The sequence below is a fragment of the Pinus tabuliformis genome, chromosome 6 (assembly GCF_031772625.1).
Source record: "Pinus tabuliformis cultivar Carrire ecotype Pingquan chromosome 6, CPIR1, whole genome shotgun sequence".
In the NCBI taxonomy this organism is placed as follows: domain Eukaryota; kingdom Viridiplantae; phylum Streptophyta; class Pinopsida; order Pinales; family Pinaceae; genus Pinus; species Pinus tabuliformis.
The window spans coordinates 631,913,305-631,985,393 of NC_142292.1; the positions used below are offsets into that span (position 1 = coordinate 631,913,305).

At 34.3% G+C, this 72,089-nt stretch overlaps 2 protein-coding genes across 2 annotated transcripts; one reads left to right on the plus strand and one right to left on the minus strand.

The window, feature by feature from the left end:
* The first annotated feature begins 30,982 nt into the window (after nt 1-30,982).
* Nucleotides 30,983-35,487, plus strand: LOC149260225 (putative protein phosphatase 2C 44). Its single transcript, XM_089457386.1, has 4 exons — nt 30,983-31,004; nt 31,120-31,364; nt 34,843-35,116; nt 35,288-35,487. The coding sequence occupies exons 1-4, from the start codon at nt 30,983-30,985 to the stop codon at nt 35,485-35,487; spliced, it is 741 nt and encodes a 246-aa protein (XP_089313512.1).
* A 7,371-nt stretch (nt 35,488-42,858) lies between these two features.
* Nucleotides 42,859-43,509, minus strand: LOC149260226 (histone H2A-like). Its single transcript, XM_089379423.1, has 2 exons — nt 43,303-43,509; nt 42,859-43,080 (listed from the first exon to the last, which is right to left on the minus strand). The coding sequence occupies exons 1-2, from the start codon at nt 43,507-43,509 to the stop codon at nt 42,859-42,861; spliced, it is 429 nt and encodes a 142-aa protein (XP_089235549.1).
* Between the last annotated feature and the right edge of the window lie 28,580 nt (nt 43,510-72,089).

The following is a 72,089-nucleotide window of genomic DNA, read 5'->3' on the forward strand; positions in this document are numbered from 1 at the left end:
CAATCACGCTGGAGTTTTACTACCTGTTTCCAGTTTTCTTCCTGAGATGGCTGAGCACATGTGTCGTATTCACCCACCGAGTGCTATTTGAACTGGATGAGGGTGGCCAGTTAGCTGGCCACCAATTTTTTAATCACAACCATCTCATTGTTCATGCAGTTCTCAAATTACATTCATGCAACAAAGGAATTTGTTTCAGTCACGTACCTAGAAGTCGAACGGCTGCTTGTGAAGCTTTTTGTTGTTGCATGCTCTGATTCTGTTGCTGCATGCTTGGATCCTTTGATTGCATGAGGGCTCGGCTGATGATCTTTGATTTCTTTTCCTTGTGCAGGTGTCCTCTGGCCGGATCTGAGCTGCATGCCATTGTTTCCACGTTCAGATCTGCACCTTCAAGCTGCTGCTGCTGCATGGTCACAAAACCAGAACTTTTTTTCGCCATTTCTCCCAAACGGCAAAGAGGATCAATCTGAAACTTGCTGAGCATGTTTCTATCATCAATATGCATCTCCCATAGCAAAATTGGGATCAATGGATGCACGGATTTCGGGAAAAATGGAAAATGGCTGAAGATTTCAGAGCTCGATTTCTAGGAAACCGTGCATCGGAATCGGCTGAAACTTCTTGGGTAGGTTACCATCGCTCATATGCATATCCCCATGAAACAGGTTTTGAAACGGATGCACGGTTATGGAGAAAATGCAAAAATGGCTGATAGTGATGGAGGCTGATTTCTTGGAAACCGTGCACCGGAATTGCATGGAACTTCTCAGGCATGTTGCCGTCAACCTTGTACAATTCCCCATAAAATGGTTTGTCAAATGGATGCATGGTTCTCATGTTATGGCAAAATAAAAATTTGTTCTATGTCTTTTTGCTTCAAGGCACTTTGCAAGTGTTTGCATGGAAGGGAAAACTGAGCTTGGGCTGTGATGCAGGTATGGAGATGATGGAGGAGGGGTTGGAAGATTGCATGAGGGCTTCTGAACCCTTGAGGAAGCTACCATGTTCGCCAAACCACTTTTTGAAATCCATGTCTAGTTTCCCTCAATTTCTACAGGAAGTTCCTGTAGAAGCACAATGAGAAGCACAATGAGGTGGTAAAAATGATGGAGGAAGGCAAGGGATGGACACACAAGGGCTTGTAGGCCTAATCAACAGATTCCCACCATTAGATTCACTTTTAAAATTGGATTTGGCTCGTCCAAAGGTTCTACAGGATGTTTCCTGTAGAAATACAGAGCTTCCTGTAGAAGGCACAAGAAAAATTCCTTTAACCTTGATTTGAGTGCTCCTCCTACCATGAAACGTCCTTCTTGCAACCTACAATTAGCCAATTGAAATTAGTTTTATTTTTCTTTTCTTTTTATCTTTTTTTTTTTTTTGAAAAACAACTAGGGCGCCTCATCGAGGTTTTCACCCTAATTGCCTGCCCTGGGCGCCTCCAAGGAAGGTTTTAACCCAGGGATCTTATTCCATTTTAATTTTCTCTTTTTTCCAACCCATTGACCGCCTCATGGAGGTTTTCAATCAATGAGCCAATCTAAGGCGCCTCCAAGGAGGTTTTCACCTTAGATTTTTATTTTCCTCTTATTTTCATTTTTTTCTCTTTTTTCCTTTTTTTTTTCTACCCTACCCTACTTGAAAAACAAAATCATTTTCAAGTATAAGAATACTTCCAATGGAGCCATGTGCACATCGAGATTAGAGAAAAAATGATGTGAAGGCTCAAAATGCATGCTTGGACAAGTATCCAGATCTCAGAGACCAAATGATCTGGCGTTGAAGGGATCAAACAAAGCTGAGTAAGAAAGTACTGCTGCAACTTAGTGACCTTCTGAAACCATACCTTAATATAGCTTTGATATCCTTGGTTCTTTTGCTGATGTGGATCATTCTTCATGTCACCTTCTAACATGACTTTCTCATGTTCCTCGTTTTGCTGATCTTTCTCTTGAATCCATGGAATATTTGATGGTAACCATGAGGGAACTCTCTCGATCTCTGATTCTGATCTCTTCTCTTCATCAAGTGCAGCCCATGGTTCTTTGATCTCCTCTTTGGAATCTTCTTTTGCTTTTGGTCCTTCAATGTTGTCAATATAATCTCTGCTTTGGAACACTCTTCCTCAGCTTTGGTGAAGATCATTGGGCTCAAGAGTTGTTTGGATATGTTGTGCCTCATATTTGCAATGGGGTTGAGCTGCTCCATTGTGTGGTTTTGGAAATGGTACGGGTAGTTGAGTGGAGGTGTGAAATTGAGATGGAGATGGATGGCATTGTGGTTGGGTAGGCATTTGGGGTTGCCATGGTGGAGGAGGAGGTGATGGTTGTGGATGAGCAGGTGGTGGAGGAAAATGAGCGGGATGAGAGTTGTACTGGGGCCTCCACTCTTGATAAGGTGCATTCCACTGAGGCTGTCGCTGGGCATAAGAGTGAAACGAATGAGAAACTGGTTGGGCATAATATGAATCTGTGAAGGAACAAGGAGAATATGGACAAGGAGGAGGTGTAGACCAGGAAGGATGAGCAGGGGGACCCCAAGAAGGCATGAAAGTGGCTTGATAGGGGTCATAATAGGTCTTGGATGTCCCTTGCAGTTCCTGCTGGCAAGATCTAGGTCGATGTGGCCTCCTTTGGTTCATATAATAGAGTGATTCAGTGGCTCCCTTGGCTCTCTGATATGCAGCTTTGATTCTGGGTAAGGAAGGGCACTGATCTGTAGGATGGTATTCTTCACACATGAAACACACTTCTAGGGAGTGCATTGGACATTCGTTCCTAGGATGCTTTCTAGTGCACCTAGGACAAAAAATGGCCAAAGCCCTCTTGGCTTCCTCTTGCTTCCTTTGGATCCGCAAGGTATCAAGTTGCATGGCAAGAAACCGCCTCATATCACTCTTGAAATCTTCCAGCTGATTTTAAAATTCATCTTTGGACAAGGGACTGCTCCCAACATTTCTGCTTGTAGCCATTTGCTCCAAAGGAATGTTTCCTTCTTCTTCTCCCCTAGGGGTTCTTCAGATATGTCTTGATGTCCACCCAGGGGTTCTTCTTAGTCACAGCCATCGAAGAAGAGAGAACATTGGCTGTGTTAAGCAGTGGGGGGTGTTGTGAAAACATTTTTCTAACTTATCTCTACTCATACAAGGCATGAAATGAAATCTTTTTGGTTGATTTTTTTCTTTTTTTCTACTTATACCTACAAAGTTGAAATAGATTGAACTGCAACTAACTATCTTGCTAAAATGAAAATGGAGAATTGAAATGAAAGTAGGAAAGGACTATTCTATTTTGTTCAAATGAAATTGCAGGAATGAAATGCTAGGCTACACTTGCGGAATTGAAATGCTAATCTACGCTTGCAAAAATGAAATTGCGGAATTGAAATGCTAATCTACGCTTGCAGAAATGAAATTGCGGAATTGAAATGCTAATCTACTTTTGCATAAATGAAATTGCATAATGGAAATGAAATAAACTACTTAGCAGAAGGTTATAGTAGAAAATAGAAGAATAGCAACAATCACCAATACTTTGCCGCTTCCCCGGCAACGACGCCAAAAAGATGGTGGGCTCCAGTATTGTAGCAATAATGCTACAACTCCTGGAACTCCCTTCTTTAATTTTATCAACCCGGTAGTTCGTAACAAACTTGGAAGCGACGGTGTTGTATGCACAAGTACTAGCTCTTGCCACAGTTGTCACTTGGTCAGCTGGCACAAGTCCGCTAGGGGCTCAAGCCAACTTCTATAAGCTCTTAGAAGAAAATTTTAAATTGATGGATGAAAGCTAACTAAAAGGAAGCTAATCTACTTGCGAAAAGAAATTGAAAGCCAAAAAGAAACATAAACCCTAGCAAACCGTAGCAAACCCTAATTCTACCAACTAGTCCTACTGATGCGAAAATGAGAATGCAAAATACGAAAAGAGATGCCATTAATTCTAGGATGGTAAAATGCATGTGTCTAAGTTATTACTATCTGAAGAAAACATCTTTTTGTATTTTTGCTTAAGTTGTTGAAATTATCATGCATGTGCTTCTAACTAGTTTTCCATTGTGCAGGGATGGATCAAGGGATGAATTGCTTTGGGAAAGGTTGGGATGGTACAGAGAGGGTCTAAGGGATCCCTAACATTCTTTCTGAGAGTTTCACCAAGTCTGGATGCCATGCAACCGTGTTTATGAACTTCTACAGGAAGTCTGCAGGGGTTTCTACAGGAAGTTCTGTAATTCTTCTACAGGATGTTTCGAAATGGGATTTTTGAGGATGGGTGATTGATGGAAGATGCATGGATGGTTATGGAGGTAGGATGGGGGTCTGAAGTGACCCAGGAACTGATGGATGGAGTGGTGAGATGATATGTGGAAGGCTGATTTGGCTTTAAGGTAGTTGAGACAACAATGGAGAAGAAGGTAGGGTTACGTGTGCAAGAGGATGGGTGTGAAGCGAGAGGCCTAGATATGGGATGAATCAGATGGCTCTGATGAAGCTTGACCATGTGAGTGAGTGATAGAGATGCCCTGCACAATGCACATTCAACCGAATCAATGAATTCCTGCAAACAAACTAAGTCCTAGCTAACTTAATCTAACTGTCAATGAAATGAATAAACAACAGCCTCGTTTGGAAAGAGAACCATGTACATCACGTGAGAAAGAACATTCTTAAAGATCTAAATGCATGAAAAACTCCTACCAATCGATTCCCAAACATAAAAAGCTACTTTAACCAACAAAAACAACCAAAATAACAAAGCAAGATCTAAAGAGTAGATTTTATTTTAAGAACGCAGCAAACACACATAAAGATAAACAGGGGAGGTACTGGGCGCTTGAGATGGGCCCAACCCCAAGAGCGACAGCTTCCCAAGAGAGATTTAGAGCTGGTGCAAAGCTGAATTCATCTTTATTAATCAAGAATGAAGAGTTACATCAAAATTGTCCACAAGGAGAGCTTGAGAATGAGCTGAAAGCAAAGCTAATCTATTGCATACAAATCGAATTACAAAATGATTGCAACAAGGCTATGAAATGACTAACTACTAGCTACTATCTACTAGCTAACTAGCTAACATCCACTGGCTACACTGGCTAACCAAAATGAGGCCCTAAGCCTTCTTATTTATACAATTTGAGGACCCAACAGTCATCCTAAAATTTAGGGACTCGGCTGCCCAAAACTTGGAGTTAACAGCAGTCCTACTTGACTTGCTTGGCTGCCCTTGTGTTGATTGATTCGGGGGCCCTTGAACTACGAGCTGATGGTGGAGAATTCGAGGTAAGGGCCCATAAATGAAGGGGACACCTTCCTACAAATCCTCTCCCTTGTCTTCCCACGAATTTGGCTGCCAAGTGCTCATTAAGACCTTCAATTTTGTCTCCAAATTGACCAAAAAGGCTACACAAAGCACCCATTAGACTTGTTGGCATAATGACTAACCAAATTCACTCTATTAACATAAATGTAATAAAAAACATGCAATAAACTAATGAGAACGGTGGATTAAGTCAAATTAGGAGGTTGAATGAGCCCAAATAATTGTACATTTTTGGGGCTCATCATCAAGCTTGTTAAAAAATGAAACAATGAATATGAGGATAGTTAGTTTATTGTGTAAACCTCACTAAAAAATGAAACAGGTCCCAGAGCATAGTTTCTTGTCTTGTGTCAAGCTCATTAAAAAATGAAACAAAGTCCCGTGAAGAAAAGTTCCAATTCAAGTCTTTCATTAGATCACGTAAAATCCCAGTCGAGTCTTTCACTTTATCTCGCAAATGAACCATCATTCCATCCACATGATAGCCATAAGTAGTCTATTGGTTTTGGATCAATGCTGCGAAATCATTCAGTGTCACCGACATGTTCAAGAGAAGTTACTCAGTAAAACTCATCCTTTGCAATACTCATAAACCTTCATTTTTAGGACCGCTATTCTTGAACCTTTTGTCGTCAGTCACATTCCGTCTCCAAAAATCATTACGCTTGTTTTGAGTCGTTAATGTTGGATACATAAAGGCCCTCCTGTGACAAGTTACTTCTTGTCAACATTAGCACATTATCCAAGAAGTTGACTTAGAAACACCCTTCTAGTACCTTGAGGCTTGCATAGATCAATGGAAAGTTTCTCGCTTCCAGTAATAGGTTGACATCATTGGCCTTTGACTAAAATACTCTATATAGTGTTCAACATCAAAAAATCCATTCACACCATGTAGAATGTACTGTAATACCTCAAGGATCATTATCATTATCAATGATTTCTCTCGTGTCCGTTAACAGCTTACATCATTGGTTGGTAATAAGACGGTGTCTTCCCATGCTCGAATTCAGATCACATACTCAAATTGTTAGACTCGTACTAGAGGCAACGATTGAACGATATAGAAGACCCCGGATCTAGTTTCATCCATCTGGGCTGCGATTTCAGGACAGTACTAAATCATCTATACGATGGCTTTACACACATGGTCATCCTATCATGGGTCTATATCTATAGACGATTATCTTATTTATGTAAATGTAATGAAAATTTTATATGTTGAGCATGGGTATTCCTTCTGTTAGTGATTCGTGAAAAATCCAAAATATCATGATATTATGTATTGTAAATCATGCAGGTCACCATCCGCTTCAGAACCTCCTCATCACATCATAAAGCATATCACTTGACATTATCATTTTTGACTTCATGCTTTAGGGGGAAACTGTTGCAGGTCTATTTGGGCACATCACTCACATCATTCAGATTAGTATTATTAGGGCTCATCAACCCCTAATTCATTTCCTACATGCCCTAGAAAACACATTGAATGCCATCATTCTTGAGAGTTTCCTAGCCTGAAGACATCCTGGAATGACTCCTTGAGGGACCATCACAACCTTGGTCAGGGATAAGTGCTTCGCAGAGCACATAGGACCATTCAAACCTACTCTATAGAGCACTTAGGCCCACTTTGACCTGTGTTGGGCACAATTGAGTGAAATCCTTCATTCTAGATCATTGTAGAAGATTCCTACCTCTTAGAATCTCCTATGACCTCAAAATTGGATAGGGAATGAATCAAATGACGTCCTATCATGTCATCCCTTCCTCTAAGGAAACTAACTCCTAAATTGGAAAGCCATTCAATGCCCAATTTATGACAAAATGACCTCCATTTCCATACAAATTGAGCAGTCATCATAGTCATCACGGGCTAGACCTTAAGAATTTGTAAGGAGATACTGTTGGTGTGAGGTTTGAGATTGTAAGCAAGTATTTTTATGCTGCTGGAGTGTTGTTCTTTTGGTGTGATGAAGGATGGAACTCAAGCTAGATGAGTGACATGGGATCAGACTTCTTGGTTGTAACTCTTCCTTCTACTTAATAAATTTGTTTAGACCTTTTCCCATATTCTTGTCTTTGTTTATGGTGATTATATGTGTAAATGATTTCGATTCCATTTGCTTACAATAGATATATCTCTGGCTTTGATTGGTTTTTGTCCTGTGTTTATGATTGCAGGTACTTATTGAGCGGATTCGGTTCGAGAAGGAGTGAAGAGAGCTCTTTATAGGACACAAATGGAAGTGAAAGATAAAAAGTAGGTCCCTTGCCTTATTTATCTTCTATAGAAAAAGGTTAAACTCTTTAAATCTGTTGTTCTAGGTGTAGCTACCCACCTAGGGGCATTGTATTTATCCATATATGCAAAATTCCACATAACAAAGAGGTGCATTTGAACTTCATGAAAGAATTGTTGTGTTCTATGTACCTTCCCTCAAAAGGATTATGGATGAGATGGAGTCTTCATGCAGTCCTAATATCTGATCTTCTATCATACCCCAAGGTTTCTTGGTCTTCTTATATGATGATTATCTTTTCGCCTTAGATCCTTAAGTGTCATCTAGCCTATCTTCCTTCTTCATTTCCTTCTTTACCAATCCACTCAAGACAAGACAATATTAGTTTTGAAAAGTGTAACTAGGTTTAGTCTTCATAATCACATGTAGTTTTGACTTTTATAAATGATGTAATGAAGAAAATAAAATTCCTTTTGTAAGCAATGCTTCATTGGTTTCATGAGAAAGTGATTTTATTTTAGATGGCTCCCATTAAGAGCCTTAGGGTTTTTCATTAAAATTCAAAGAGTCTATTTCATGTATGAAGAACCCTTCTTGGGGATATAACTGCATATTTGAGTTTACAATATGTCTAGAAAACCCTCCAATGAAAAGCACTAGTTCTACTCTTGAAGTCAGGTTCAAAACAGAAAAGAAACTCATGTCGGCTTAGCTTATATGGAGACACATCTATTAGTAATATCATGTTGACATAATATATGTGAAAACCAACTATAAAGAGGAGTGAATGATTTTCACATTAGCACATAGAATAGTTTGATATATGTCTCAATTTTTTGGTACACAAAGATAGAGAGAATTCTAGATGATGACATAGTGAAGTTTATGGGTCCTCTATGACTTCGTAAGAACAAAAGCTCATATTATATTTAAGATCAGTGTGACTGTTTCTATGCCCTAAACATAATCACATTGTTTGAGTGAAGGATATAGTTATGTGAGTATTTAAGAAGTTCTCTTCCCCTGTGTAATTCAGATCACACTGGTAATGAGAAGCAAAAGAATGAAAAATCAAACTTCAGAAGTAGAATTTTGGTGAGACAGTAGGAGATCACACGTTGGTTAAGAAATCACAGTTCAATGGTATATAGAGGCCATAGTTCAGGTGCTTTCAAGGAGCTATTACTCAGTAATGTATTACTGCATTTCAATGCTACTGCAATGGTCATATCTTGGTGGCTTTACATTGACATGTTATGGTGACATGCCTAATATATATTTAGTTTGTCGAAGAGATGATCTCACTTGGAAGAAGTTTGAAGAGGAAGAGGAGTCAAGAAGAAAAATAGAGAACTAGTGTCTTGGTCTTAGAGTGGTTAATAGGTCAAGGGCATTTGTATTACTATTCATCAATTGGAACCTCTATAATAATAATTTGTGCAGGCTTTCCTCCTATAGAGTGAGGGGATTTGGCCCTAGATCATAGCCTACATTGTGTGTTGCTTGTCTATTTATGTTCATGCATTGGTTATTGTTTGATGAATAAGAACTCCAATAAACTAAGAAGAATAAGATCCTAATCTAAATAAGTAAAAGACATTCACAAGCAGTCTCTAAAAGAAGAGAAATAAGCTAATGATTATGCCTTAGATTTCTCAACATGGTATCGGAGCTAAAGTCAAAGGGATTCTAATAAAAGAGACACTCAAGGTTTCAGTAAAGGTATCAAAGCGAAAGTTCAAGATCTACATTCAAGAATCAAACCCCATATCCAAGAAGTAGTCTACACTAGTAAATTTTTAGATCCTCTAAGTCATAATTAAAAGACCACAAAGACCCTCATTAAGTCAAAGAGATCTAAAATACAAGGTAGACCTAAGTATAGGCATCCAAGAGAATTAGTTCAAGGACTAAGATCACATCATCATAGAGAAAGTCAAAACTCTAAAATAATTTTTGACCTACACTCATTCGCCATCAAAGAAGTTGAAGTATCTTGAAGGCTAGGAGGCATTTTCATCATCTTCAAAAGCTATAAGGAAAGCTCCCTCTAATTGAAGCAAGTATCCTCTCCTTATCCTTGAAGAATATCATCTGAGGAAGAAGCAAAAACATCTTCATCAAAAAAGAGAGCTAGATCTAAAGGTGTTGACTTCACAAAAGGGGAAATCTCGTTTATTGAAGAAGTGGAACTAATAAATATTCTTCATCCACCATCAAAGTGATCAAGTTGAATATTTAATCTTCACTTTTGAAGTAAGAAACTTTCATTTTATAATCAAATTTGGTAAAACGACTTCTTTTTGTAAGGAGATCTATAAAATTGTTGGGTCATCAAAATTCCTTGCATGGAAAAGGAGGGCAGCCATAGTCCTAAAAGAAAGTGAAGTCATTAAACATATCAATGGAAAGGTATACTATGAATATGTGGAAAGAGATTCTTATCAAAGGTCCCCTCATATTCTAGGTTTTAACCCCATATAGAAATTACCTGCATACGAATTCTAAAACACAAAAAATAAATAATGTGAGAGCATAACACATAAAACACATATACAGAGAGATTTTCCCCTCGATCTGAAAACTAGGACTGCTAGCTTGATTTTTCATTATGTTCCTTTCAATGTTACAACAAATATATATACACACAGAAGCATCCAATACCATGGACCGAAAACCATTGTGCCCAAAACTATGTGCGAAAATCATGCACAAAACAAGAGGTGGGTTTACCCACCTAATATAGGGTTCAAAAAAAAGTTCTCTGGGGAGCTACCCTAAGCCCCGTAGAGGAGGGCTAATCACCCCCCTCAAACCCCTCATATATGGGGGGCTGCTGCCCCTGTTGTGCAAAAAAGTCGATGCTCTGCCCTCCCTCTAACCCCCTAGTTAACTAGGAGAGCTAGTCATGGAAAGAATACAAAATAACGCAACGTTTTCCCACTTGTTGTTTTCTTCCACAAGGGGCCACAGGAGATATTAGTCATTTATCCAGCACTACAATGCCCATTGTTTCTCTACACCAAGAGAAATTCTCACAACTCACAGAATTTGTCAATGCATCTACAATATTCTTCAAAGTCTCTACCTTTACCAGCAACACCTTTTTCTCTTCTATCATATCCATCACAAAGTGATAATGAACATCAATGTGTCTCTGAATGGTAGGCAGGATTCTTTGCCGAGAAAATTTCACTTTGGCTATCACAGTATGTTCTTATAGCTCCATGTACTAACCGCATACTTGAACACAATATCTGCAAAACAAACTCCTTCCTTACTTGCATGAGTGGTTGCCATGTATTCCTCCTATGTAGTTGATAGTAACACTACAAATTATTTCTTAGTCATCCAACTAACTACACCTCCAAATAGGATAAACACATGCCCACTTAAAGATCTCCTCTGATCCATATCTCTTTCCGAGTCTTCATCGAAAAAGTCACGAATATCCAACACTCTGTCAAATCTTGTTTTTTCTTTGTAGCACAAACCATAATCACTAGTGCCACACAAATACCTGAAAACCTGCTTCACTATTGCCTAATGCTCCTTCCCTGGTTTTTACATAAACCTGCTCAATAATCCCACTACATGTACAATATTTGGTCTAGTATAGACCATCGCATACATCAGGCTACCGACTGCACTAACATATGGAACATGGGACATGTCCTCTCGCTCTTATTGTGTCTTGGGACACTGTTCAAAATATAACTTTACACCTACAAGAATAGGAAACTTCACGAGTTTACTATCCTGCATATTGGACCTCTACAGTATTCTCTTGACATACTTCCTCTGGTTTAACCAGAGCTTCCTCTTTTCTTGATCACTTTTAATTTCCATGCACAAAATATAGTTTGCAGCACTAAGATATTTCATGTCGAATTTGGAGGACAATTCAGTCTTCAAATCCTAGATATTTTCCTTGTCATTTCCAACCAACAACATAACATTCATATACAAGACCAAATAAAAAACAAGGTCACCAATTAATTTAAAATACACACAGTAATCTTCTTTGATTTTGGTGAAGCCAAGTCCCCGTATAAATGTATCAAATTTCTGATACCACATCCTTGGTGAAAATTTTAACCCATACAAAGACTTCTTTAACTTTCATACCAGTTCTTTCTTACCCTTCCCCGTATAAATTAATCAAATTTCTAATATCACATCCTTGGTGACTATTTTAACCCATACAAAGACTTCTTTAACTTTCATACCAGTTCTTTCTTACCCCCACCTGATTTGGCCCTAATCAAATTCCAAAATGGATTTGATTCGGATATGGCTTTTCAGCTAAGGGAAAGAGCCCCTAGAACTTTGGAATAAATGCAAAGTATAGCTCTTAGTGTTGAAGCTAACTTGATGTCTAAACGAGCCAAAGTTAGGAGTGAAAGGAGGACACCACTAAAAGAAGAATCTTCACCGGTTGAACAGAAACTAGATGTTATAATCAAAGGGATGGAAAGACTGGGAGATAGAGTGGAAACAATAGAAGAAAATCTCCTTGGGATTGTCAGCCATCCAATACAGGGAGAAATCCAAATTTATGAAAAATTCAAAACCCAAACACTGGAAAGACTGGCCTAGATCAAAACATTAGTCCTCCTTCCAGGAAAATTATGTAGAAGCCTCCAGCTCAGAAGATCCACTGGAAGACACTTATATAAATATAGTGGGACTTAACATTGAAGGAGAAGTTTTCCTCACTCAAGATGATCAAGAGGCCCATATTCTCAAACAATTTCAAACTCAATCAGGAGAATCGTTTGACTTCAGGGAAGGATATGACACAACTATCTACGAAGTGCACAGGCAGTATAACTTAAGGAGTAGAAAAATTGATGTTCCTGAAGCCAACAAATAGAAAGCTCCAAATCAGCCTATTAAAGGTAAAGAAGTCCCTCCACATGTACAAATTTTGTCTAGATCTAACGATAATCCCTCTAATCCAATAATAGTAGATGTATCCGATAGTCAACCAAGTAACACACTTTCCTCCACTCCTCCTCCTTCCAAAAGAAATGTGGAAGAACCTCTAGAAGTTGATTTAGGAGAAGCTGCTAATGATAACCCTACTCTTGAAAAGGAGAAAAACACTGAAAATATAGAAAGCAAAGAGAATCCCACTGTTCAAAACAGCGAAGCCCAAATAGAAAAACCTTACAATCTGGAAACTGAAGTAGGCAAAATAAATATTGTTGTTCCATTGTCAGAACTAGCCAAACATGATGCCTATCGAAGTCAATTAATAGATCACTGAACATCACTGGAACTGAAGATTCTGTAAATATTTTTGATGATCAACCAGAATTAATCTTTGGCCCCGAAGTTAATGGGAAACATTTAGAAGGAAGTGTTCCTCCCTTCTATGTAAGCCTAAATATTCATGATAAAATCCTTCACAATGCCATGTTTGATTCTGGGGCTTCTCATAACCTAATTCCGAAGTCTGTAACGGAGAAATTAGATCTTGACATCACAAGACCATATAAAGATCTCTTTTCTTTTGATTCAAGTCAAGTGAGATGTTTAGGATTAATAAAAGGCTTGTGTATTTCTTTAGTTTAATACCCTAACAAGACAATCCTGATGGATATAGTAGTAGTAGATATACCTTCGAAATATGGAATGTTATTATCCAGGTCCTCGGGTGCTAAGCTTCAAGGATCACTTCAATTATACATGTCTTATGCTACTATTTCTGTTTTCGGCCAACCTAAGAAGCTATACAAAGAGACATTAATGAAATATGTAGTAAGTAGTCAAGAAAAACCACAAAATTTCCCTATCTACTCAGTACACTCTGATATGGATTCATTCATTTTGTACAATGTCGAAACTAATCCTGCCAACAATGAACAAGTTTTAGTAACAGAACCGAAAGAAATTACAAAAGGAAAAACAAGTGTTCAGATTTAGGAAATCTCAGATACCAATGATGATTTGGACAACAAAGAAAAACCAGATGAGAACAACAAATTAAATCCCCCTAATAAATAAATTCCCACCACTCCTGACACTGATTATGTCCATGATATTATTTGGCACTTAGAATTTGATGGTTTAGTCAATAAATTAGGGGCAGGAGCAGGAATTTGGGTGCATAACTTAGAAAATGACCATGCTGAAGGCCATGCCTATAGACTAAATTTTAAGTGCACCAATAACATGGCAGAGTATGAAGCTCTTTTGCTAGGACTTAAACTTGTAAAAAGATTAGGAGAAATTATGGTTTCTACCATAGGAGATTCAGAGTTAATCATAAAACAGATCAATGGGAAGTATCTAACTAGGGATCCTAGATTAGGATACTATAGAGGAACAATTATAGAGATTCGTAATAATTTTTTGGAAACTAAGCTTGTTGTAGTACCTAGGAAACACAACTTACATGCTCATAGTCTGGCCATTTCTTCTAGCACCTGTAAATTACCTTTCGAACCTAATCATCAATTCACTACTGAAATTAGGCATAGGCCATCTATCTCTAACAATCTAAAGAATTGGTAAGTTTTCAAAAGTGATTAACATATTAATAATTTTTTGACTTTATACAAAGAATTTTCTCATAGTCACATAGATATGCATACAGACAGTAACTCTAAACAAATAGGTGATGTAGATGCCAACATTTTTGAAAAAAATTCAATTCAACTGCTTCATCCCACAACTTTCACCAAGAAAGAAGTTCAAGACCTAAAATAGATGGACCTTGATGAGATAAATGAAGAAGAAATAGAGGTCATTGATTTAAAAGACAGTCATCTGCCTAAGGGATTAACCCCTCTAGAGGACCTCTTTGATTCCAATGACATTCCTAAGAAACCAAAGATGGATCCATCGAAGGCAGATATTGATGAATATAATTTAGGAAAAGATGACAATCCAAAGATGATAAAACTATCAAAGTCTTTACCACATGATCAGAAGATAAAATATGTTGAACTCATGAGAGAATTCCAGGATGTTTTTGCCTGCAGTTATGAGGATTTGAAATCTTATGATACCTCAATAATTCATCATATTATACCTCTAAAATAATACCAGAAGCCATTCAAACAAAAACATAGAAGAATCAACCTTGTATTACTACCACTCATTCAAAAAAATTAAGCGTATGTATGATGTAGGGATAATTGCACCTATAAGATTTTCAGAGTGGGTATCTAACTTAGTACCTACTAGGAAGAAAACAGGTGAAATAAGATTATGTGTAGATCTGAGAAATGTGAACAAGGTTTCTCTAAAGGATAATTTCCCTTTACACATGATGGACCATATTTTACAAAGCGTAGTAGGTTCTTCTAGAATTTCTTTGTTAGATGGATTTTCAGGGTATAACTAGATTCTAGTTCATCCTGATGATCAAGAAAAAACTTCCTTTTCCACACCATGGGACACATTTATGTATATCAAAATGCGATTTGGACTTAAAAACACAGGACTTCTAAATACGGCAAAACCACAAAATCCAAATGCCACTAGGACTTCTTTGAACCTTTAGCATAAGGTCACATTATTTCAAAGGATGGCATTTGAATTGATCCTGCCAGAATAGAAGCAATTTTGCAGATACCTCATCCTAGAAGTATCGAAGAACTTCAGGCTTTCTTGGGAAAGTTAAATTTTTCAAGAAGATCCATATCTAACTTAGCAGAACTAATTAGGTTACTCAATAATATGTGAAGAAAGGATTCAAGTATAAAATGGATAGTAGAAGCCAAACAAGTATTTGAGGAAATTAAAATGGCTTTGACCAGAACATCAGTCCTTACGAGTCCTCAATTTGACAAAGATTTCATAAATTTTCCTTTTGCCTCAAAGCACACTATTGCAACTGTTTTACTACAAAAGGATGACCAAGGATGTGAAAAAACTATAGCCTCTTTTAGTAAAGAACTAAGAGATGCATCACTGAAATACAAGATCATGGAAAACCAAGCTTTTGCACTTGTTAAAGCAATTAAAGACTTCAAAGTATACATATTATATTCTCATGTGATAGCCTATGTACCAAATGTTGTTGTCAAGGACACCCTGCCTCAGGATGGAATTGAGGGCAAAAGGGGTAAATGGATTGCTACCATTTTAGAGTATGATATTGAAATAAAACCTTCAAAATTGATAAAAGCATAGGGGTTGGCTAAAATCATGGCAAAAACAAATTGTCAAGAAGGGATATAAATTAAATGGATGACGAACAGGAGATGTGGCTCCACAAATCAGCCACGCATTTTTAGATTCACCTTGGTATGTTGATATAATCTATGTGTTACAAAACTTGTCGGCTCCTCCAGGGTTATCCAGAAAAAAAAATAGGTTTTTAAAGATGAAAGCTTTAAAGTTTTGTATTTTAGATAATGCTCTTTTTTGGAATAATCATGAAGTAATATTATTAAATTGTTTTTTAAAAGATGAAGTTGACAAGGCTCTCCAATATTTTCATGTAGGAGATTGTGGTGGACACTTCTACTGGAAATCAATTACAGATAAGGCCTTAAGGGCTGGTTTCTACTGACCAACATTGTTCGCTGATGTGAAGAAATTTGCCACTTCATGCCATAAATTCCAAACTTTTAAGGGCGAAAGAAAACTATTACCTTTACCCCTGAAACCTATCTCTACTGGAAAGTCCTTCCAACAATGGGGTCTTGACTTCATTGGAGAAATCCATGCCCCCTCCTTTGGAAAGCATAAATGGATTCTCAGCACCACTGATTATTTTAACAAATGGATAGAAGCTATCCCCTCCAGACAGGCCAATGACACAGTAATCATAGGCTTCGTAGAAACCAATATATTGTCTAGGTTCGGTCACCCAACTAAAATCATAACTGATAATGCTGAAACTTTTAAATCAAGAAATAGGATCAGTTTCTGCGACAAATACCACATTACCCTAGGTCATTCCACAACCTATTATCCACAAGGGAATGGTTTAGCTGAATCTTCCAGCAAAAGCCTTATTAATATCATTAAAAAATTGTTGGAAGAAAATAAAAAGACTTGGCATAAGAAACTAATAAATGCACTATGGGTAGAGAGGTTGACAACTAAAACATCTATTGGCACAAGTCCCTATGAGTTAGTGTATGGTACGGAGGTTGTATTTCCTTCAACATTAGGAGTTCCTGTTATGAAATTACTTCAAGAAGCTCAAGTGGAACCTAATGACATCCAAAGGAGGATAAATCAGACCATCAATTTACAACAGACTAGAGAGGAGGTGTACGAAAGATTCCAAATATGGTAGGAAAAGCTCAAGAATATATTTGACAAAAGAACCAAGGCAGAAGATTTCCACCTTGAAGATAAAGTGCTAAGATGGGATTCCAGAAGAGAAGATAAGGGGAAACATGGGGAGTTTGACTTCCTATGGAAAGGACCATACATTATCCATGCCATACAAGGAAACGACACATATTTTCTAAAAACTTGGATGGCACAGACGCAGAAGAAGGACTAGTTAATGGTCCAATGTTAAAACATTACTTTGATCCTACTTATTAGGATTTATCATGATAATTAACATCTACATACTATATCCTTTGTATTGTTCTATTTTGGATTAGAAAGTGACTTGTTGGAGTTGAAGCCCGAAGAGAAGGCCCTAAGCTTCAGAAGTATCATTGTCATACATATAATAAAGCAGAAGGAAAAAGAGAATTGCAGAACACAGTCAAAGTCATTCAGAGGCCATCTGATCTACTGTTCTTGAATTTCCACCAGGGAAAGCCATCCCCAAGTGGAGCCACTATTAGGCCCCTATACCAATAGGTGTCATATGTCATGATTGACTTGATAAGCTATGTCATATGTTCATACCTTTCCTTGTTGCGAAGGTTTTCCATATTTTCAAAAAATCAAAAAAATTTAAAAAATGTAAAGAGGGTATACCCTAAAAGAAAAATCAAAGGGTAAAAGAATAAAAAATGGTCAAAAAATGAAAGAGAATGAACCCCGAACAAAAGATACACCAGGAAAGTGTGTAAGTCTAGATGCCACTACTTTTTCACTTTATGTAATAAACAATTGTGTGCAACTTTTCATTTGTTCCACAATTCAATAATAGTCAAAGTTTTTAAACTTGACTAATTCATTTTTCAATCTCACGTTGTAGAAATAAATAATAAATATCTAACCAAACAATATAATCTTGTGAGATAAGTAGATAGGTAGAGTAAACAAAAGGAGCTCAATAGTTTAATCTGAGCCCTTTGATGTAATAAGTGCAGATTTAGATAGGCTTTGCCATATAAATGAAAAATAAGATTTGATAAGGGTTTGCCAGTCTAAGTGCACCCTAATAAAGAAGAAAAAATGCTAGGTTAAAGTAGGTAGGGTAGGTAGTTGATGTTGCAGAATCACATGTGATGAATAATGTCTCTAAATGTGTTAATCTTTCGCTTTCATCACAAGGCCAAGGCATACAGTACATTGAAAGCATCTCAAGCAAAGTAAAGTTAGAATAATTAACTCCCCTTCTCATTTTCCCTAATTATTCACTAATTTCACCTAAGTACTAAGATATTTGCTAAATTGGAGGGGCTCAGAGCATTTCTCTGACTTCTAGAGGGACCGGCCCCTCAACCCAATAATTTAAAACCCTAAGTACTTAAAACTATCATTAAATCATTATTCACCTTCATAAGTCTTATCCTAAGCAAAATCCTATTTTACTTAGGAAAATTACATAATATCCCATAAAAACCATTTTTTCACTTAAGCCCACGTTAATTAGACTCATAAAATGTTTTTATACTTGGCGCTTTTTTCATTGCATTACCATATTAATTTTTAACTTATATTACATAATTCCCGCATAATGTTTACCCCTGCCCGTATTATTTAAACATATAAAAAACATTGAATTTCTATATATCCCACCGATTGGTTAGTTATAACCATAATACATCATTAAATGAAATCAATTAGTTAAATAGTAACTAATTAACAACATTTACTTCCCTGCCACATTAATATGGGATAAATTAACCGTCATTGTTAATTAAGAACCTCCCCGACTTATCACACCACTCCCGATATAATTAAATTAACCCCTAATTATGTTGGGCCCGCCTTTGTTAAACCCCATCGTATTGCACCTCCTGCTAACCGTCTGATCATGTCCTCAGGATCTAACAACTATTATGGATATCGCGCAACCCTTTGTGATCGCGGGTTAGCACACGATCACAAAGCGATTTTTACACAACACCTTTGCCATGCATCATAAAATCTGTGGAATCACTGGCTCCCAGCTTGTTACCACCCATCCCCAAAAGTGGTGCGATATGAAACTGCTTACCGCCTTCCCACATACAAAAAAATGCCATATCACCTGCCACTGACATCATCCACTCGAAATCCAAAAACCCTCACCAACCTTGACTTTGTAAATAAAACAAATAATGTCATTTTCACTGCTTCATACTGTAAGCCTGTGCTCCCATGCAAAGAATGTGTAGGTCATTGAGTTTGAAGTTTTTAGCTTCTAACCTTCTCAAAACTTGCAGCTGACGCAACCCAAAGCCTGTTAGCCACAACTAGTACCTAAATTTCACGGTTCAATCCTTGAACACAAGTATTTATCCAAATTCCCAACAAAACCCTGCAAGTTCTCATTTTCACTCTAATTTGACAGAAAAACACCCAAATTCATTACAATTCAGTCTTTGTTTTCATCATATAAGTTCCAGACCCTCGGTTTTGCCCATTTTTCAAATAAAACCTAAAATTCCCTTTCTGAATCCATAAGAACCAGAACTGGAAACCACTGTGCCTTTGAATGTTGACCCATGAATGCTCCTCATAAAGATTTAGACTATCTACCTCTCGCAGATAAAGACTTTCAGATAAAATACCTAGCTACTGATAAAAATCACCTCAAGGTCTTTTACCAAAGTAGAGATAACTACCTGAATGGCTCTGACATTCTAGGATTGTGGGAACCTAACCTTCCCATGTATTTTCTCCCCTCAGTCCATGTTTTCCCTGATATAATTCATCAATTCCAAGCCAGTTATGACCCTAACTATAGAGCAATTATGTCCCCAAGCCAAACAATCCTCTTCCCAATAATTGTTGTATCCATCAATGAAATGTTGCAATTTCACCCTAGTCAAGCTCTCACTCCCATTTCCATTGGATATTTACTCAAGAAAACAACTCAATTATCCCAATCAAAACTGAATCACATCTGTCAGACATCATGTTAGAGAAACATCAGCCTAAGGGCCCACCTCCTTATTTGCAAACTTTCTTCACAAACATGGGAAGACTTATTGTTGATATGATATCTTTAATCATGGGATTCAACACTAGTGAGTTTCTTCATGAGATAACCTTAGTGTTGTTGTCAATTTTTACTCCTAGATAGCCCCCTGCTATTAAATATAATTATGCCTCCTATATTGCTAATAATATTCATGACCGGTTCTTGAGACTAGAAAATGAAGGATTTTTCGAGTATACCACCTTCATATATCATCTCATGTTGTATTATCAATCAGAAAACTTCCCTTTCCCTATCATGAAACTTGATACCAAAGGAAATCCAAGGTCTGTCATCTTTTGGAGTCCCATCTTCCATGCATCCTTAGATTCCCCTTACTCCTACAATGAGTTCATTGATCAGTTTGTTCATCCAACAAATACCTTATTGATAGGGATTTCCCCTCACAGAATCAGTGGTGACATTAAAAGGATCCTACAACTCTCCAAGAAATATAGAATAGGTGATTGGTACATATACAAGAACCATACAGAAATCAGGATATATGGGTGTGAGCTCTGCCCTTTCAAGTTACCAAAATATGTTCCAATGAGACTGTTTGCATTGGAATATTTCAAACAAATGATAAATTCAGAATTGGTCCATTTTTATAATTCCAAAAATAAAGCTCAACTAAGAATAAAAAATCAGTTAGGCCCTTTTGTCTGCAACACTAGGGAAGCATGGAGAGAAGCAGAGATAATTCTAGAAGATCACCTTAAATTACACAAAAGTTTTGGGTGGATGCCATATGACCCTAATAGCTTTATCTATGATAAAAGAATGAATCATAGACTATCACCATACATACACCATAGAATCCCAGAGATTCAACAATTTTCCAATATGGATGAATGGAGGCAAGGGACCCAACTAGAAACCGATAGTGAACTGGTCAATATAGAAAATATTATGAGGGATCTTGTGAAAACACCTTACCTGGATTCTTTTGGACAGGTACGATTTCAATCTTCTTAGAGGTCAGGGATTAGTGCCTCTACATCTGAAACCTCTCAGCAGAATTCACAAGATAACAACATACCATTCATAGGAACATCCTAGGGAAAGGGGCCAGAGACTAGCACATAAGCCACAGAGCAATCTACAATGTCAAAATAGCTTGAAACTTCCAAGGAACAGGCCCAAATGCACACTTCTCCCACTTAGGGCAATGTGGGAGAACCTCTAATCTTGTAGAATCCTTTGAATGAGGAAAGGAATAAAAAGAGAGACAGGGAAGTAACTAGCCCTACCAGTGGACCCTCATAGTAGCCTGGTGCTAAAAGGCATAGGCTAAATCCCCTTTCAAAGGAGTAATTTTTTGAAGAAACTACTGATAGTCAAAGAAAAGAAGGTGTGGATAGTCATCAAACTTTCCTAGTAGGTGGGACATCTACTAGCTCACAAAGGTAGGAGCTGGAATGACAAAAAAGTGCAGAGGTATCATCTTTCAGGCCACCATGAAAAGAAACTTCAGATATCAAGAAGAAGTTTATAGAAATAAAAGCCAGAAATGATCCATTAAGGCTCTAGGTTTACAACCAATATTTGAAAATGGCTCCCACTAATCAAAACAGATTGATGTCAGCCGATGACATCAAGGAAGGTAAAATGATAATGAGTTATTTCAAACCTAAAATGCAATAGCCTCAATTAGTAGGAGACTATCTTAGAACCAATTTTGAGGTCATGGCAAAGGACATTCATCCTTTGGACCAAATTGAGTTGCACAAACAAATAGGAGAGATGATTTATTCTACATTAATAGGTAAGGCTATGATGGCCCAAAAACTGGAAAATTCTTTGAATAATACAACTGCTCAATTATAGTTGTAGAAAGCCTCCTCACAGGCCAAAGACAATAGAATAAAATCTTTAGAAGAATTGGTCATTGGGTTGGGTCATGATCTGAAAGATGTGAAGGCTACAGAAGAATTAATCAAAAAGAAAGATGAAGATATAGTTGCCTTAAGAAAGCAGCTAAAGCTGCCTCCTTTAAGACATTCACAGAAAGTTGAGATCATAAAGCCAAGGTCTGAAGAAGAACTAATGGATTTAGTCTTAAAACTTAATGAAAGACTAAACAAGACTGAGCAAGAACTAGAAAAATGATTGAAGGAAAAGTAGGGAGAGTCGACCTCTCAGCCTCCTAATGTGATACCATTAGTCTCAACTACAGTCTCTTCAACCCTTGGAACAGCTCTAGCACCAAACATTCCAGCAACCATAGCTAAGGTAGTCACAAGAGCAACCATAGGAGCAGGTACAGGAAGAGGAGCAACATCAGCAAGGATTTCAAATCTAAGTACAATAGAGATAATAAAATGAATGGAAGAGATGAAACTCAAAGTTTCAGAGCTAAAAAAGGTAAAATAACAATATGTTACCTAAGAATAGAGGTATGATCTCTCAAAGATAAATGTTTCAGAAAAAAAGAAGGGAAATTAAAGGATTAGAAAACAAGGTGAAATCATTAGAAAAAGATCTCACATTTAACAAGTCTCTGATAGACATTAAGAAGATTCTATGGACCAACATCACTCAGTCAATAAATGATGTTTGGCCATCAATCCAAATAATTTTTGAGTAGAATGATTTGATAAAGGCAGCCCGAGAAGAGATTCAAAGGACAAGAGTAGAATTAGGGAAGATGCCTGAGGAAGCTACTAGGCTTATAAATTTTTTGAATAACAAGAATAATTACCAGCTTGAAGAATTGGGTATTGAAGATAGAACAGGGACTATTCTAGAAGTAAAAAGGGTATTAACTAAAAGGACTCTGATGCAAAACTTAGAAAGAAGATACCATGACATGCAGGAAGAAATTAATGCTTTTATTGGGAAATTTGGTATTTTGCAGAGCAAAGGGCTACCTAGTCCTTTAGTTATTAATGACAAATTAATGAGGCACATAGATTATGTGGACAAATTGAATCAATATGTAGGCAATCATGCAAGTTCATCAACAAGTGCATTAGCATCAAAGGCACTGCCTACAGGCAGGGTTCTCTAGGACAGTCTAGAGAACCTGTTCTATATCGAGCATGAAATAAAACACTTGTTTCCAATTCAGCCTACCTTTTTCAGGTACACCAAAAATGATGAAACCCTCACAAAACTTCAAAAAACTAGAATACCATAGCCAAATGGTGGGAAGAAATGTTAGAAATTTTGTAATTTATCCTTGGTAAAAGTTAAATTTTGATTTTACTACAGTTAATGATGGTAAAGAGGATAAACAGAGATCAAACAGGTAAAGAGTATCAGAGCAAGATAAAGTGTGTCAGTAAGAAGATGAAAAGCATAGTAGCCAGCACAAAATTACATCAAAGACAACAAGCTGCCAAATTATAGGACCTGACTCCATCACACTCTCAATAATAGAGACAACAAACCATCAGTTTGCCTCTATCTGCTACCTACAAGACCATCTGTCTCTATTTTCATGTAACATATAGTTAGTCATCTTAGAATATATCTCACTTTGTTATGAGATATTTTATTCTAAAGTTTTTGTATAAATACTCCCTCATTCAAAATATCGAGGGTGGATTCTTAGACATTGCTGTAAAACTAATTACTTTGGAATAAATTGTTCTTTGAAAAATATTACATGGCTCGCTGGATGAAGAATTAATACAAAGGATTTTTCATAAGATTCATGTGAAATACATTGGAAAAATAAGTATTTTATAACTCATGTGTTATTCTTCTCTTGTTTAAATATTTCAATTATGTTTCATATCTGAACACTAAAATGAAAAAGCTTGATTGAGAAAGTGCTTCAGTGCAATCTGTTTTCCTAGTTTACTCATTTTGATCATTTATTAAAGAATTCTTAATTTCTCTTTAGTGATGATCATCCAAATTCCCTCTTCTCAAATCATGTGGAAGGATTCTTAATTTCCCTACTTCCTCTTTGAGACCATCACATCCTATCAAGTTATCATTTGCTCCCTATTTTAGCTATCTTGCCTTGTGAAACCATCCTTTACCGAGAAACCAAATCCAGCTGAGCCATTTTCTGTTGACTCCGCTAGCTCGATGGCCTAAAATACTCAGTCGTACCCGTCTGCTATTGAATTTCACCACCAAATACAACCAAAATTCCAAAGCTTTCATAACTAGCCTAAAATATTTCCAAAACAAAGCTATACCTTAAAGAGAGAGCCCTCTCTCGATATAGATGGGCTAGATTCTGTATCTATATGCTGGTTTGTGGTTACCTCGGACCCCTTTCCTCTTCTTACGACTTCTAGGAAAATCTGAGTGATAACAATATGTATCTAATCTCAATTGTGATTGCATGAAAAAATATAGGTTTCTCCATTTGACCAACCACCTGCTTCTAAAGATTTCCCATAATAAATACTTTCACAATATAGTGTGTATAAGTTTTCATTTCGATTTGTGAGGGAGTGATAGCCTAACCACCAAATCAAACATCACTACACTGAATAATGTTAAAAAATTTCACCAACAATTCATTAGAGAATTGCTAACGATTGGGACATCCATTCCCACTATTGAATTATTCTAGCAATATTATTTTGAGTACAAAAAACACAAAAACCTCATTTGGTTCTAGCTGCTAGCCAACATAATGGTCATTGAGTAACATCTAGCAAATGATTTTTTCAGAATGTTGATAAATGAGGAAACAATCCAAGGGGCTTCTCTAGGAACTAACACTTTTGGCCCTTCCTCAGGGTAGTATATTGACAGTATCCTTTGTGATAGCTATGTAATAACAATATAAATCAAACATCAATAACTTTGACTAACTATGACCCTAGATTAGTGATTATTACTATATAATATTTTTTTGAACGATAACACTAGCCTAGTATGTTTCATGTGTTGTTTGGTATATAAAGGTGTTTGCATTTAGTTGGATGGAATGAAATTTATTTTACGCATAGACATAACAATACTTCGAAATCAAATGTTCGTGCAAGGGATCATTCATATTCTCAAAAAGAAGAAGCTAGTTCAAGAAACATGATGATGGTTATCGCTATTAATAACTGGTTTGTTGTAGGTTCAGAGAACAAAGAAACTAACCACGAATCTAAAAATTGGGTTCCAAAGAAAAAAAGCCAAATGGACCTCGGGGTCTTCCTTCTTTGATTCTACATTCACTGCTAACTATGCCTCGGGCATCACATCCTATTCCATTCACACAAGAACCTAAGAGAAATGGTTGTTCTTCTCAATGACAAGGCTTATCATCATCCATTTCCATGCCTTCATAGATAGTCATTTTAATACTCAAAATATTCATTCCTTTTCATCATAGATGTGCATGTGCCATTAGTCACTGGTTTACTAGTTCCACAATATGTTAGATCAACAACAGTATTAACGGGATGCCATAAAATGGATTGGTAGGTCTACCGTTTAGGTCACTACAAGAAATTGCTGCTAAGAGTGATGGGTACAATATAATAATGGCTGAGGTTTGTGGTATGTACCTTACCAAGAGTTTTTAATGAAGCTTAGTTTTAGAGACAATGACTAGTATATTAATGTCAATTTTAACATAGTTCTTCAATCTCTGAGGTGGCTATAATTTCAGATTTGGCTCTTGATGAAATGATCTATCAATAGATATCCTTGCTTGTAAAAGCAACCCTCGTTGTGAGATGTGTAGGGAAAATCAGATTGTTTTCAACACATGGAAAGACAGTAAACATAGAGTAAAGTTTCCAAATCATTCTCAATACAAATATCAATTATGAGATTTGGTTCAATCGTTGGAATATAATCCTTAGAGAAATCACTTGTTTTGTTTTTTCCCATGTCAAGACCAATATCAATTATGAACTCACTTGTTTGTATCCAATCTTTGTTTATGGGAAAATTTTATGCTAATTACATTGGCATTGTGTGTGGTTCATGCTTGCTCCAAATTAGAAATTTTAGGAAATTTCCATCAAAGTACTCCAATTGGCTTGATTGAGTTCTTTGTGATAGTATAAGACTCTCCAAATTTGTTTCAAATCAGTGTTTCCCATAGCAACTATGAGACTGACTCTTATATGCTTGTGTGCAAAAAAGTGTTTGGGAACTTTTTATAAATGGGAGCTTTCTAGTATGAACAGTAGGCATTAATGGTATTAAAATAGGAGACAAGCATTGTAGCCTTTCACCATTCAAAATTAATATATCTATATGGAAAATTAATAGCTTGGCATAAGGTGACTGATTGAAACAAACTTGGATCCCTTGCAGGAATCAAAGAAATTGAAAATTGTCGAAGGAAAAAAGCCATAGTTTGTTGCCATGTTTCTTGAATCAGAATGTAAGGAATAAGTTGTAAACATATGGGAGGGAAATTTTCCTTGAGCCACTGACACTTCCACTTAGATTCCTCCAATTTGTGATGCACTAAATCCTGTCTGAGCCTCGACATTCTATCTTTGAACACACCTATTTTGGGTGCAACATGAGCAACTTGAGGGGAAGGAATAAAGAGAACAAGGAGGGTGCCTCTAGAAGGAACTCAAATATGTAAGCGATACAAACCAATGAATACTTAAACACCTACAAATACCATAAACTAATGAACATAGGACCATAACCCAACATGAACTTTTCTATTGCAAAGAATCATTAAACAAAGCTCTTTAATTTACCATTTAAGAGGTATTTGGCTGGCTTGTCTGCATATACTACTTCATATTGATTGTTGTGCACATTAGTATCCACTTTATTTTGAATTTAGGGGATCAGTTTGAAGTCCATCATGCTACCTTTAAACAATGTTCCAAGATTTGGTGAATGGAGCTCCTTAAATTGCCATTCCCAAGTTGTTTGGTTAGATTTTCATAATGTTTTAAGGTTAAATTTCACAAGTTAGCATAGCCTAATGATCTTCCTCTTCATTCATTTCTCACTTGAAAGAATTAGATTCATTTGAAAAGAGAGTGAATGTTGCTTGATTATGGAAAGGAGAGTATTTCATATATAATTTTCTGGATTTGGCTAGTCAATTGTTGCTTTTGTGATAAGCTTATTTGAAATATTTCGAAGCCCATGTGTATTAGGTGTTTCTTATTATACATTTTGGAGTTTTTGGCTAGAATCTAGAGAAACAATGGTTGGTCAAATATTGATTTGTATTGTTTAAACTGGTTTTTTGACTAACATATAATGATTTAGCACCATGAAAAACCCCTCAGACATTTGGATTGTGGAAATTTCACAATTCAAAGTTGTGATTCCAATAAATCATTCTTAGATTTTGGGCAAATGAGACTCGAAAATAGTTCTCAGAAAAACCTTCAAAAAGTCTAACAGATAGACTATGGTTGTATAATATGCTATCTTATTTCCTCTAAGACCATGAAAGCCTGCCAAACATGTTGTACCTGGTCTATTTAGCTTTCAAACTCATCCATAATTTTTTTTTATTGGTCTTTTCATTTATTTTTGTGTGGTGGTGGTTCTATGATTCTTTAATAAAAATTATATTATGTAACAATTGGAAGAATTTTTTCTTACAAAACAAATGTGATTTAATCACAAATGAATTCTTTGGGCTCTTTTTGTTAGCTTTATATATCCATTTACTCTTGTAATTTTTATGTATCATGATGTTTGTGTGGTAATTTGATAAGTTAAATAGGTTTTATAAAACAATTATTTTAGATATAAAAAAAGATTTTAATGTAACATATAACAAAATATGTTAATGAAACAAATAATGTCTAGATATGGAATACTTGGTCCATCTAAATGACTCACACAACTAGGAATCCAAAGTCACATGTGTTTCTTTCTTTACAAATATTCTACAAATATTTATGAGTAAGATCCATAATATTTATGGATATATTAGTGGAAACCAGTTTTGTACCATGGATTTAGATTGCATGATAAATATCCTTTTTTTTAACAAAAATATAAAAAAAATTGAATATTATTTTCTGCAAGTATTCATGAGAATCTGTACCATGCATTTAGCATACTTGACAAGTTTCCGAATTTTTCTACATAAATATAAAATATTTTGGTTGAATGTTACTGGAATCTATTGTGGGCAGATTACAATAAATGGGATTGGAAAAACGGTGGGTAGATAATACCGAGAATGTCTTGGATATGATTCATTTGTTGTTGGAGATCCTTCAGGTACTTGATCCATCGACTTTGGAAATGTTTTTAGGATGGATTCCTATGTTTCTTAATTTTGTGATTCTTTCACTTCGTGGTTATTTTGGGAAAGAAATTTTGGCAATGCCAAGCAATGGTGGATAGTTAAACATACTTTTTTATAATTTCAATGCCCATTCCATTATGTCCTCTCTTTATTGTTTGATTATATTTTGAACTTTTACTTTTATTTTGTTTTCTTTTTTAACTATAAAATTGAAAATACATGGTTTCATATCCATTCAAACAACATCCAAAACTTAAGGATAATATTAGTATTATAGTTGTTTTGTGTTAAACTAGCATTTGCACCTGATGTTACAAAGGAAACACCGTAAGGCATAGAGTGTGGAAGAATAGCGACATGTGAATGGGCATTCTTGAAAGAAAGGGTGGATGATAATGAGTTGCAATTGAAATTGTTAGTTACGTGTATGCTGAATATGGATATTTTGTAAATAATAGTGTGTAGAAGAATAGTGACATGTGAATGGACATTGTTGAAACCAAGCGTGGATGATATTGAGTTACACTTGAAACTATTAGTTATGTGTATTTTGAATAGGGATATTTTGTAAGTAATAGTAGTTTGTGGAAGAATAGAAACATCTGAATGGAAATTCTTGAAAGCATGGGTGGATGATAATGAGTTATAGTTAATGTCAGGTAGAGGTTATCCATTATCCATGTAGTAGTTGTTGTCTATGTGAACGAGTTTTTGGACATTATTTTAAGGTTTTTTAAATGGGCATCTTTGAAATTTTGGAAAAGAAATTGAAGTGTCTGGCAACTTTTGGCCTACTACTCATAAACATCAATCCAAAAATGGGTATGTGTTGTAGTATTTTTAAATGAGTAAACATTTAAAATTTGGTTTTACATGAAAAAAATATTTAATATGCATAATGAAACATTAAATCAAAAAAATAATAATAAAACAATTTTGCATACCGTCATCTACAGATACTGTAAAGCAACTCTAGCCACATTTTGAATATTGCTACAGGGGCTTAGACTGTAAAGACTCCACATTTAAAACAAAATGGAAAGGTAGGATTAGAAACATATTGGATCATAAAGCAATAGAGTATAGTGGAAGCATGGGATCCTTATAATTATCACTGGTCCTCCTTAAGCCTTACTAGGATTGGTGCCTTTTGGTGTCTTAGGCAAGAAGAATGATTTTCTAGGTATCATTTTCATTTTGTTGCTCCTATGGGGCTTCTTAGGTTCAGAATTTTAAGGGACCCAACATCGTAAAAGTGTTGTTTGGTGGCTTGGGACTGTAACACATAAATTGGTACTTAGCCCCAAACAACTTGAGAGCGTACAAATTTCCGAGGACAAAGGATAAGAAGAAGTTACTATTAAAATTTAAAATTCCGGCTTAACAAACTCTACCTGGGATTTCTTGAAAATTTTAATTTACCAACCTTTGCATTTCATCAAGAGATGAGAGCCTTACTGTAAAAAAAGGATTGAAACTTAAAAGTAATGATCTGTTATCATCTTTTTCCATTCCACTAGTCACAAAACATTAAACATGTATGTACTAGTTCACTCTACATGATTCATGATTTATCGCAGAAATGGTAAAAAACTCAATGCTTATTTCTTCTGATCTCAACAGAAATTTTCATTTTGAAATCTTATAAATTTATTAAAATACTAACAATAGTACAAAATTATATATTATTTTCAAACGATCAGGAACTTTACGGCCCTAAAAGTTTTATTATGAGTAAAAGCTTATAATTTCATTGTCTTCTAACAGTTTTGTGTGAACGAACTCTAAATTTCTTGCACCATTCTGACTTGAAGTAAATGCACAGGTGGTATATTGTAGGGAGACAGAGTCAACCTGCAATTGTTTTGGAGAAACCTATAGAGCTTGTCAATTAGTAATCCTTCAAAAGGCCTAGCGCTCTTATTAGTCTTCAATGTGATTTTTACTAGAAGATACACAAACCTTGTATTCTTTGCCAATTCAATCTACTACAATTCCTCATCTAAGAGTAGTTACTTTCTTCCATTGTATTTATGCTTGCATAACTTCTGTCATGTGAGGAGGAATGAGTTTCTCTAAGCTTGAGATAGTCTTTTATGCTTTCAAAAACCTGGTTGATAAATTCAGAGCCTTCAATGTTTGGGGCATCTTTGTAACCATATTGGGCTACACATTTATATACACCTTTTGGTTCTAGTTTTCCAACCATAAATCACTCCGACAAAAGTATTGTCTTGACTAGAACCATTCTTATGGTAACATTGATAAGAACTTCATGCAAAGACCCCAAATTCTTTACATAATGCTCAATAATTGGTGGTAATTCATAAATAAGGTCACTACAAAGGAAATGAATTCCTGGTACAAGTGAATTCACCCCAACAATCAATCCATTCAAACCTGCTATGCTGAGTTTTGTCCATGCTAAATATTTATACTTTTTCTACCTTCGTTATTTCGAAGAGAACATTATGGTCAGAAAAATTGTTGCAATGACGAAGGGACACCAACCACTCTGTGGCACCTTATTCAATACAGATGATAGATAAACTCCTTCAAGGATAGCAAAAAATAGAGTGGAGGGTAGTATAAGAACCAAACCATAAGCATGACCAAAATTGTTGCAATTAGGAAGGGACACCAACCTCCCTGTGGCACTTGTTCAATATAGATGATAGATAAATGCCTTCAAAGATATAAAAAATAGAGTGAATGGTAGTATAAGAAAAACATGCATGTTCTAAACCACAAGCATGACCAAGGTTACTATGCATGTTGTAATGAACATGACCCCAACCACTGCAACCCTTGCACCACCAAACACCTAAAATTATCCTTGGAAACTCAAAAGAATCAATAAAAACTACCAAATTCGGTTGTGAGATATAAATTCGTATAAATACAATATGCATTGCCAAATTGTGTTCCATCCTGGAATCCTACGACAATTGCAAGGCAAATAACCATGAGAACATACTTAACTTCAGGTGAATATATATAACCCTCGTAATTTTGTGAGGTATGAACAATATTCACTCGAGGGAAGCTGTAATCAATGCTTGACTGGCTACAATGGCTTCTAAAGTGGCAACAATACGACAGCTGGCTTCACTCCATCCTCACCTGATACAGGAGAAGGACGCTGCAAGTTACAAAACAATAAAGTAATTCATGGATTTCATTTAGTGAAGGGTAAAACAAGGCATGATATGGAGGAGTACCATGTCACAGAGTATAGGCATGTAGAAGATCATGATTTTGGGCTTTTTGCTATCTTTGACGGACATTTGGGACATGGCGTCCCATGTTACTTACAATCAAATCTTTTTGACAACATTTTAAATGAGGTAGGTATGAAGTGCTCGTGCCTTGGATGGTCATCTCAAATTTTCATGGCCTTTTGCAAGATTTTGTATTGCATTTCAACTGTTTCCGTAAATTTTTGAACTGATCAACTTTATTCAATTTTGTATGATGATGTTTTAATACATTTTTTAAACATTTTTTTAAAGGGTTTTATTAAAACTAGTGTAGATTCATCAAATTTGGGTTCATCAAGTACTGAGAGGGATCAAATTTCTTGAGGTGTAAATTTTTATTATTATTTGATCTCTCTTGATATTTTGACAGATCCGGGTTTAAGATGGATCTATGCTATTTTATTTATTTTTTAGATATTCATATATATATATGTAACAACATCTATGTCATACCGGGTTGTAGAGCACCTTGTTACTCTCATACAATTCCCAAGAAAATACTATATTTTTCTTTTGGTACACTGACCTTCCAATTCATGAAGTAAAACTTATGATGAGTGTGCCTTTCATCCCTAAATGTGTAAAATTTTTACAGCTAAGAATAACTGCAAGTAATATTGAGAATTTATAAAATTTAAATTTCTCAAAAAAAAATGTTATTAGTTTATTTAATAATATTACTCATTTAAAAATTTTGAATATTGTGTGGGGTTCAAAGATTTTTGTGTCTATTTTATTTACAATGGTTTTGAAGGGTTGTTTTGCAAAAGACATTAATAATACATATATTTAAGTCAATAATTCTAAGCATTCACAATCCATGAAACCAATTAAAGAGTTCGAAATGTATTTAAAAGCTAGGGGAAAATTAAGATACAAAGGTCAATAGTTAAAACCATTTCTAACCCATCACAATAGAAATTGGAATTTTACTTTGAATCAACTTTTTGTGAGTAATTTATAAACCATGGATATAATATTTTCGAAATACAAATTCCCCAGAACCTATTAAAAGAGAATTTTAAATATCAATTTTCTTCATCAAATCTAAAATTTTCAGTCATAAATGGTGTGAAAAAAGGTCTTGCCTACTACCACTACATATGGTTAATTCTAATTTTTTAACAGTGAATTACAAAAACACTATTAACAAAACTGCATGCAATGTTCATTATTGAAATGTATGGCATGGGCTAACTATACACCAACAATTTCAAACATTCACTCTCTATACCAAATAAAATAAAAATCAAATTTGTTTAAAAAAACTAATAAAAAATTAAAATAACAAAATTTATTTTATTACAAAATTTTGATGGTACTCAATCCACTATTATTATTATGTATATAGATCTGGGTAAAATTGGATCCTGCTTCTGATATTAAAGATGGGTAAAATTGGATCCTGCTTCTGATATTAAAGATGTAATGTAGAATAAGCCTAGAACCCAATGGCTATTGAGGCCATTGTACCTCAAAAAATTACACTGTACAAAAAAATTAATCAAGTGACACCTTCCATTAATTCTATTTCAGCAAAAAAAAATCTCAGTTGTATACCATGAACCATGTCGTCAAAATTTTGAGGGTCAGGGTAAATAACCGAGATTGCTTTTGATGAAACGGAACTGATGGGAGGTTTCGCTCGAATAGTTGTTTTGTACAGTTTAATTTCTTGATGTACATTTGGATTACATGGTTCATGATATGTAACTGAGATTGTCGTTGCTCATATGGAATTGGTAGCAGATGTCTCTTGAATACTTGTATTGTACAGTGTAATTTCTCGATGTACATTGGCCTCAAATATAGAAAAGAAAGTATAGACACTAAGTGCTCACTCCTACATGAGGATCTGAATTGGTGAGAGTTAGTCCTGGCTATTTAGTATTTTTTTTATATTACAGTACCATTTCCTATTAACAGACGACAGAAGATAAGATAAGACTAGTTTTGTTAATGGTAGTGGGTGGCCAAAAGAGAGGTCAATGGGGCTCAAAAGTACACTAGTTACAACATACTGTGAAAGTGCCCATTATTTGTCATTAGGTATAGATGTAAAAAGTACAGGAAGTAGAAGAAGCATCCACATCTGTATCAATCACTATGTAGCTACCGATGTGCTGCTTGATAATGTGACCTAGGGAGTGCCTGGGTAGTACCAATCTATAGTCTACATATTTAAATTAGTGCTAGAAACGGGTTTAGCAAATTTTGGTCCTTTCATTAGTTGAGTAGGGTTTGATTCCCAACTTAAATTGTAATCTAGAATGAGATTCTTGATTTTGTCCACAATTCACTCTCTAAATTAGCTAATTTGTAAGTCTATTTCAATTATTACCAACCTATATCCTTTCTGAGTTGGATGATAGGTATCACGCCTCATTACCAAATGCATATATTTTTTATTATCTTATTTTTGAGCCCTTGGGTTGGTTTGATTGGCCTTGGAGTTAGACATTGAACTTCTCAGAAATGGGATGTCACAAGTCCAACTCTTACGATTCCTTTGGGGTTATGCACTGTAATTAATGCTGATGGTCTACCTGGTTTACCATCTATGAGTCATGGGGAATACTTGTAATCAATGCTGATGGTCTACCTGGTTTACCATTTATGAATCATGGGGAATACTTGTAATCAATGCTGATGGCCTACCTGGTTTAGCATCTATGAATCATAGTGAATACTTGGAAGCTCTCTGTAAATTTAACAACATCTATTTAAATTTTATAGTTGATTGTATTGTGACATGTATTGTTTTGCTAGCGCTAGTCAATCAAAAATAAAAATTATACATTAAATTGGAGAAGGTTCAAAGTTTCTTTCCATTTTCCAAATTGCATATGTTTATCTCAATTGCCTAACTTGATTGTAACTTGTGAAACAATTTCGTTTTCTCCTCTATTATTTCTATTATGGTGTTTCTACATGCATTGACTTCATGGGTTAATTTCCTATGTTTTCTCTTTGGCATATGATATATATTGTTAATTGTAACAATGGTCTGCATCTATGAACAAGATTATTCTAGTTGTGATATATCGCCATGTCCATTTCTCAACCTCAAAGGCAAAGATTCTCCAACATTTTACTTCTCACATATAATGAATTTCTTGTTTTTCCCCATCATATTTCTAGTTGAATATGTTTCATGCGTAAATCCACTATTTCTCAAATAGCTTAAACTGTTCATATATTACCTATACTTATATGTTCATGTGTCTCTTGCAACTATCCAAAGAAAAAACATCTAGTAGTAGCATTACGCCATGGCATAAAGCAATAGTGCTTCCTTATTGCAAAAATTGCATTTGCGACAAATCGTTATCATTTTTGGTAATTTCCTTCATTTATATAAATATGATGGTTCTCAAATGACTCTTCAGAAAAAAATTATATATCAGATGAGAACTCTGACTCTGATGCACATCTAGTAAAATGCTTTTACAACTGATCTGCCATTTGTTGTATTGGTTTTCACTTGCTATTTCCAAAGTTTGGTATGGTGTAAAATGCTAATTAAGTATTTTAATGCTGACAAGTATCTATGATAATAATGGAGCCGAAGTTCTGGATAGACCCAGAAAATGCCATCAAGAATGCATACAACTGGACTGATGGGAAAATTTTAGCAAAGGCAGCTGATTTAGTGCCCGGTGGCTACACAACAGTCACTGCTATTTTAGTTGATGGGAAAAAACTCTTTGTAGCAAATACAAGGGATTCCAGGGCTGTTATGTGTAAAAACGACACTGCTATTCAACTAACTGTTGATCATGAGGCAAGTATTGAATGCCAAAACATCGAGAAGGGTGGATTTGTGACACTCGTGCTAGGTACCACTACAAATGTTGTACAGAGGTTAATTTTAATGAGAACATACTTAAATAATTTTTTGATTTGTAACTTTATAATTCTATCTTAATGTTCTAGCTCAAGAGTAACATTTGAATGGTCACAGGGAGAAATTGTATACTTAATGGCGTTCTTTTTTGATATATTTGGAGATGCACCTCGAGTTAATGGTGAGCTTGCTATAGCTCATGCGTTTGGTGACAAGAGTCTGAAGCAACATTTAAGTTCAGAACTAGATGTGAGAGACACGACCATAGATGCAACCACAGAATTTCTCGTTTTGGCTAGTGATGGATTGTGGAAGGCAAGGGATTTTTTCCAATCATTGACTTATTTGCATAGTTACTGTTAGATGCATATTTTTTTCGTAAACTCATCTCATGGGAGAAAGCATCTAGGAATTTTTTTTATTACTGTATTGTCATTAATTTTACTCGAATACTTCATCTGAATACCAGAGAGGTTTTTTTTTGAAGTTCTTAAATAAAGATGCCCCAAGTAACTGCATTGCAAAGAGAGAATTTCCTTTCCCTAGGTGCTAGATCTGAGGGGTATTTATCTACCCAGTCCCTGGAATTGCACGTAGTGTCACCCCTTAACTTATGCTATAGGAATGTAGAAAACTGTAGCGAGAATGGAGGTAAGGTGGTTGGCTTAACATTCCGTCGACCTCACCAGTTGAATCAATGCTTGTTGGGAAAATAAAAGCTTCTATGGAAATGATACGTAATTATTAACATAAATACTTTTAAAACATCAAAGAATATAGATCAAATATTCTGAAGTTTCAATCGATCAGAGTTTCTCCAGAAGAAGAAACACATTGATAGAAAGTTCAGTTATGTAAAACTAAATTAAACCTATTGATTGGGAAGAGGTAGAACAACGATTGACAACATCAATAAGGAGGTGTGTAGAGCATCTCTGAAACAATCTAAAATCTGTAATGAGCTCAAATGACCAAAACAGGTCAACAGGATTGGGAAGAAAAACGATTGACTGCCTAGAGCATCTTTGAAATAGTCTAAAATCTATGTTAAGGAAAGAAAGGAAGAGTAGAGAATAATATGGAAAACGGGTCTGGGTGGACTCAAAAGTGGGGCAAATCCAGAAGCGTAAACCCTAGATAATGAAGTAAGTTAGAGGAAAGCATTCGAGAAGTAGTGTTGCACCAGAAAATGTTTCGTGGAATTAGCTAGGACTTGGAAAGTTTGAGGAAGAGAAATAACGAGGTCAGAGTGAGAGTTAGAAGAGGAGCCATCATCACTGTAAATTGCCACAAACATGCCAATGCTGAGCTGATAATGGGCCAATGAGAGGAAAAAATATTTTCAAGGATTGAGTTTCATGTCATATTTATTATTATTTGGACATCTAATTTCATTCTCTCATATTTCACTATTCAATATTCATGATTGTATGGAATCCTACGAAAATTGCAAGGCAGATAACCATGAGAACATAGTTAACTTCAGGTGAATATATCTAACCCTCGTAATTTTGTGAGGTATGCACAATATTCACTCGAGTGAAGCAACTAAGAGCCATGGATTGTCTTATGATTGAGAATGTGGATGTAATCAATGCTTGACTGGCTACAATGGTTCCTAAAGTGGCAACAGTACAAGTTTCCAAGGACAAAGGATAAAAAGGAGTTACTATTAAAATTTAAAATTCCCTCTTAACAAACTCTACCTGTGATTTCTTGAAAATTTTAATTTACCAGCCTCTGCATTTCATCAAAAGATGAGAGCCTTACTGTAAAAGAAGGATTGAAACTGAAAAGTAATGAGTTGTTATCATTTTTCTCCATTCCACCAGTCACAAAACATTAAACATGTATGTACGAGTTCACTCTACATGATTCATGATTTATTACAGAAATGGTAAAAAACTCAATGTTTATTTCTTCTGATCTCAACAAAAACTTGCATTTTTAAATCTTATAAATCTATTAAAATAGTAACAATAGTACAAAATTATATCTTATTTTCGATGATCAGGAACTTTAAGGCCCTAAAAGCTTTATTATGAGTAAAAGCTTATAATTTCATTGTCTTCTAACAATTTTGTGTGAACGAACTCTAAATTTCTTGCACCATTCTGACTAGAAGTAAATTCACAGGTGGTATATTGTAGGGAGATAGAGCCAACCTGCAATTGTTTTGGAGAAACCTGTAGAGCTTGTCAATAAGTAATCCTTCAAAAGGCACAGTGCTCTTATTAGTCTTCAATTTGGTTTTTCCTAGAACATACACAGACCTTGTATTCTTTGCCAATTCAATCTACTACAATTCCTCATCTAAGAGTAGTTACTTTCTTCCACTGTATTTCTGCTTGCATAACTTCTATCATGTGAGGAGGAATGAGTTCCTCTAAGCTTGAGATAGTCTTTTACACTTTCAAAAACTTGGTTGATAAATTCATATTCTTCAATGTTTGGGGCATCTTTGTAACCATATTGAGCTACACATTTATATACACCTTTTGGCTCTAGTTTTCCAACCATAAATTTCTCTGACAAAAGTATTGTCTTGACTGGAACCATTCTTATGGTGACAATGACAAGAACTTCATGCAGAGACCCCAAATTCTTTACATAATGCTCAATAATCGGTGGTAATTTAGAAATAAGGTCACTGCAAAAGAAATGAATTCCTGGTATAAGGGAATTCACCCCGACAACCAATCCATTCAAACCTTCTATGATGAGTTTTCTCTGTGCTAAATAGTTATACTTTTTCTACCTTCCTTATTTCCAAGAGAACATTATGGTCAGAAAAATTGTTGCAATGATGAAGGGACACCAACCACCCTGTGGCACCTTATTCAATACAAATGATAGATAAACTCCTTCAAAGATAGCAAAAAACGGAGTGAAGGGTGATATAATAAAAACATGCATGTTCCAACCCACAAGCATGACCAAAATTTTTGCAATTAGGAAGGGACACCAACCTCCCTGTGGAACCTTTTTCAATATAGATGATAGATAAAATCCTTCAAAGATAGCAAAAAATAGAGTGAAGGGTAGTATAAGAAAAACATGCATGTTCCAAACCACAAGCATGACCAAGGTTACTACGCACGTCGTAATGAAAATGACACCAACCAGTGCAACCCCTGCACCACCAAACACCTAAAATTATCCTTGGAAACTCAACAGAATCGATAAAAACTACCAAATTCAGTTGTCATATATAAATTTGTATACTCTTACCATATGCATTTCCAAACTATGTTCCATCCCAGAATCCTATTACAATTGCAAGGTAGATAACCATGAGAACATAGTTAACTTCAGGTGAATAGATCTAACCCTCGTAATTTTGTGAGGTATGCACAATATTCACTCGAGGGAAGCAACTAAGAGCCATGGACTGTCTTATGATTGAGATTGTTTCTGTAATCAATGTTTGACTTGCTACAATGGTTGATAAAGTGGCAACAATGAACATTGGCCAATACACAGGTTGTGGTATTTCTTTGTAGAATGTACAGCCTATGTCCCCTAGGTTTTTAATCAAATAATTCACTTGTCCCATATATGTGATAAGCAAAGATGGGTGAACCAACACACAAAAAAGCAAGTTGCACCAAAAAACCCAAATTTCTCATTATGGTACTAAAACTTAAGGAGGATGAAGCACACATGTATGATGAAATACTAATAATTTTTTCCTTGACATAGCTTGGACCTGGATTGATTTTCTTTTGAAATGGCCCAAGTCTGCAAACATGGCCTCTGCACCTGGATCCAGTCAGAACAAAGAACTGATGTTAGTGTTTCTATTTGTATAGCTTTAAAATAAATAATTGGGATGAAGTTATGAATTTTGTTTGAGAAAATCATTGGTATGGATTTATCAATTGAGTTAGAAAAAATTCCAAGTATACTATATGATAAAATGAGACACATCATCATGAGAATAATCAATACCTGTTATACATAAGACTACACCTCCAAGCATCACCCATCCTTATTTGTGATATTCATGAAAGTAATAATATATATAATATGGGTTGAATGCCTTCAATGCTCCAAAATAATATTTCACAATATTATACAGTCCGATCACGATGTTGGTCACGAACCAGGCGATCATTATGGTTGAGACATGAAGCTAACTTTACTTGTACTAAGATTTTGAAAAAGGAACAGTAGTAATAGGATAAAAAATGATGAGTACAAAAACGCCTGCATGATTTAACATACGGAAAAAAAAATTATGTCAGGAAATGGGATGCCATAATTCACATTATACCCAGATATGATATCATGTTTATGATAGGGAGCTACATCCCTCCTTCAAATAAACTAAACCATACTCGAAAACTTGATTACATCCAAATATACTCATGGAAGGCAAGCTAATAGTGTCTACTTTGCAATCTTCTATCATCTTACCTTAGCTCATGTTACTATTCCTTGACAAAATTCCTTGCATAGCTCACATCATTGTAGGAATAAAAAGGCATCATAATTTGGAACAAAATCAACATGTGTGATGGAGCATTGAGTTGAGGTGCCACGTTGATACCAGTTTGACATGAAAGGATTTTTTGAGATACATTTATGGGTAGACCTGATTGTAGGAGTCAGTGCTCCAACCAATCACCATACAAGTGCCCATAAGAGATTTATTCAAGCTTAGTAACAATTACTATCATGATTCATCAGTGGCTAATGTTTAAATACTAAATTGCAAAATGTAGTTAATGCCAAATAATATATACATTTTTTATGTCATTAGGCAGTAGCAACAACAGAACTAAGTTGTGGGTTCTATATTGGGAAAATTCGTATTGTGGAATTTGGGTTTTGCATGAGTATTTTTGTTTATAGAGAAAATGAGGTTATGAATAATGGTGGAGAGATGTTGTGAAATTGCATAGAATGCAATGATAGGTGGCTATGGTAAACATGGGTGTAATGACCAAACACTGAAACTATTTAATGCAATGCCTAAGCTAGATGAAGTTACATGGAATTTTGTAATTTCAGGATATGCACAGAATGGGTAATGCCATGAGGCCCTAAATTTTTTTGGTCAAATGAAGGAGAGTGTTTTTAAGCCAAATAACTTTACCTTTGGCACCATTGTCAAGGCCTGCACTGGGAGTACAACTCCGGAATAGGGGAAGAAGATCCATGCTGACATTATTAAGAGTGGGTTTGAGGTAGATTTTTCTGTTGGAATCACCCTTGTTGGCAGGTATAAAAAATGTGGGAATGTAGATGATGGATGACAAATGTTAGACCTAACCACAAGATAAAACAACATCAACATCATTAGTTAAGTAGAAAAGATAAGAAGAAAGATGCATACTTTTATAGGTGTTTTTCCATATTCAATATTCATGACATATAGCTTGGAATTGGATTGATTTCCTGTTGAAATGGCCCAATTATGCAAACATGCCTCAACAGCTGGATCCAGTCAGAGCAAAGAACTAATGTTAGTGTTTCTATTTGTATAGCTTTAACATAAATAATTGGGATGAAATTATGAATTTTTTTTTAGAAAATCGTTGGTATGGATTTATCAATTGAGTTAGAAAATAGTTCCAATTATACTATATGATAAAATGAGGCACATATGATCATGAGAATAATCAATACCTGTTATACACAAGACTACACCTCCAAGCATCACCCATCCTTGTTTGTGATATTCATGAAAGTAATAGTATATATAATATCGGTTGAATTCCTTGAATGCTCCAGGATAATATTTCAAAATATTATACAGTCCTGTCATGACATTGGTCACAAACCAGGCAATCATTATGGGTGAGAACATGAAGCTAACTTTACTTGTACCGGGTTTTTCAAAAACGAACAGAAGAATTTTTCCCAGAAAAAAAGAGCTTTCGAACGGGTAGAATCTCTACCTCTCAAACCCAAGATGGAGGTGTTGGCAACAAAGCCACCATCATAACAACAATCAGAAACATTTTCTGAGTCGTTTCACTCTTCTCAAGCAATTCCTTTGTCTTCGAGTTTATAGCATTTCCAACATTTTGCATACTGAAAAAATTCAATCTAGTATATGATGCAAGGAGCGTCAATTGCTTGCCAGTGCTTTTTTCAAGGTTGACAACCCCTGTATTCTTTGCTAGTTCAAGGTGTTACTGGAGAAACACCTTTTGAAATTTCCAAGTTGGTAGGAGTACTTAACTAAAGAAAATTGAACTAAAGATGTATTTCGTCAGACTCGATTTAAAATACAACCCACACCCACAAAAGATCAATAGGAAAATAAAATTGTTGTTCCCATCATGTGCTTCAAAAAGTCGATTTTATTGAGACACGAATTAAAAAATTACATGTCAACAAGGGTGTTTGGTTAGGAAAGGGGTGTGTTATATGCTCCTACCAACGTTCGAATCTTAGAGATAGGTTTCACCCCTCGAAGCCAGGGGACACCTTGTGAAGCAAAACATGACAAGCAACCAGGGCCACAGAAAAGTTTGGGGAAACATTATAATAGAAAAGATACACACCCATGGTTTCTAACAAAAGGGATCTTTAGAACTATATCTCCTAAGAAGGCTACATTAAATAGTAATATATTCATATTAGCCATGGGTTCAATTTCCACACAGTAATGAAAGTAAGCATTTTGTCTAATATAAATAATTAATTATCAACACTATAATTGAATTTAGAAGAATTTTGCCTAGAAAAAACATATCTTTCGAACATGTAGAAACTCTACCTCTGAAACCCAAGATGGAGGTGCCAGCAACAAAGCCACCCATGGGTCCATTTGAGAAGTCCTTCTCTCAAAATTTCTCAACCATGTGATTCGTCAATGCAAAGACCCCTTAGATTGCAGCAAATGTGAGACCATAACTCCTTATAAGTTGCATAGTATTGATTAAACCTGAAAGGGAAATTCTCCTTTCAACCTTCGGTACATCATACCATCTGGCCACCATACCTCCTCAGACATACCCCCAACGAAACCACTCATCATGCCACTGAAAGTCTTAAACGTTAAACCAGGGGTGTCTTCCATCCTTATCTTCTCTGTAGGATCCATTTCCACCAGTGTCTTTCCTTGCAAGATGCTCCAAAAATGGAAGTATTTCATATTAAAGCCATAGATTATTAAAACCCTAGATAAAGATTTAGGTTTGATTCCGAAAAAGGACTATATAGACAATTCCTTTGATTCCACTAAGAGGATAATGTAATTTGTCCCCTGATTCTGTGAACGTGTACGCATTAAAATGGAGCCATGCCTTTCACAGATTTAATTAGAACCCAAAAGGGCCTAATAAGAAAATTCCAAGTTTCTGACCAAATGAGTAGCAGTATTGTAATCAGTAGCCCTAGAATTTTAGAAATTAAAACAGGGATTATATTTAATAATAAGCGGGAACCTGCAATTCACAAGAGGCTTTTGTGTTTCAAACATATAAAACTTGGCAAATGAACCACATAGAAAAAAGGATTTTAATCCAAATTATTCACTATACAAAAGGCATCACCACCAGCCTCCAGATTAATTCTACACAAACAAAACAAGGAGCAACATGGCCATACAGGCACCGTGACCCATAAAACCTTCGAAGGCTACAACATTAGCATCAATGTCACACAAAAAAGCCCAAAATCACGACACCCAGGCCCGCTGACAGTCAAATCAGGAACATTCGTATTCATGGCTATGGATGCTTACAAATAAGACCAAACCCCAAAATACAAGTGCCACTAGGACTTCTTTGAACCTTTAGCCTTCTCTGGCCTCTTTTTTCGAGCCTTCTTGGGCAAGAGCACCTGGTGAATGTTTGGAATTATGCCTCCATGAGATATGGTAACCTTCCCCAAAAGCTTTCCCAATTCATCGTCATTTCTCACGGCCATCTGAATATGGCGGGGAATTATCCTATTCTTCTTGTTGTCTCTCGCAGCATTTCCTGCCAATTCAAGAACCTGGAACCGAACAAAGAGCCCCAAAACTAAATCAACAAATTCCCCAAAATGAAACCCTTAACACCCCACGAAATAAATCCAATATCATGTAAATCCCCAAAACCCTAACTCGAAAAACACACTAATTGACAAAATCCACTCATACAATCGAACCACCAAACAAATCGCTACATCATAGAACCAAATCAATGTGTTAAAAACAGAATTCATATCAATATTTACCTCAGTTGCTAGGTATTCAAGCACGGCTGCAAGAAAAATGGGGGCTCCAATCCCAACCCTCTTGGCATATCTGCCATTCTTCAGATACTTGGCAAGCCTTCCAACAGGAAATTGAAGGCCGACCTGGACTGATTTCAGGACGAGCTTTTTCTTGGATCCTCCCTTTTGGCCCCCTGCACCCTTCCCTGACTTAGCAGAGGTTTCCATAGGTAGCGCTCTGTCAGTTTACAGCAATCTAGGAGTTACATAGTACACAATGATGCAGATGCTATGAAGCGAAGACACACAAAAAGTCTAATTATTTGTTTATTTTTGCATTTCAGCCTCCACTCTGACAAAAATCAAATAAGCCACTTGTCCCGCATATGTAATAAGTAGAAATGGGTAAACCAACACATAGAAATCTTGAAGCAAGCTACACCAAAAAACCCAAATTACTATGCCTGAAATAAAACAGAGAAGAAGGGGAGCCAAATTATCTTTCCCACAACAACAGTTTCTTTAAGCTAGTTTGTCCTCCACCACGACAGCGACATCCGACTTGAAGCCTTCAATCGATGCAGAGAGTGAATGCAAATCAGATGATCAATTCCATTCCAGTCCGAGAAGCACTTAGAAGTATTACCGAGCGAGGGCAAGTGCGAGGTCTCAAGCACCTGGAAGTAGCGTAGCGTCGAGCGAGGGCAAGGGTGAGGTCGATTTGCTGGGTCGCATCTCATTTTTATAATTTGTAGTTAAATCAATATGATGGGTAAGATTATCTTAATCGTCTGTAATTTGTAGTTAAATCAATTGGATGGGTAAGATTATCTTAATCATCTAACAATTAAATCAAAGGCTTAGAATTGTACACGTAACCCGAGAGGAAAGTTGATTTCAAAGGGAAACCCCTTACGGCATAAATATTTTTAGATTCAAAGTTTATTGATATGAAAGATAAAAACAAATGTCAAATCCTTGATTTGATTCTTACTTGACTTTGGCGTGTGCAAGTTACAAGAAATGTCATTGGGAAGGATCGGAAGACAATGGAGAGAATGGATTGGATAGGATTCATTTTCTATTGGAGATCATTTATGCACTCGAGCCATCTAATTTTGAAATGTTTCTAGTAGGGATTCCTATGGTTTTTAATGTTGTAATTCTTTCACCTCATTGACCATTATTTTGTGCAAGAAAAAATATTAGGAATGCCACATAAGACATCGATGGACAGGTAAATCAATTTATAAATGCAATGTCAATTCCAAGATATCGTCTTTGTATTGTTTGATTTTATTTTGAACATTTATTTTTATTTTGTTTTGTCTTTTAACTATGAAATTGAAAATACTAGGTATCATGTCCATTTAAACAACAACCAAAGCTTCAAGATGAAATTAGTATTACACAATATTGATTGAAATCCTTTTAGTTGTTTTTGTTAAAATATTTCATGACTATTACAAAGTTTACTTTCATGTTATTATTTAAGCACATGTTGTTTATATACTTGACAAAGTTCATGGATTAGAGAATGAAATTTTATTGCGAATATAATGACAAGGATTAGACATCACATCTCATATTATTTTGTTTCACAAGTTATCTACAACTTGATATTTTTAGCATGTAACTTAGTTGAGATGATTGTACCTTAAGATTTCCTTGAAGGTTGAATACTAAGTTACTAAGGTGTTATTTCCTTTCGTGGTGTTTTATTTTTTTTGTTTATATAGGTCATCTGGCCACCTAATAGCCACTATCACCCAACTCAAGAAAACTTGTTTGAATTTCTCACTTTTATGGCGAAAAATAGCTTTGACATTGCTGATGTTAGCATTTATGTTGCATAAATATTTTATAGTCTACTTTAGTTTATATTCTAGTGTTCATCATCTTTCATGTATTACACAAAAACAACTCAGAACTGAATATTGATGGTACTAATCCAAGAATTGATGAAAGAGGAGAACAATATATATAACATTGGAGCGAAAAAAGTGAAAAGATGGAGAGAGAACAAAACTCATCTAGTGTTACCCTTAGAGCCAATATGTATCGTACATAAGACACACACATAGAGAATGATGGTCAAGTCTTTCGAGTTGTTGAAATCACATGCAATTCCTTGGTAGCACAATGATAATGCTTTGAAGTGATGAAACAAAATTTCATGTGTAAATTGTAGTCCAACCAATATTAAATTGGAAACTGATATTGTAATATTTTACATTTTATATAATATAGTTTATGTGGTTGAAATTATTTATAGTTGTACTTTATATAGATTAGTATTGTAATTAACATATGTAATTTTGCATTTTTAAATTAGATTAACATGCACATTGTATGACACTTTATTTAATTTAGTCACAAAATCATACTAATTAATTTATGTTGATTAATAATAATCACAAAAAATTAATCTAAAGCTACTAAATTAGTAGTTTATATTGATTAATAATAAACACAAATAAAATTAATATACAACTAAATTAGTTTTTTATAATGAGTATTAATCAAACTAAATGAAATAAATATTATCTACTAAATTATTTGGTTATATAATGAATATGAAACTACCAAGGAAAGATAAATGACTATTGCAAATGATAAATTTGTGATTACAAATGACGACTAAATGTTGCATATATATGACTATTAGTTGTTAATTTACAATATCTTATAACATGACCAAAATTTAGTCGTATTTCTTTTGTCATTAATTTGTTTCGAATGATGACCAAAGTTTTCATATATATGAGTATTAGTATCTAATTTATAGTATTTTATAACACGACCAAAATTTAGTCATATTTCTTTGGTCATCAATTGTTTTCAAATCTTGACTAAAATTTTCATATATATGACTATTAGTAGCTAATTTACAATATCTTATAACACGACCAACATTTTGGTCGTATTTATTCAGTTATTAATTGACTTACTCGGGTGAACATATAGTAGTAAATTTTGTTGTATATTTGGTAATTAATTGTGGAAATTAAACACTAAATAAATAACTAAATTAATGCCTAAATATACCACTACACAATTTAATTGAGACAACCAATTAATCAATAATCTAAAAATGACTAAAATTTGGTCATGTTGTAAGATATTGTAAATTAGCTACTACTAGCCATTCAATGAAAAATGGTCATTTTTATGAAAACTTTAGTCCTTTTTTTAGTAACTAATTAGTCATTTTGTACTAGTGAGAAAACTCATTCTTCACATCTTTTCTGTTGGTTCCATGGGTGAAATGTATATTTTGTGTGAAGTGCTTATGGAGCCTTGACTCTTGCTACACGTAATTCTTATTGCCTATATTTTCTAGATAGGAAACTTGAAGAAGGGGTATGGCATCATCTTTCATTTGTTGTCTTTTCAATTCCTTTTAGGTTTGTTATGGTTTCCACCATTTCTAGTTCATTATACATTTTTAGTAATATTATGTCTAGTTTTTCTATAGTACTCATAAAATCTTGCAAATCATATTTGTTATGGCACATGAAACATGCTCTTTAATATAATAATGCAAGAGTTGTTTTGTCAGGGCAGGAAATAAAAGGTTGCATGGAAAAATTTCATGAAGAGTGATGGAATGACCACTTTTAATGGAAACATGTTTCCGAGATAATAGAAAATCACTTTATGTGCTTCTAAAATGAAAGAAGAAAAATATATATTAAGACTAGTTAGTTGATCGTAAGAAAGTATTAATTCCTACAATGTGTAGCAAATATGGATGAGAATTATGATCCAAAGGTATTGGGGTTTTCTTTGTTTTTGAAATTTAAATTTTCATGATGTCAATGAATATAAAATAAGATAATAAACTTGATACATTTGGTGAGATACATTGAAAGGGGGTTGTAACTGACATAGTTTTAGAAAAAAATTCCAAAATACCATTTGTTTGGCATATGTGACATTTTTGGTGGGTATGTGGAGATAGCATGTGAAAAATATTATATGGAGTAAATCTAGTTAAGGATGGAATTATTTATATTATTGCCGCTCATGAAGGATAGGAAGGGACAAGATGCAACCAATCAATCATCACATTAGTAGGACGGTTACTTACTCTCGACCCTAAGGATCATGGCATATTGGGAATTGTTACCCTCCCATATATATGGGTAACCATAGGAGAATTTTTTTATTCCATGATACAATTTTCGAGTGAGTTGGGATATATTATATATTGTATGTTGTCATTTTCTTTCCATTTATTTTGCACAAGTTATCTACAACTGGATATTTTTAGCATGCAACTTAGCTAGGATGATTGTGCTTAAGCTTTTCTTGATGGTTGAATACTAAGTTCCAAAGGTGTTCTTTTCTATGGGGATGTTTTATTTTCATTAATTATACAGGTCATTTGGCCATAGTGGCCACTATTGCCCAACTTAAAAAAACTTGTTCAAGTTTCTTGTTTTTTGGAGGAAAAATGGCATTGGCATTGCTAATTTCCAGGTATCATATAAATAATTTAGGTCTATTTTAGTTTATATTCAAGTTTTCATTGTCTTTCATGTCTTATTCTCTACATTATATCTTCTTTGACTTTCGAAAGAGGAACTTGTTGTTGTTTGTAAGAAGCAGGAATTGAAGAAAGAGGGTAGCAATAACATTGGAGTGACAAATGCAGAAAGAGAGAGAGAGAATAGAACTAGTCTAATGATCCCCTTAAAGCCAATACCCCACAAGAGACACAATAGAGACTCATGGTCAATTATTTAGAGTTGGTGAATTGACCTGAAATGCCACGTGAACACAATGATAATGTTTTGAAGTGATGAAACAACATTTTTATGTGTAAATTGTAGTACAACCAATATTAAGTTGGAAAATCATGATGTAAACTTCAAATTTAATATAATATAATTTGTGGTTGAAATTATTTATAGTGGTATTTGATATTATTTAGCATTACAATTAACATATGCAACTTCATGTTTTCATATTAGATGAGCATGCAAATTGTATGACATGTTTTAAATTTAGTCGCAAAATATTACTAATTAGTTTATGTTGATTGATAATGAACACATAAAATCAATCTAAAGTTACTAAATTCGTAGCTTAGATTGATTAATAGTGAACACAAACAAAATTAATATTGGACTAAATTGGTTGTTTATAATGATTATTAATGAATGTAAATGAAATTAATATAAACTACTAAATAAGTCATTTATAACGAATATGAAACTACCAAAAAAAGATAAATGACTATGTCAATGATAAATGTGTGATCATAAATAATGACTACATTTTACATATATACGACTATTAGTAGCTAATTTGCGTTATCTTATAATACAACAAAAATTTAGTTGTATTTATTTGGTAGTTAATTGGTTTCAAAGGATAAATAAAATTTTCATATATATGAATAATAGTAGATAATTTATAGTATCTTATAATGCGACCAACATGTTGGTTAAATTTATTTTAAATTAATGACCAGATTTTTGACTAAATATATTACTAGATGATAAAATTGAGACAACCAATTAATGAGTAAGATAAGTACAACTAAAAGTTGGTCGTGTTATAAGATATTCTAAATTGGCCATTATTGGTCATTGACTGAAAAATCATCATTTAAATGTAAATGTTAGTTGGCTTTTTAGTAACTAATTAGCAATTTTATACTAGTGTAAAAGCAACAAAAGGGCTGAAAATAAAGAAAGAACCTAGAGATTAAACTTCCAATATGCATCTCCCATTCATCCAAGGGACAATGGATATGATTGTTCAGATCCTAAATAATCAAAAGGTTCCTTCAATCTTTGGGGCTGTGAAAACCATTTGAATCTCAATTAGATCTCTTAAGGACCCTATATACCCTAAAGATATGAAATTTTTCTATGTCATCCCATGTTCCCATGGGACTTCCTACATTGGAGAAACTTTCTAGTCAATAAAACATAGGATTCACGAGTATGTAGCTGACATCAAGCATGGAATGACTCGCTCCTCCGCATTGGAAAAACATGCCAAGGACACAAAACACCATATATATATATATATATATATATATATATATATATATATATATATATATATATATATATATAATATGCCCAATTCATCGCTTATATTGATCATTTCCATCACTAGAAATTGAGGGAGGCTATTAAGATTGAAAGAAAATAAAATACTCTTAATAGAGATGATGTTTGGATAATTAATTATTGTTGGATCACTACCCTTTATTCTTAGTTTTATTTATCTCTCTATTTATTGTAAGATCATATTTATGTTTTATTTTAATTTAATTTAATTTAAGTATGCATTAAGATTTTTCTTTATTCTTAATTTATAATTTCGTTTATTAAATTAATTTTTATTTCCCTATATATTATACCTTTTAATATTTCTTTTATTTGATTCTCCATATTATTCTTTAGTTCTTATTATTCTATAGTTTTATATTACGAGACATTAGTTTACTTATATATATTTAATTAATATTAGGTTTGACTATTATAGGATTTTAATTATTTATTTATCTAGATATTGTTGTTTATATATATATATATATATATATATATATATATATATATTCGAATCATTATGGAACAATTTTCTATTCTTATCTACAATATTTATTTTCATGATGGGATCACCCTTTTCATGTTAGTCTTAATAATCAATCATGCTAGGTGGTTTGAAACGCATGGGCTCAACAGTTTCAATGTGATTTTCACCGGAAGACGTTATTGAATAAAATAAACTCTAGATATTCCACGCATTGAGAGGGACCAAATATCTTGAGATACAGATCTACCAGCCTCATAGACCCAGAGTTGGGATTTCTAGTATATGTAAAAACTAATATATCTACATTTCCCTATAAGAAAAAGTTAAAATATGTAAATATTTATGGAAATTCATAAAATTTTAGTTTGATAAATATCTATGTATTAATTGAGTAAAATAACTTTGAGAAAGTTAATTAAAAAGTAGAGAAAATAGGGTTTAGAAAATAGAGAAAATAAAATTATAATTTTTTCCACCTATTCTTTTTTTTTAAATGATTTAAATTAATGGAAATTTTAGTGTACAATATTTTCATGTGGGTTAATATTTTATACTCTCTCTATTTTCTAAAAATAATTCACCTTTACTTTAAAAATCACCTAAACTTTTTAGAGTATATAAAATTATTATAAGCTTGAAGGTTTTATAATTTTATGTTATGGATGGGTAAGATTCACCAAGATTTCCAAACTTTATATTAAATTTGAATCCTTAAAACTTTCCATGACCTAAAAAGAAATAGACAATAAACATATTAATCTTGACCTTTTTCTAGAATTTGAAAACACAATTCCTCAAAAAGCCAAATTTTTACATTAACTAAAATGTATTTTTTAAGCTAATTTTTATTGTGTTCAATAAAACAAAAGATATTACATTGTTAATCCTATCACTATCATCATGATTTTACGACACAAAATCTCAACCTCCCTAACGAGAAACCAAGTTTTAACCATATGTTAACAAGATAACAAGTCCAAAACCTAATACTAACATCATTTGCAACTTCCCTAAAAATTCGATAGAAACATCAAGCCATGACAGATCAATGAAGCACATCAAACATCACCACAATTGAATAACATGAATTCAAGATAAGGAAGGGTAGTGAGTACTATAACCTATGCTCCCACTTCTCTATACCTATACCCCACTAGCCATAATTAACATGTATTTTTTTTTTTTGTAAGCTTTGTAGGACTACATCTTAATCATGCCCAATTGTTCAACTCTATCCACGGGATAGCACAAGATTTGAACCCAAGGCTTCCAATTCGGTGAAACTTCATTTCCATGATCATTACTAAATCAACTACCCCAAACAAACCATAATTAACATGTATTTTAGAATATATAATAAATTCAATATTTTTGAAAACTCTTAGAAACATCTCTATAACTTTAAAAATAAATTAATTTTATTACTATTTCCTAAATTTAATACTTCAAAAATTTTAAATTAAATTCAGGGTGAAAAATATTCAAAAATATACCCATCATGATAGTATATAAAAAAAAAAACAAATAACAAAATGACAAAATATTTAAATCACGGCATTAAACCTCTCCTTTTTAAAATCCCTTTCTACTAGTTTTATCCATACATATTTATTTGTTTGAATATTAGTATCAACACAAGAAGAACTTTAATAGAACTAAATATTTATGAAAGTTCAATATAAATATTGATAATAAATATTTACAATTTACCTATATTATTGTTATTATTAATATTTATCATCAATAAAAATTTAATATTAAATATATTTAAAACATTTTAATAGGAATTTAGAAAAGTCTAGTATATATATTTAAAACATTTTAATAAGAATTTAGAAAAGTCTTTAGGTGATAGTTATTGTGTTATATGTTTTACAAGGTTTTTCGACATACTCGTTGGCCTAATTCACATATAATATGGTAGTGATTTGGTAGAATTAAAAGTTTGAGTTGTCAAATATCCACAATGTCCCATGTTCTTTTTGGAGTTTCTAATTCATATTTGTAATCTAAAAACCATTTTAAACAACAAATATTAAGATTTGATCTAATAAAAAAATTTCCATATTTAGATCTAAAACTCCAAAACATATAATATAATAATAATTGTCATCTCTAAAACCAAGGGTGTAGCTCTAGTGTCAAGCTAACATTGAACATTAAGAATTTAACCCTCCACTCTCCACCGCGGAACTAAAAACAGTTCTCCAAATCTTCTTAATTGTCTATAAAAACCTTTCAAGAGAATATAACACTAAACATTAACATTGAGACCTCAACATTCCAAATCGGTACTTAAAATACACTTCCTCAAAACCAAAAATTGGTTTCAAAACCAAATATTGGTTACCATACTTTAAGAGAATAATAAGTTCAAAACTTTAATGATAACATCATTTCCAACATCACTAAAGAATCTATAGAAACATCAAACCATAATAAATTAAATATATTCGAAAACACTTACAAACTTAATCATAACTTCAAAGTTAAATTAATGCTATTATTATTTAATCAACTTTAATATTTTAATAAGTTTTAATTAAACTCATTCATATTTATTTATTTGAATGTGAATATCAATTGATTAACCCGTGAAAGAAGGATTTAATGTAGCAAAACTTTTAGGAAGGTTTAATATAAATATTAATAACTATTTATAATTAATTATAAATATTGTTATTATTATTTATAATTAATAATATGAATAATGTTAACAAAAGCAGGTTTACATCATGGTTTACCTATTAATTTTTTGAAAGGTTTTATGCCATATATTGCAATCTAGATTGCCCAAAATATGGTATGGGTTTGTTCGAATAAAATGTTTGAGATGAGAACACTAAAAAATTCAAGTGCCCCAAGTTTTTTAGGGTTTTTAATTCATATATGTAGCCAAAACCCATTTTTAATTACAAAGTTTAAGAGTTGGCTAAGTTTTTCTTCATATTTTCATAAAAAACTCAAAAACATATAATAGTTAAACAACCACCCCTAACCTCAATAATTCAGCTTTCAAGTCAAACTTTAACATTGAGACCTTAACCTTCCACATTCATACTTAAAATCCTCATCGTCCAATCCCTCAAAACCAGGCATTCTTGACCATATGTTAAGAGAACAGTAGATAGTGTATAGAAACATCAAACTATGACACATCAACAAAACACATCAAACACGACCCCCATCCATAAAAATATAGTCTTGGTAGTTCCCTCTAGGCTCTAGGATCCCTTCATGCCATGAAGCTAATTATTAATCTTCTACAGTTTTACACCTACTCAAGCCCAAGTAGCGTCTAGCTAATTTGGGGTACAAGTCTAGTCTTTATCTCCTACATATACCTTGGTTTTCCAATTTGGATTTCCTTCATCTCACACAATATTCATTATAAAACATATTTCAGTCATGAAAATTATCTTCGTGTTATTTTTGGTACTCAGATCAACCAGCAAGGGTCATCTCGTCTTTGCATAATGGAGGGTTTTCATTTTTCTATTATGGTCCTTTCTTGGATCATAATTGATTCTAAATTATACCTTGGAGTTAGGACTCTAACCTCTCATATGGTAGCTCTTCTCATATTTCAAAAGATGAGTAAAAAAAAATTTCATTAATACAATAAATATTTACGACCTCGTAAAATATTCACTTTTTAGTTTTTAGCTTTTCAACAACATTTCAACTTATAAAATCACAAAAGTGATTTGTATAGTTGATTTCACTAGGCATACTAAAATGTAAAGAGGGGAAGAATTGTGTAAAATATAGGGGATAAGAGAGAAAGAGGAATGGAGTGCGAAAATATAGGCTAAAGAAGAGGTAAAAGGATAAGAAATGACGGGAGGTCCAAAGGATAATAGTAGAGATTTGTCACATACCTCCTTCACACATTACTACAAACCACATACTATGTTCCTTCACTAAATTTAACTTTGATTAAATTTAGATTCATTAGTTATCCCAATGCATCTGTATATAATCATCACATAAATAAAGCTAACACAAACAATTCTACCCTTGCATAGTGGTCATATGTAGACTACTTAATATTAATATGTCCCATATAGCTCCATGACCGAGTATTAGTAATTACCTATTATGCACCAATCACTAAATATACACTTGAATAAAAATTTTACTCAATAGTGGTCATATACATTAGTATTTAGTCATCCTCATCAGTAAAGATAACACATACAATTATACACATATTCTCAGAAATTCAACAACATAAAAAGTAAGTTGTAACCATATTGTACATCTCATGCAAGTGATTCATACAAGAGCAATTGGAATAATGTCACTTGGAGAATTGAGCACCCCCACCCAACCTAAAGCCAACTTCCTCTAGTCCACCCCCGAGACAAAAGTTTGTTACATGGATCAATTGCCTCTTGTTGATCTCTTTAATGCGTATTTAGTACCCTCTTCCATGATATGGTTTCCATTAATGACATCCTGCTTTTATGGATATTTTTTATCCATTTCCGTGGCCTTTTCTTAGAAAGTCTCACCTTTATGTCCCACGAGGATTTTCCATAGAAATGTTTTCCTTTCCCTCTCGCAAGGATTTTTTTTTCCAATCCATTAACCTTATCTAGAATTGGACCTAGAAGTCTTATCATGAAAAAATTATCGCTTCCCATTCACTAATGGGATTTAGAAAGAATCTCATTTCTTGGTGTCTCATTTTTCCAAGTGATTAAATTATTTTATTTATTTAATAATAAAGTATTTTATTTCCTTGTTACACATGACAAATAGATTTGATAATATTATGTTAGCTGAGTTTTACATAAAATGGAGGGGTGCTACATACTTCCCCCGTTAAATTTACACTATCCTCAGTGTATTACTACATTTTATAACATTATTTTCTTGTTCACAGGTTGTTTTTTCTGACTTTACAAGCTCCCATGGCCTTGCTATCTGAATCAGGTCTAACGATTTATATCAGTGACAAAGGAGTTCTACCAAAAAATATCCTTCCATTGCTACTTGTAACATTTGTTTCAACCAATTTTGTGAGAGATTTGAGATGAAGAAACTCAACTTTGTTTACCATAGTTAATATCATAACTTGATATACAATAGTATTATTTGAGCAACCACGAGTTATGTTTCCCACCATTTAAATGTGATTACTCATGTTCATTGTACTTAAAGAAATGGATGTTCTTCCCATGTATTCCTCCAATTCCTTCATGTTCTCCTTGAACACTTTCTTGCTATAGTTTCCTTGCATTAGTCACAACAAGTCAAAATAGCACATTTGACTAATCAACAGGTATAAAATTATCACATCAGGTTAGGTCAACATAACCATAAACTAAAAATCATATGTAGCCATCAATTATATATCACATGTAATCCACATAGATTAGAATCATAATCACATTCGTACAAACCTAGAATAAAACACTGATACTTATCCTTGAATCACTTCTTAGCTTCTTTATTTTGTACACACTCTGAGTTAGTTTCCATACCAAACAATCATCGAGTGCCTTCTCATCTATCATGTGAACCTAGACATAGTGTGCATTATACACACACAATTATACATGTCATATATTATCATGCAATATGTGCATCCATACCGATACCATATGTATTGTTTTTGCACTGTAACACCCGCCATTATGATTAAAAATGTTAGTTGTTTTCTGGTTACTATTACTAGTGGTTTAAATAGGATTGGGAAAAAACAACTATGGTTCGAAAATAAATTTTAAATTAATAATAAAGATGTTGTTTCCATTGTTGGAAATCATAATGGCTAACACCCGAGAAAATTACACCTATTGGAATCTAAGAAGAATCAGATCCAAATTGAATTTTATAAATTAAAATATATCGATATATATTACACCTTGGTGGATGATAAAGATCAAGGATAAAATAATTGTACGAAGAAAAACACGCTTTTACTTTTAAGAAAAGGAACTAAAAATCCTAGGCTAAGGGGATATAGATTCCCAGAAGGTTGGACACTACCAAGGAAAACTTTGTGAGAAAGATAATGTTAAATAAGCATTATAAAGGCTCAGTAATGGTTATTGAGATCTGGAAAGGTTATCATAGCTTGGGGGAAATCATAGGTGATTCAAGGTTGGGTGGATCAGTGTTACAAGCCATAGATTCCAAGCATTGGAGTACTCGTCAGAGGATCCTATACCCACTTCTAATTTAATCGTGTTGATAATTATGTGGTTTTGATGAAAAATAATTATGTAGGTTAGTTATAATGGTTATCTTATATAGTGGATGTAGTATGTGCAAGTTGAATGCTAGATGCCAAGAATAAGCTATAGAATTCATTGTTGATATATTGGTGAAATTTGTGATATTCGGTTGGTTGTATGCAGTATGCTTGGTATCTAGTTGTGGCTTTATAATTTGAATATTTCTTAAGTGAATGTATGTAGGTAGATAACATGCATAGTGAATTAAATGAGCAGAGAGCATGCATGTCATAGCAGTTAGATATTAAAGGAAACAAAAATTGTGCACATACAATGAATGTCTTTAATTGAATGCATGCATGCTGCTAGGAATTACAGTAAAGTAAATGAGTGATCAAATGCATGTCGTACTGGTCGAATGAGAAGAAAATAATAGATAGTGTAATTACTTTTACATGTCTTAAATTATATGCATGAAAAGAGTATGCCTCACATTTGAATATTTTAACTTTATGCATGAAAGCAGTATAATCTACAGTGAAATAAGAGGATAATTGAAGTGCATGACATATCAGTGAAAATCAAACAAAGGTAAAGACTTCATTTACAAATTGAGTATTTTTAGTTAAATGCATACTAGTAGTGGTAATTTATAGTGAATAAAATGAAAACATTTAGATGTATAACATACAAACTCATAAGCAAACAAAAGTGAAGCACTGCACATTAATATGGTGAGAATACTTTCATGCATTTAGACATGTAATTTGACTGTGGTATCACACCTACTGGGAGGTGTCTACACTGGGCTAGGAGAAAATATCGAGAGGTATTGCATGCTACCCATGTAGTTAACATGCAGTAGACTGCAATAGTATAAATGTTAAGAAAATTAGAATAACCGGATCATTCCTACTATAAATTAAATGACTATCCCATGCATACACTACAAAACCAAAAATGTATTAAAAGACTTCAACAATAAAATATTCAAAAACGTGATCTATGTCTACAAGACTCTTTCTACCAAGGGAAATCATAATAAGTGCAACTACATATTACCAATCTAAAAGCTCAAAATTTGTAAAACGAAAAAAGAGTCAACATATTGAAATTAGCTATATACATACATACGCACACATATATATATGTGTGTGTGTGTGTGTGTGTGTGTGTGTGTGTGTGCGCGTATCTATATTACTTGTGTATAACTCTCCAGAACGGTGGGATAACCGTTCGAGGTTTCCAATAAAAGAAAAATTAAGAATTCCTAGACCAATGCTCTGTGAGACAAAAGAAATATGAAAGGACCTAATTGAGGGAATAACATAAAAGTTGTTTGATATCTTATTACAGTAAATCATGAGCCTACGACCTAGCTTTATAGAGCATAAAACCAAAAGAGAATGTCTATTAATATTTTTTCAACACTAGTGGGAATTCAATACACCATGAAGCTTCCAACCAGAGTCTTGGAACCCATATATATATATATATATATATATATATATATATATATATATATATATATATATATATATATATATATCTATATATCTATATATATATATATATATATATATATATATATATATATATATATATATATATATATATATATAATCAATATATAAATTATCTCATCGCGCTCAAGATAATATCTCAAGTAGAAATCAACTTGGGTTAAGTGGAAAACATAAACATCTAGACAAAACAATAGAGGAAACCCTTTGGTATTTCCCAGAAAATTATATAGATGCACTGATGATATCAACCATGGATAGTAAACTATAATGCTTTCCACATAGGGAGTAACTTAGGTGAGAAACAATTATGAAAATGTATTCTTCAGAACTGAAAAAAAACACCATGGAGTGGAGGAGGTCGAAACGAAAAGGAAATTAAACTGGAACCTTACAAGTGATAATTAGTGGGAAACGAGCCAAGTCTCACCACAAATCACGATTCGAAATCTTAGTATAAAGCATACGTGTGATGGAAAAACAAACAATTATAATTTAAATGTGAATTGGTGCACGTATATCCATCAGATCAGAACTATAGCATGTAAATAAAACAAACCCAAAACCCTTACCTAGAGAAACTTGTTGAAGCTTGTTGTGGGTGACCCACCTAGATTCAGGGGAGCACTTAACTAGTTAGATCAGAATAATTGTATCGAAATTTATTAAAAAAAAATCATAAAACCTTAAAATCCTAACACATAAGCTAACCTAGATGTTGGAAATGGAAATCCCAAGCAAGCTGAAGTCATTGGCTGGAACAATGCCCTAGGTCAACATTTCACTCTGTACAACAAGTAACCCAAACCAAAATGGAATCCTCAAGGTGAAAGGTACAAGATTTCTAGGAGAATCAATTAAAAAACTAAATTAACAAATTTACCTTAGACGAGGCTGAATGATGGAATTTTCAGACACCAAGTCTTCATTTTCCCCATGTTGGTGCACATAACCCATCTTAGAAGGGTTGGAGCTTGCGAAGAATCCTAGTAATAAAACGCGTGCCTATCAAACCCCGAAGGGAAACAAATCTATCTCATAAATAGAGTAGGATGGAGTTCGAGGTGATGAAGCTACCTAGATGAGACATAAATAATCTGGAATAGGGTATGGTTATGAAATGGGCACAGAGAAATGTGAAGGGATAACAGCCTCTGTCAAAAAAGGAGAGTGCAAAGAAACTAAGAGTATGAATGATTTAGGAAGTGAGGGAAAGGTTAGGGTTAATGATAAAACATACGGGTTGTTGATTTGGAATAGATGATACTCAATCATAGATTTCCCTCAAAAAATTAACCATAATGGTCCATGCCCTCTTGTACCCTGATCACATGGGGTGGGTTGATGAGGAGGTAGATTATTGGGTTTTGGCTAACCATAGCATAACTGTTGTGTATAAGGAGTTCTAGGTGAGGCAAGGAGGTTGTCCCCCCACATAACTGTATATGAATCAATGTCATCACCCTCCACATGTAAAGTGGTGCTCAGTCCTTGTAATAAGGAATTAAATGTTAAAGGGTGCAAACGGTACACTAAATTATGAAGAGTTAAGTAGGTGGATTTAATTATAATGAAGTTAGAGGTAAAAAAAATAACCTTTCGAATATGCTAGGTTAAGTAGATAAGGTGAGTTTCATAAAAAAAAAGAATATATTTTATATTGGTATGTTGAAAAAGGGGCATACATGTTGAGGAATGTTGATCTTAAGTACCATTAGTCTATGTATTATCATTAGCTAGATCAAAGAAAGAAAAAAAATTCATATGTTGTGGTGTGATGTCGAGGTTCGTTACATATGCAGTACCACCTATACACCTGTACCCAACATCAATTTCCATAACCTAACCTACATGACATATCCTTCATCCACATGTTTTCAACCATGTTAGTATTATGCCAAAAATTGCTTCAATTATTCATATCACCTTTAGGCAAGTTCGACCAAACTGTGCTCAATTTGTCGATTGGTTATTAAGGATTTCCATGGTCCTGTTCAATTTCTACAATCCGAGCATAAGTAAACATTTTTTTATGTCAAAGTGTTCGGGTGATTTTATTTTATCTAATCCTTTTCATGTGTTTTGTGGTTGTAGAATAATTTTAGCAAATTCATTCATACTAAAACTTTATCTTACTAATAACTTTGAGTTTCGGAATTTACTTCGTCATTAAACTAGGTCTTAATGACCTCTGCCTAATCATAAAGAAATATTTTAATCTAGTTTGAACTTTAGTACTATACTTGAGGTTTGATAATAAAAAAATAGCCTTGGCTTTAGGAAAAAAATTATTTGGTACTCAAAAGTACTCTACACATAAACTAGTTATGTCATATGCTTTATTGTTTGTTTTTTTACACTTCTTCCAACACCTTTTTGGCCATGCATAGTTTTTTGTATGTCTAAAAACCAATTGAACAATTAGTTTTTTAGAATAATATTGAGAAGGGGGTGAATCATTATTTACAATTAAATAATATTCATTTCCCAATCAGATTTATATACGCTAGTTCAGTGAACTGAACTTGCATGTGCACACTATCGTGATTAAGGAAACTAGCGTATACCGAGAGAACTTATGATTTTGTCAATTTATCATGTGTTGATTATTAATCAGTGCATTAGTATCTTATTATATAGTAACTATGTGCAATAATAGCATAATAAACCATCACACATAAGAAACACACATGAAAACCAAGATTTAAGTTGGAAACCTAATGTGGGAGAAAAACCACCTGTTGTTGTCATCTTTGTCTTATTTTAATATAATGAAAATCTATTTACAATCTTCTGTTGGTGCTACTCATATCAGTGCATAAGCAGTCACCTGCAGAAGGCTACAACCTTCGCTCATTCTCGACCTTCTACTGGAAGGGAGCTAGAACACGCTAGCTCTTGTACTAGCCGACATGTTTACTAGTACATATGTGCCAACTTATAAAAGTCCACCACCTTCTCTCTTCCTCCAAGGACCATGTTTCATTAATTTTCAGACAAGATGCTCCTGGTAGACAACAACACAATATGAAGGCCTCGTTTCATCAAATTTTCACACTAGACCCATCTAAATATTTGAAGCTCAAAATCTATAATAATAACTGCACCAACTAAAAACGAGACAATCTGAACAGTCAGATCACTATCACCAAAACACTATGCTGAACCCAGATACCTGCATCATCATTCAGAACCAGATGAAACCTCAAAATTCACACATCAGAATGTATATGCTAGTTTAATGATACCAACCTACATGTATACGGTACTTCCTATAACAAAACCTGTGTATACCTCCAAAACTATTGAATCATAAAGACTTATGAATTAAAGTTGTATCATACAGTAATATTTTTAACATAAACGGTCAATTTGCAGAGATCTAAATAGTCAACAACAAAGATAACCCTTCTCACATAATTAATCAATCAATGAGACACAAACTCCTTTTGCATTTAGTTTTACTTTTAGATCTAAGAAGACATCATTGACATACAACATTATATCATCATAACTAGTTAGACACATTAGTTATCTCTGAACAACAAGCTTTTCTTTTGCATACACTACTTAGAAGAGTCAAACCTGCATGTATACACGCCTTTACCAAGACGACACAACATATAGATTTGTAAATATTAACTTACAACTTGACTACTATACGAGACTTCAAACATACCCTAATTATGACATTTACAGAATAAAACATGCATAAGCAATCAGATCTAGGTCAACCAATATTAGATCTTACAATGATAAGTCATTTAAGGTCTCATGATCCTGATCAACCATTGTATCCATGGTGCACAAAATATTTCAGATCATGTCATAATCACAACCCCTGCAACATAAAATATACTTTAGATAGAAGTATTCTTGAGAAACCCTTTCACTTGCACACTTGGCCCTTTGATATTCTCCTCCTTATATACTTTTTTGTCTCCCTCAATACCTGAGACAATAAAAACACTTAGATCGTGTGGTATTCTTGGACATGATCAAATAACCATTACTCCACTCAATATTGTGCGGTAATACCATGGTATTGACCCTTGGTATTCTTTAGTCCTAATTTCCTTGATTTTCCAAGCCATACATTATTTTCTGAACTGGCATGTATACACTGCTTGGATAACGTGAATGTGCTTATACAACTTAAATTACCTTACAGGATCCTTTTCCTTCAACTTCTTGATTCTAATCAGTAGACCTGTGTTCCAACTCCCTGTTCTTCTGTACTAATGCCCTATTACCTTTGAATTGACTTGTTACAATGTGATTTTCCCTTTATCAAATATGAACTATGATGTGAGTGAGTTTCCATCAAGGACAACACATGTATCATATTTCCAACATCAGTATGAAAATACATATATTTACCATACATGAGTTATAAATGAAGGTTACAATATTCTCAACTCCACACCCTCCAAGTTTTTAGGCACTATGTGTAGGAAGGTGTGAATGTAGGTTACTTACATGTTTACACTTCACCTTAAACATTAAATCACCCTTGTAATACAAAACAGTATAACTCATTTATCAAATATACAATTCATCAACATGAATTTCCATGCTATTTAGGAAATATTTGTTACCTTTTCCTATTCAGAACCAAACAATAGTAATAATGCAACCTAACTAGTAGACTTCTTCAATATTGTTTGATAGTGGTACAAAATATGCATTTCATTGTTATGAAACCAACTCACAAAAAGATAGAAAAGAGAGATCCACGCCTTAGAATTCAGCCTCTTCGAAGGGGCAACCTCCTTTACATTACATAAATGAACAATTCTTGGATGATACAAATGAAAAACCTCCTTTCTATATATAGGAGTCTAAGGGTCACAATATAATCAAGCCGACCTAACAATAATATTGTAGGGCACAAAAATAACAATAGAGGGATTCTATGGGGCACAATAATAACAATATGGGGGTACATGGGTACAACAATATAATAAGGGGTATAACTACAATAGTAATGGGGTAATCACTAGTATTATAGGGACCCAACATGCCCCTCTCCTTCAAAAAAGTGTTGTCCTCAACGCTTGAGTAGTTCTGGATACTTCTGCATAAAATTCTCATCCTCCCATGTGGAATCTTCAGCGGATAAGTTCTTCCACTTGATAAGATACTCTGAAATTGATCGATTTCGTAGCTGTCGAGTTCTTGTTTCTGTGACTGCTTCCGGTTCCAATATAATTTTTCCTTCCTCGTCAAGTTCTGGCAATATTGTTTGAACTGGGAGCTTGTCGCCTATAACCTTCTTTAAACATGAAACATGGAAAACTGGGTGCAATCGAGAAGCTGCAGGAAGCTCCAATTTGTATGCCATAGTACCAATCTTTTGCAACACCTTGTACGGACCATAATACTTTGGTGATAATTTATTATCCTTCTTAGCTTGCTTGAGGGACATTTGCTTATATGGTTGTAGCCGTAGGAATACCCAATCACCTACATCAAAACTTCTTTCACTGCGATGTTGATCTGCCTGTTGTTTCATTCTATTTGTGCCAACACGAGGTTATCCTTTAAGAGTTGGAGGACTTGTTGTTGATGTTCGATGTGATGTTCCACTGCCTGAACCTTAGAATTTTCTCTTAAATATGATGTGATGGATGGTGGTTGATACCCATAAAGTGCCATAAATGGGGTCATTTTTGTTGCTGTATGGAAGGAAGTGTTATACCACCATTCAGCCAGAGGCAACCATTTGACCCATTGTGTCTGTTTATCAGATACAAAGCAACGAAGATATCCTTCCAAACATTTGTTTACTATCTCAGTTTGCCCATCAGATTGAGGATGATAAGATGAGCTATGAGCTAACTGAGTACCAAGACAAGAAAATAATTCTGTCCAAAAATTTCCAGTGAAAATGGGATCTCTGTCACTTACAATAATCTTTGGGTTTCCATGTAGCTTTTGAATTGTTTCCATAAATGCAGTAGAAACTGTACTGGCTTTAAATGGATGTGATAATGCACAAAAGTGTGCATACTTGGTAAGTCTGTCAACTACCACCATGATGACACTCTTTCCCTCAGACTTGGGTAAACCTGTGATAAAATCCATTGAAACCTCCTCCCAACGTTGGCTTGGAATGGATAAAGGTTGTAATAGACCCGGTGTCTTAATTGTTTCAACTTTATTTTGTTGGCAAACCAAACATTCCGCCACAAACTTTTGAATATCTGATTTAAGGCCATCCCAAAAAAATTCCTTCTTAACCCTGTGGTAAGTTTTTAAAAATCCTGAGTGCCCTCCTAAGGGAGAAGTGTGCAATTCCATAAGAATCTTTTGTTTTAGCTGGGAATTCTTACAGAGGTATAAGCGATCTTTGTACCATAACGAATCATTTTTCCAGCTAAATGTATCAGACGTACTGGAATCTTGTTGTAGCTTTCGAATAAGTGCCCACACTTCTTCGTCATTCTTCCATTCCTCCCTTGCTTCGTTTATCCAATCTGGTTGGATAATAGAAATGGCGCACAACAATGCTTCCACATCCTCATCCTTTCTTGAGAGTGCATCTGCCACCACATTTTGCTTCCCTTTTTTGTAGATGATTTCAAAGTCATAACCCAACATCTTTGTGACCCACTTTTGTTGCTCTTCAGAGGATAATCTTTGTTCTAAAAAGTATTTAAGGCTATCATGATCCGTTTTTACCTTGAAGTGTCTTCCCATTAGGTAGGGTCGCCATTTCTTAAGTGCATGGAGTATTGCCAACATTTCCTTCTCATAAATAGCTTTGCTTAAAAACTTTCCCTTGATTGGACGACTTTCAAAAGCAATGGGTCTTTCATCTTGCATTAGAACAGCACCAATTCCATTTCCTGAAGCATCACATTCCACAATAAAGGTTTTTGTGAAGTCCGGTGTAGCTAAGACCGGTGCTTGGCACATTGCCTCTTTAAGATGTTCAAAGGCCTTTGTTGCTTCCGGAGTCCATGAAAATGCATCTTTCTTCAATAATGTTGTTAGAGGTGCTGCTATTCTCCCATAATTCTTAACAAACTTGCGATAATACCCTGTCAACCCAAGAAATCCTCGCAGATGCTTTATGGATGTGGGGATTTTCCATTCCTTAATGGCTTTAATTTTGCTAGGGTCTACCTTAACTCCTTCATGAGATACAATATGACCCAAATATTCCACCTCCTGGACTCCAAAGAAACATTTGGATCTTTTTGCATATAATTGTTTCTCCTCCAATAGTTGTAGCACCCTGTCAACATGTTCAACATGATCCTTCCAAGACTTGCTGTAGATTAGTATATCATCAAAAAATACTAACACAAATTTTCTAAGGAATGGTTTGAAAATTGAATTCATCAAACCTTGAAATGTTGAAGGTGCATTGGTAAGGCCAAAAGGCATGACCAAAAATTCATAATGACCCTCATGAGTTCTAAATGCCGTTTTCGGAATGTCTTCAATCTTCATTCTGATTTGATGATATCCTGAACGAAGATCCAACTTGGTGAAGTAAATTGATCCATGCAATTCATCCAGTAATTCATCAATGACAGGAATGGGGAACTTATCTTTAATAGTGAGCTTGTTGAGCTCCCTATAATCCGGACACATGCGCCATGATCCATCCTTCTTGTGCACCAATACTACTGGAGCAGAGAAAGAACTTTGACTCGGTTGAATTATACCAGCCTCTAGCATTTCTGCAACCATACGTTCAATTTCACTTTTTTGGACATAGGGATATCTGTACGGCCTGATGTTTGGAGGAACACTTCCTGGAATCAGATGAATAGCATGATCATGATCACGCATAGGTGGGAGACCTTTGGGAGTCTCAAATACCTTGGAATGATTGTCCAGGACTTTTTGGAGATCTGGAGAAATAGATGATTCCAATGTGGAAACATCTAGCGAACATAATTGTGCAATTACACCTCTTTGCTCCTTTTTTAGAAGCTTTGTCATACCATTAGAGCTGATTATCTTTCCTGGTTTCCCTGCAATACCCCTTAATTCAACTTCCTTTCCTTCCACAGAAAATTTCATGAAAAGTTCTTGAAAATTAAAAGCTATTGTACCCAAGGATTGTAGCCATTGGACTCCTAGTACAACATCAGCACCTCCCATTGGAATGGAAAGCATTGGGCTAGTCAATACATATTCTCCCATGGATAGCTTGATATTATGGCACTTTCCAGAGCAATTTATTGTTCCTCCATTTGCAATCATCACTTGACACTCTGGTGCTGGATATAGGAAGCAATTCAATTCTTTTGCTACCCTACAATGAATAAAATTGTGGGTGCTTCCTGAATCAATCAACACTATTACCTTTTTCTTCTTGATTTGTCCTTCTATCTTGATGGTTTGAGGAGTGGTAATTCCCGCCAATGCATTACAAGATATGGTCGGATTTATTTGTTCTTCATCTAGGCTTTGTTCCTGGAATATATCCTCTTCTTTTGACCTTTCTTGCTCCTTTTCTTCTTCCTCTTCACAATCTATGTAGAATAATTTCTTCTCAGCACACTTATGACCTTTTGTGTATTTGCTATCACAATTGTAACAAAGCCCTTTTGCTCTTTTTTCTTCCAATTGTTGTGGTGTCAACCTTGTAGGTTGTGGAAGACTATGGGCAACAACACTTCCGTCTTTATAGTTGTGAATGGTATGCTTCCTAGTTGCCATAATTTTGCTTTCCATTTTTCTTGCTAACCTGAATGCCTTCTCTAATGAATCAGGTTCCCAAAGGCGCACATCATGTTGGATATTATCCTTTAAAGACCCTATGAACACATCAATCCTATGCTCCTCTGGAATATCTTTTACCCTTATGTTCAATTTTTGGAACTCCTCAATGTGCTCCATTATTGAACCCTTTTGTTTGAGACTTATCAATTGGCTAAAAAAAGTGTTGCTTTTTGTATCCTCATAATGTGCTATCAATTCTTCCGTAAAAATTGCCCAAGTGATAAATTGTTTACGAGAACAAAGCCATTGATACCATACAAACTGATTTGGTTCCAAATATAAAGTTGCCATACGTACCTTTTGTGTGTTTTTCACATTATTGAGATCGAAGAATTGCTCCATCTGTAATATCCATGTGGCGGGATCCTTGCCATCAAACTTCCTCATATCGATTTTTGGAACATGGTGAGTCTTCGATCCAACATTAGCATCTATGGAATCATGATTAACATTTCTTTTGTTCTCATCATGAGTTTCCTTTACTACCTTTTCACCATTAGTGACCCTTTCTTGTAGCAACTTCTTCAATTCATCCATCTTATCATCCATGCCATCAAATTTAGCATCAATCTTAGCTTCCATGCCATCCATCTTAGCTTCCATTCCCTTTATCTTAGATTCCACGCCATTTACCTTAGATTCCACGCCACTTATCTTAGCTTCTGTTAGCTTTTGTGAGCGTGACATTTGTTGCACTTGTTCTTGTAATTTTGATATATCATGTAGCATTTCTTCCTCTTCTTCATGAGTCATGCTAGAGCTTTCAGGTTCCTTACTAGGTGTTTGCATTTTCTTTCCTCGGGGCATCAGTTACCGATAATAAAGTTTTACTATGCCCTTTGAATTCCGTTAAACCAAGCTTACACAAAAATTAAAAAAAAACCACACACCTTTTTTCACTTTATAGAAGCCTGATATTGAATCTGATGTATCTCTGTAATTTCGGATCCTCCAATTCTGAAATTGCTACCTGTAGTAGCCTTCTACGTCCTCTTTCCAATGCCACAAGTCTGAGCCAAATTGGATTCTCCAAGGAAGAGTTATGTGAAATCTCCCACAGTTACTGGCTTTTAGACTGGTTCAGTAGAGAGAACTTGTACGACGTGCCACGAGTCACTGTTTCAACCTTTGAATCTGAAACACATGCAAAACAAACTACAGTCCGTTCTCTTTCTGTACCTTTTTACGAAATTTCAATCCGATCCTCAGAGAGAGAGTTATAATGATTTTCCCCAGGTCACCTGTTTTGAATGTAATTCAAGAGTCTGCCAAAAGACCAACTTCCTCAGATCATATCTCCGAAACTATCACGAGAAAAGCTCTGAAATTCAGAACCAAGGTTCAGCGCCAATTCTTCTCAAACGGGTTTTTTTTGCGACTTCTGAAACGTCCCAGAAAAAAAGTTATAGCGAAAATGCCACGATGACCTGTTTGGAGCAGCGAAACCCTAGAATCCAAAGCTCTGATACCAAATGTTATGAAACCAGCTCACAAAAAGATAGAAAAGAGAGATCCACGCCTTAGAATTCAGCCTCTTCGAGGGGGCAACCTCCTTTACATTACATAAATGAACAATTCTTGGATGATACAAATGAAAATACCTCCTATCTATATATAGGATTCTAAGTGGTCCCAATACAATCAAAGCCTACATAACAATAATATTGTAGGGCACAACAATAACAATAGTGGGCTTCTATGAGGCACAATAGTAACAATATGGGCACTACATGGGTACATCAATATAATAAGGGGTATAACTACAATAGTAATGGGGTAATCACTAGTATTATAGGGACCCAACATTCATACTATACGGTTGTCCATTTACTTCAATAAATTTCTAAATACCCAATATCTTTGTGCACAATAATTTTGATTATGAGTGCCACTTAGCCATCATCTTCTTAGTTGTTTTATGATTTGTTATCTTCTTTCTTCCTCGTCTAGAACATTTTATATGTTCCATTTTAGTTTATGCATGCATTATTTTACTTCCAGCCTAACATCCCTTTATTATCATAAGTTGTATTAATGCAAAAACTTGTGGTTTACTAAATATTGGTTTCTTAATTAAGATCAATCATATTTCAAATCTAGTGTACTTCTTGCTAGTCATTATGATGCACTTGAAGTGTTGTATTTTTAGTCCAAGTTCATCAACACCACCATATCAATATGTTTGTCATATAAAGTTTATATATACACACAGATCATTTTAGTCTTATCACTTCCCTTATGAAGTATCTTTTCTAGGTCTACAATACTTCTATTGAAAGTATCTTTTTCTTCCTCCATATTGGAAACTTTCCTATTGTAAGATACCAGTGGAACTCCATCCATATCCGGATGGGAATGCTCATCAAGATTGTGAAGTTTTTGGTTGCATGCTTTGAGTTGACACATTGGATTCTAAGTCAACTCAAGAATGTCGACTTGAACTTGTATTTAATATTTTCTTACTAATATTAATTGCAATCCTTAGGAGACACTTTTACACTTCCATTATATATTGGTACTTTTGGGTGACAGTGCAATTGACCTACTTATGAAGGTGTGACATTATTAAAGTATGATGTCTTCATGCATACAGTAAGTTGTATTGCATGTGTGCACACTCTTCACAACTCTCACCCTTGTTCAGTTTAGATTTGAACATATAGTTTGTTCTTATTATTTATATTAGTTACAATTATTTAGATATTATTTTGCTCAAAGACACCTATAAGCCTAAACTATCCATGTCCAACGAAATATGCATATGTTACTGAAGATAAAACTTGGTAAGGTTAAGTTCCCTTCAATAGAATTTTCCCCAAAAAATTACATTCCAAAATGGATTACATCATTACATGTAAATGCACCAATCAAATATTAAGTTGAAGGACATGTTTTACAAATACATAGTCTCATACAATGAACTGTCCTTCATGAGCTTAATGATTTCTCATGGGAACCTTTAGGAAGAGATCTCCTTAAACAAGACCTTTATAATTTATTCTAGGATGGAACCAACTTACCTAACCATCAACTTCTATTAATGTTGATAGTATGTCATGGACTTCTTACTTGATGATTTATATAATTTCCATTTATATACTTTTATTTTTCCTAAGATGGTTATATGCTTTACTCCTCTTATGTGGAGGCATTTAGTATTTGAACCTTCTCATTCCTAAATGATATATATATATATATATATATATATATATATATATATATATATATATATATATATATATTCTTCCTAGAGATATACTACCTATTATCAAATTGAATATCTCATTAATACTATGGTTATAGCATCCCATTTTCGATGCAATAACCATACTTTACAATTTTTACAAAATTGTTTATTTCTCCCACTCTAGTATGAACACTTAAAGCCCTGCAAGTATCATGGTATATTTTTTTGTGCCCTCAGAATAACATTCAACAATACCTTAATTTTTGAACAACTTTCACACATATAATAAATAAAATTTTAATCTTCACATCATTCCATAAGTAGGCACAATAAAGAAACCAATTGAGGCTTGACCTTTTCTACTTATTAAATAATCAACATGTAAGTGTTTTAATATTTCCTTGCATTACTCTTTAATCCACCAAAATTCATCATTACAAAACTATTTTATTTAGTCTAGCCTTTCAAGGTTTCTTCTCCCCATATTCCTACTATAGCTATCCAAATACTTTGAGAACTTCATTATAAGTGCAACTTACATTAATTTATGAATTATAAGAGATATATTGTTTAATATTTTACCTTTATGGTATATTTCAAGAATCAAGTACCCGACACATGGTTCTTCAACTTTGTTCAATCCTTAATCTTGATTATGAATATCTAGCGTCTTAATCAATTTTATTTTTTTTACTCATGCTAATTGTGAGAATTTTGATCCATGGATGTAAACATACCAATGCAGCTCATTGTAACCACACAATGAACCCTACCTGAAATCCATACATATATGTAAACATAGGCATCAATCACAACATGATTTCGGAACAATATCCACTCACCATATGCAACGAGAAGGCTAAACATACTTCCTTCAAGCATAATGTAAATTAACTTTGAATAACAAGTATTTGTATTATTGTGAAATTCATTAAAAACAAAAATTATCTCATAGAAAACTGTACACCAACCTCTGTGTAGTTCATTTATACTCCAAGTGAACACACGTCATTTACTCTTGTTTTTACGTGATGACCGCTCTATACAGAATAAACTGAAACAACATTCTTTCCATCAAGGAAATTATAATGAAGTATTTCAGTAAATTATCGTTTTAATAAAATTGAAGCTGGTAACACACTTACCTTAGCAAGTAGAGAGACTTTGAAGTTCCACTCTCTCGGAATTAAGGAAAAACGCCATACATTTAGTGTATTTAACCAATTAAATCGTAATCACATAAGCTCAAACAAACCAATCTACTTATATAAATAACAAATCAACGCAGAATCATAGAACAGGGCCCGAGTAGTATCTCGACAATGAATCAATACTGTACCCTCAAGAAACTACATCAAACTCTGAGTTTACACATATACGACATGCATTAAACTTAGGAAATGACAAAAGCGATAACAATGATAATCACTATAGTTGATATGTAACCCCTGCACAACACACTGTTAGTCATAAATAACACAACAACACTATACTCAATGGCGAAGCTCTAGTATTCGGGTAGCAAGAAAAAATGCACATATGAACAATCTAAATATAATATTTAAATATATCCCTTCACACTAGTAGATCATTCCTATGTCAGTATGCATAGGATTCATTCCAATTGTCCCTCTGAACATTCACTCAATGTGAGGAACTATCTTTGTTTCTCTACATAGACATACATTTTCATCATCAACCCATGCACGAAGAACATCCAACTACATAGCTTCCCACTCACAATGGCTATGATGCAATACATCACTTCCCGTCATCTTACTCAGATTGAATGGAATGTTTTTCTTGCAATTAAAAAAACTAACTCCCCTTAGAAAAACATCAGGGACCTTTTCCGTTGTTGGCAGTAAAAAATATTGTCTGACGATTTCCTTGGCCTCTTTATCCCATTGATCTTCAAACATCGGCGGATCTGTTCCTTTCAAAAATATATATATTGAAACCTATAAATCGATAGGATAAGAGTTAAATAAGAAAGAGGATAAGCATTATCCATGTGTAGGTGACGATAACATTATCCCACTGAGTGCAACCTAACTAATTCTCGAGCAATGCACTGTTTCAGAAATAGGTAGGGTCATCGGATGAGACATGCAAAAAAATTTCATTGTGTATTTGTAGAAGGAAACATCAATCCTACAACACTTCTTCTTCAATTCAGAATAGGAAGATGTGGTTATGCTTTCAATCGATCAAGATTTTCTTACTTCATGGTGGTCGTGTTATGACTTGAACAATATATAAAGCTTTGGATAAACACTATGCAACCTAAAGATATGAGGGTTACCATTATCCAAAAAAAAGTGTTTGTGGCATGGCAACACGGATATCCACTAATTGCTTTTTTCAAACTCCATCTCATTGAACAAAGCAAGTGAAAAAAATTGTATTGAAATTGAAACATGAGTGTCACACTCTCATCACCCTGATCCCCTTGAACTTGGCGATTGAAAGGAAATTGTATCTATGGCTCACCATGATCTGATGCCATAGACAAAAAAAACATTACTTCAATGTTGTGGGAGAAGTTTTAAAGAATTTTCAATAAGCCTTTTTACTTATGATATTAAGAATATAACCACTTAG

What these genes read in the sequence shown, in the direction of transcription:
- LOC149260225 (XM_089457386.1), top strand. Translation starts at nt 30,983, where the DNA reads ATGAGAACATACTTAACTTCAG. An exon ending in GAGAACATACTTAACTTCAG is followed by an intron (nt 31,005 to 31,119) that starts GTGAATATATAT and finishes ACAATACGACAG; the next exon opens with CTGGCTTCACTCCATCCTCA. An exon ending in TTGACAACATTTTAAATGAG is followed by an intron (nt 31,365 to 34,842) that starts GTAGGTATGAAG and finishes ATAATAATGGAG; the next exon opens with CCGAAGTTCTGGATAGACCC.
- LOC149260226 (XM_089379423.1), bottom strand. Translation starts at nt 43,509, where the DNA reads ATGGAAACCTCTGCTAAGTCAGGGAAGGGTGCAGGGGGCCAAAAGGGA. An exon ending in TTGAATACCTAGCAACTGAG is followed by an intron (nt 43,081 to 43,302) that starts GTAAATATTGAT and finishes GTTCGGTTCCAG; the next exon opens with GTTCTTGAATTGGCAGGAAA.